Source organism: Podarcis cretensis (genome assembly GCF_951804945.1).
Source record: "Podarcis cretensis genome assembly, chromosome: 4".
Classification (NCBI taxonomy): Eukaryota; Metazoa; Chordata; class Lepidosauria; order Squamata; family Lacertidae; genus Podarcis; species Podarcis cretensis.
The window spans coordinates 102256547-102328635 of NC_137173.1; the positions used below are offsets into that span (position 1 = coordinate 102256547).

A 72089-nucleotide genomic window follows, 5' to 3' on the forward strand; every position below is an offset into this window, starting at 1 on the left:
ATCAAAAGCAGATTAATTATAGACTAAAAGCTTGACACCACTTGAAACCAAGACAGCCCAGTTTATTGTTCCTACAAGGGAATGTGACTGGTGCTGACAAAGTTTCCCCAAACCTTGCCTACAATGTAATTCAAAGTAAATTTGGTAGCGCTTGCTTTGTAGACTACTGAGGGATATTAAGGAGATCAGGTTAGCAAAATTTATTTGGAATCTGTTGATTCGCACCAGTGCTTTTAGACATAATTTCTACCCACTCCTAGGCTAAAAATATTCAAACCAAACTCATCCCTCTGGGATTTAAAACATTTACAATTCCAGATATTGTAAATTTCCATGTTGTTGTTTGTTGTTGTTTAGTCATTTAGTCATGTCCGACTCTTCGTGACCCCCTGGACCAGAGCACGCCAGGTACTTCTGTCTTCCACTGCCTCCCGCAGTTTGGTCAAACTCATGCTGGTAGCTTCGAGAACACTGTCCAACCATCTCGTCCTCTGTCGTCCCCTTCTCTTTGTGCCCTCGAACTTTCCCAACATCGGGGTCTTTTCCAGGGAGTCTTCTCTTCTCATGAGATGGCCAAAGTATTGGAGCCTCAGCTTCAGGATCTGTCCTTCCAGTGAGCACTCAGGGCTGATTTCCTTAAGAATGGATAGGTTTGATCTTCTTGCAGTCCATGGGACTCTCCAGAGTCTCCTGTAGCACCATAATTCAAAAGCATCAACTCTTCGGTGATCTGCCTGCTTTACAGTCCAGCTCTCACTTCCATAATTACTTCTAAAACTGGTTGAGTTTTGGACAACGGGTCCTAACCCTGACATCCTACGTTGCGAGGAGAATCGAACACAGCCACATCCTTTTACAAAGATTCAGAATGTAGGCATTTTTTCTTGCAGAGGCAACAGACTGTTTGGATCCGACGTTTATCAGCTGTGCACTTTCAGAGTGGCACAAAACACCCGAACATACTGAAAAATCCCAATTAACAAATTTATATGCTAATGTCGTTAGCTGAGCTCAAGATCGAGTAATTGATACTGACATATCTGGATTTACACTGCTTTTTAAGCATCTGTGGCCAATTGGCACTTAACTTCTGAGTAATAGAAAACTCTGATAAACTTCAGGAGGAACTCCTCTGAACATAAAAAGCTCCAAACTATAGTAATTTGCCATTCCTTCTGAATGGAGGACTCTTGATTTTAATGAGCTAAGTTCTCCTTTGTTTTTGTGATGCAAAATGTCAAAGAGAAAACCAGCAAAATCCATTACCCATCAAGGGCTAGAAATTGGAACAATAGATTCTGCGAGGAGGTTTGTACATCACTGTTATTGTACAGGTCAAACAATCCTCACGCTGCAGATCTGATATAATAAAACTCTGGTATAGCATTACTGCTCTTGCTATTTCATTCAGCACAACAATGAATAAATGCTGTTGTCCTGCTGTGAAGGGAGGTTGAAAGACAAGTCAACAATGCACCCATAATTATATTGCCCTTTCTCTTTTCCCGTGACAGTTTAATGTTATTTGATGGTAGGAACAATAGTCAGGGTTTTGTGAGCCACAAGTCTGTACAAATCCTGCTAAGCATAGAATGTGGCATTAGGCACAACCCTCAGCCTGGAATATAGGAAGCTGCCTTATACCAGGTCATGTTATTTGCCCAATATTGTCTACCCTGTACATTGTCAACCTATATGATAGCGACTCTGCAAGGTCTCACAGGCAGAGGTCTTTCCCATCACCTGCTACCTGGCCTTTTAAACTGGAAGTGCCAGGAATTGTACCAGAGACCATCGGCATGGCTTCTCCCCCATGATTCCATTATGCCGACGAAAAGTTTGCGACAAGAAATGAATTGGCAGGAGATGCATATTACTGAGAAAGGAAGTTTTGGCACATGGTTGCCATTTTCAGTAGCAACCCACAATAGGCACCATGACTGACTAGGTTAATGGGCTTGGGGTGGTGGTGTTGCTTTAATGTAGTTCCTTTGCTATGTATTTTTGTTATGAATAGTTGAATATTTGTAACTGCCGTTATTCTTATTATTTTGCTCTTGACTTTTATTTGTCTGGGAACTGCCTTGATATTTCCTTTTGGAAACGAATGGTGGTAGAAATTCTTTTAAGAAAAATAATGATGATGGTACTCAACCTGGTGCTGAATGGGTTTGCACCCCTCCAGTCCAGGGGTGCTTACTGATCTAACTTGGTCACTGGAGATGCAGACTGGAGGACTGCTTCGGCTTATGCACCAGCTGTAGTTCAACCTTGACAGTGATAATCTGCCAGCAATGATCCATACCATGGGAACCTCCAGATTAGACTACTGAAATTTGCTATATGTGGGTTTTGTTTGAAGAAAGTGCAGTTAGTCCCAAGTATAACTGTTAAACGGGACTGGGCATTTTGCCTGTATTTTGTCAACTGCAGTGGCTCCAAGCCATTTTCAACCTAAATCTGTCATGGCCTGAGACCCGGACATCGGAAGGATTACTTGTCTCCTCATGAGCCTGCTCATACACTTAGGTCTTGCTTTGATATATCATTTTGGCCCCAGACTTATTTCCTTTGGAGACTGCTTTTGCTAATGTGTTTCATTTTTATTCTTATTTCCACTCACTGTTTTTATATTGCTCCTTTATAAGGTGGTGGTCTATTGGTTTCCTTCCTTCCTTCCTTCCTTCCTTCCTTCCTTCCTTCCTTCCTTCCATTTGCCTTACTGTCATTTTAGTTTCATTTTAACATGACTACTTCCAGCCATCTACTACTAATGCCTCCTATCACTCGGAGAGATGCATCACTTCCCAAAAGAATCAGCACATGTCAGGAATGGCTTGGGAACAGTCATAGTGGAAAATGAACCACACTGAGGTCTTTGTAACATGATCCTCATTCTGTAGGATTGTAAGGGAAGAAGTTGGGACAAAAGAAAGGCAGATTCCATAAAGATCATTAGAGGTTCTGAAGGCTTTTGAAGTGCTGACTTCTGATTTGTTAAATCCATGAAAACTTGCAATTGTTTGACACAGGAAAAGCTTGTTGAAGTTCCCTTGAATGAAATGCTTTCACTGCCTTGCATGGCCACAAGAAGATTCTTCCTTTGTTTATCATCACTGGCTCCCACTACCTCTCCCACTTCGCCACCCAGTAAGTAAAATTTACAATAAAAGCAGGAATGGCTGGCTGGTGGGAAGGGTAGTTTAATGATTAGGATAGCTGGGTGGGTAAGATGGAACCCACTTATGCTGGCCCTGCAGTATTACTATTCTGCGGTACACAAGCTGACGTTCTGTGCAGAACACTAACAATCAACTTTTAGTACCTCTTTCTTCCCAGCATAGTTACTAACCGCCTGTTGCAGCTTTGTTAGCTCCTTGACAATCCTAAAATATTCACTGATGAACCATACCCGTCCATGCTAAACAAACAAACAAACAAACAAACAAACAAACAAACAAATAAATGTGTCCTTTCCAGTTGCCTAAATGCAATTGGGTTTCAAGGTCACCATTGTTTTCAGATTTCAGATTTATTCTGAAGTTAAATCTTCAGTCTAGGTTTTTCATTGTCTCCTTCCTTCATTGTTTATTTCATTGGCATTGATTTGGGCATCTCCAGTAATGCATAAAAATAACAACTTATTATCAGGTTCTTCTTCAGACCTAAGCATAATTATGAAGGTGAGGCTGTTTCTTTAAAACTATTATTCATAATAACAGTCGCTAGTTACTGCTGAAAGACTGGCTGTTGTCCTTAACTATTGTGCTCAAGCCAACAGAAAATGTCATTATACAATTCAGTATTTGTTGTGTTTTGTTTTAGTTGCATGCACTTCACAAAGTACTGAAACAAGGAAATGAAGGCCTTGTTATGAATTTTTTTTATTACTTTATTTATACAAACAGTTCTATATCAAGAAATCAAGAAAAATATATTCTCAAAGCAGTGTACATAAAAACATCATGAAAATGACGAAATCAAAAGTAAAAAAAAGCATAAAAGGCAAAGTGAAGAAGAACACAAAACTGGGTCATATGGGAAAGTTGTTGTTGTTGTTGTTTAGTCGTTTAGTTGTGTCCGACTCTTTGTGACCCCCTAGACCAGACCATGCCAGGCACTCCTGTCTTCCACTGCCTCTCGCAGTTTGGTCAATCTCATGCTGGTAGCTTCGAGAACACTGTCCCACCATCTCGTCCTCTGTCGTCCCCTTCTCCTTAAATAAATAAATAAATAAATAAATAAATAAATACTATTTATTTAGGAACTTTTATACTCTGCAAATAACTGAAGTTATCAAACCAGCTTACAATATATTTAAAAGATAAAAATAAATAAATGATACAGTAGTCGCTACAGCAGGGTACGGATCTAAGTGTCCTTGCCCTTGTCTTCTGCATCTGAGTCTCCTGGCCTAGAAAGGTCTCCCTCCTTTCAAGTAGTCTAAAACTAAACACAGAAAACACCTGACTAAGTCAATGAATTTCTACAATATAGATCCTTGTTGTGCTAAATGCCCCATTTCTTGCAGCTACCAAAGAGATGCCATGAGTTAGCACTGTTCCTCCAGCAGATCTCAGGAAACGGGCAGGAATGTATGGAAAATGTACGTAGATTAAAAAGGTATTGGTTCACTGAGTGTATGTGCCCGGATCGCGCTCATGACTAAGTTGACACAATAGGCAGCACCTTGGAAGAATGACAGGATAAAAAGTTGATAGGTTGATAAATAAATAAATGAAAAGTTGCTCATACTGAGGAGTGGTTTCATTCATACAGATCCCTGACCACCGGTATTTAACTATGTACACAGAACACAATCAGGACAGGTTATGGATCCATCCAGTCCTGGATCCAGCAGTAAATTCTTCTTTTCTTAAACTCAGCATGAAAGAGGAGAGCAGGTGCCAATCCCCTTGGAATGCAGTAATTATCTTCAGTCTAGTGAGCCATAATTACTGTATTCCCTGGGGAGCAGAACAGCCAAACCTGATTATAGCCAAATAAAACCTGTCTAAGTAGAGTCATGATTTCCTTTTTCAATCTGTGGAAGTCCACTAAACCTCAGCTGCAGCTGTTTCCATCTTTTACTCCTTTCCATTATGAATGTAGCTGCCTTGTAAGTAGATATCACTGTTATGTTCTTAAAGATGTGGTTAACCGCAGTGGGATTCTTCTCGGTGAAGGAATGATGAATGCTTGCTTCAAATGTGGTATTGAATGTATTTGTTTGAAGATGAACATCTGTTTCATTTCATACTCCTTTCCCCCTACACATCATATATTATGTTTATTAGATGCACGCTTGCCAAGAAACCTATTTATAATCTAAACAGACAGCACTAGCACTAATTTTAATTTTGTTTAGGTTTTGTTAAGGTATCAGAGCTGCATGTAATTTTAGGGTTTCAAGTCATTATGATTTTTCAGTAATTTTTCAGTGATTGAGCTTTAATCAATAAGAATTTGTAACATTTTACAAATTTAGTATCATGGAGCAGTTACTTCTATTTCAATAAGAGATCATCCATTGTAGAAATAGTTTAGCAAACAAGTGGGATTCCAGTGGCACCCCAATGGCCCCTGGATTTGATTTAAAGTACCTCACAATCGCTTGGTTGTCCAAAATATCTACTTAAAAGCAGGTCAGTAATAAGTGGTTGTGATGGCAAATTAGAGCAAATGGACAAATAATCCGTTTGTTGACTGACCAGAGGACATCCCTGAACTCTCAGCAAAGTGTGGCTGTTTTCATGTGGGCACTTACACAGAACTTTCAAGCATGGCCCGACGAGATCAGATCAAGTTCCATGTAGTCCAGCATTCTCTTACCACCACTAGCCAACTAAGAAATTTTTGGATGACCACAAGCTGGGCACAAAGGAGAGGGCCTTCCCCTGGTGTTTGTCTCAATTATGTGGTATTCAGAATTATACTGCCACAGTAATTCTTCTGTGTAATTCTATAGCTTGCACACCGCATTATGAAACTTGAATAGTCCTATTAAATGTATTTAGTGCTGTGCTAAATTTTCATGATGTTCAATTTGCCTTGTGAAAATTGCCACTTTGAAAGAGCAGAGTTATGTGAAAAAAGACCTACCTCCCACTCTTTTGCACATTTTTGCACACCCATTCTCAGCTATTCTTCCCCTGATCTACTGTTGCTTCAGTACTAAGTGGTTGGGGTTTTTTACTTGAAATTATGTTGTACCATTACACCGCTTTTCAGCCTGATGCTAGGACCTTATACACAATAAAATACGCCTTTTAAAATCTCTTTCTATTCTGATGATGTGCATAAACATCTGGCTTTAAAATAAATTGCCGAGTAAAGAGACTCTCTTTAAAGCCCATTACCAGTTGCGATCCTAAACTCGTTTACTAGAGGGTAAGTCTCACGCAGGTGACGCTGTGGGTTAAAGCCTCAGCGCCTAGGGCTTGCCGATCGAAAGGTCAGCGGTTCGAATCCCTGCGGCGGGGTGCGCTCCCGCTGCTTGGTCCCAGCGCCTGCCAACCTAGCAGTTTGAAAGCACCTCCGGCTGCAAGTAGATAAATAGGGACCGCTTACCAGCGGGAAGGTAAACGGCGTTTCCGTGTGCAGCTCTGGCTCTGGCTCTGGCTCTGGCCAGAGCAGCGATGTCACGCTGGCCACGTGACCCGGAAGTGTCTCCGGACAGCGCTGGCCCCTGGCCTCTTAAGTGAGATGGGCGCACAACCCCAGAGTCTGTCAAGACTGGCCCATACGGGCAGGGGTACCTTTACCTTTATCTTTAAGTCTCACTGAACACAATGAAACGTAATCCCATATAATGTTTAGGATTGTGCTGTCATAAATTTTTAAGACCTGTTGCTTGCTGATGCATATTGTGGAAGGACATTCTGGGGTGACATTTGTGGACAAAGTAACTAGTACTCAGATCAATATACATCACCACAAATGTATGTTTAGTATTAGAAGTGAGTTTTAATTAAGGTGTGGTTAAATGCTCTCTTGTGAGATAAAGAAATTGGTTTTTTAAAGTTGTGAGAGGCAAGCCCTTTTGCACCTAATGCTAAGCCAAAGAATGGTCTACTGCAAATGAGGAACCATCTGAACTACTTGAGAGGAGATCATGACCCCCGTGCTGTCCCCACTGGTCCTGCTGTTGCTACACAGCTGTGAGTTAAGCCACGGTTTGGCTCTGCATTACCTCCAAACCCAATGCTTTGTCATTTGTCTCCCCAATGAGTGGTCAGCCATAGAACAAGCCTTGGCAACTGCTTCTGGCTTGTCTGGAACAAGATAAACCATGAGCCTGGGTTCAGACATAACACTGACTAAGCCAAAGCACATCTTAGCTCACAGCAGTGCAACAGCAGCATGAATGGAGAAGGAGCAAACTGGCTGTGATTTTCCCTTTAGAAGCCCACATGTTTACTTGTTCATGCTAAGCCAGGCTTTGGCTTAGCTTTACACGCAAACCAAATCACTGCAATGCTATCTTGGCTTTTTGCATTTTGTATGTAACGCCTGTCACCCAAGTTACTCTGTTTCATAGCTGTGAAGCCCTCACTTTAATATAGAACCTGGCCCATCAGCTACTAACTGGAGGGCGAAGTCCACACACACAAATAATCCCACAGAAGTTGGGCATCTATATGTTTTAGGCTTAGATCCTATATGTTTTCTGCTGTAGCTTGAATGAAAGAATATTAACTCACAGGTATACATGGCACATATAAGAACTATGGTAGGCCTTGGTTGTGATTGGTTCCTTAATGTTTTAATAAATTAGATTAATTGATGTTAACCAAACTGCTCAGCTAAAACCGCTGTTCTAAATTGCCAATTTTGTCTTCTTCCAGCAGAGAAAATGCCAGCCTTCGTCTGTGCTGTAAAATCTTCTTGTTATAACACGGAAGCAACTCCAGAGCCACTGATATTGTGAAACATCTGGTAACTGCAAGCTGTGAGCTCCTATGAGATAATCACAGGCCTGGAAAATTAGGAGAACTTCCTCAACTCAGTTGTATTTCATGTTTTGTAATACCCCCGAGTGCGGTTACCTCATAATACAGTAATCACTCTGTTTCTGTGCCGTAAATGAAACAGCAGATGCTACGCTCGGGTGTAACGACCACCTCTTAACATAAATAAATGATCAAAGTACCATTATTTTGAACCAAACATATATTTCATGTATACATGTTGATAAATATTGTGGCATATGAGCATCCCTGAGTGAGACATTATTTAGGACATTATTTGGGACCTTATTTACGAGATGTGGAGAAGAGTTGATGAAAGCAGAGGGGAAATAAATCAAATGGGTATTGCAATTTCTATACTGTTTAGGAATTATGATTGGTTTTGCCCTTGTAGACATGCAGAAGATGCCAGAAGACAGTAAACAAAAATGAAGAAGATACATTTTAAAACTCAGAACGAGAGTCTTGCAAGTAATAACTCATGGTAGTGAGCATAAGCTGCTCTGAAGGCTATGGACTGAGATGGAAGGGCCAGAGCTTGGTGGAAGAGTTTCTGCCTTAGATGGTCCCTGGTTCAAACCTCAGCATCTCCAGGTAGGGTTGAAAGAGACTCTGCAGGACTCAGCATAAGGCAACTTCCTATGTTCCTAAGGCAGAGTACACACGTAACAACAGTTAATACAATCTTAATCAATGTGCTGGTATGTATTGGTTACTCAGGGAACTGCTGTAAATAGTTGTAGGAAATTAGGAGCATATTGCAGCAATCACCCAACATCTGTTCTGCTTTCCTAGTTAACAATGTCTAATTATTGAGACATTCATAACTTTGTGGTTCTCTTCTTAATCTGGTCAGACCAATTTTGCTTATTATGTGCGCCAGAATAAGCTTCATACTGCAACTAATGCTGCAATTAATAACACTGAGTTAAGGACTTTTAAGTTCCTTTAATTTTAATGGCAGTTATTTAAATGGAGCTGCAACAAGTGTTTGGCATCAGAAATGGTGGTTTTTCTGATGGAGCAATTTTTCTTGAAACACTATTTGATTGTGTAAAAATTCACCTTCCAATGAGCCTGTTCAGTGGTATTGCTGGCCACATGCTGGAAAAGCTGTCTGTGGACAAACACTGGCTCCCTTGGCCGGAAAGCAGAGATGAGTGCTATACCCTGTAGTCAAATTCAACTGGACTTAACTGTCCAGGGTCCTTTACCTTTTTACTACAGTCACAAGCAAAAATTCAACAATTGAGGAACTCCTCATTGCTCAAAAACATAACATTAAAATGAACATCAATACTGTCCATATTGCACATTGAAGCTTGACATTACAGTATTCCATATATGATGTGGGAAAAATTGAATTGAAACAGCTTAAAATGGAATTGGATCCTGCCCATTTCCTCCCCCCTGGAATGCTAATCTGCAAAAAGTGATGCAAATGTTAATTGGCACATGTTTGCAGCATCTGGTTGCTTTTGCTTAATAGCAAACAGGTATTTTTATATCATTAATTAGTGACTTTATTTAAATATTGTGTTAGAAAATCAAATCCACAATCAACCAGTGAATTTGCTCTTGTTTAACTCAAAGAGTAAAGACAAGTGAAATTGTGCAAACAGCCCTACTTTATTTTTGTCCTAAATATTAATTTTTCATCGCTGTGTTTTGAAAGGCAGAAAAATGTGACATGTTTCAAAGGGCTACTTTATAATTAAGAAAAACATTGGCAAACACACGTACACACACATTTGAGGCTGGGGGTGGGCTCTGTAATGTTCAGCTGTAACAAAACAGTCTGCAAACAAGACCACAAGCCAAGACCATTTTTATCCATAAATATTTCACTTCCAGAGCCGACTATGGGAAATTTATACACGGGCTCTAAGGACTTAAGCAATTGTGAGTATGACACACATGTGAAAAGCAGAATTAGTATTAGTATTATTGATGTCTCCCCCCACCCCCAAGTACACACTCTCCCCAGCTCATTGCAGGTTGATTTGGAAATCAGCTAATCCACATTGGAAAGTCGCCCACCTCATCTGCACAGGAACTTCAGTCCTCCCAGTGCCCTGAACCTCTGATTTCTCCTTTCTTCATAATAGACTGGACTCATGGCAACAGCCAGTGGCATGGTGCATCACCACCACCCATCACAACCTGGGACAGGTGCGCTCGCAAAAATCAGTTAATGTGGCAGCAGCTATGCTAGCTGGCTGCTCAAGACTGCTGCTTTGAAAGACAGACAGAAAAGGGGGCAGTTCTTTGACCACCTCGTAAAAGCAAGATATTTCTTTTAGTTTGGTTTGGTTTGGGTTTTTTCAGATTTGTTTTTTAAGGCTGCAGAAATGAGATGGAATGGAGTTTAGAATGAAAATTGTGAAAGTGGCACAAACCGGAACTGTTTTCCCACCCCTAGCTGGTATCTGCAAGTATCATGACTTGCCAGCTTTCCCTTAGAATTTAATCACACTGTCACCTAATGTGGCTTCTAAATTGAACCAATTGTGAGTAGAACATATTCTTGGCTTGTTGTGTGCTGTATGTGGAAGCTTGGAATATCCCTATAAACACAAGCTGCTTCTCATTCCTAACCCCCAAAGTAAATGAGGCCTTTTGACAGCTCCAGTCAAAAACTTGGACAACCTTCATAGGTTATTTGAATGTTTAATGGAACATTTGAAAAGCCTGATTTAGGTGCCAACCCACCTTCCCTTCCCTCAAGCCCTTGGGAAGCCGGTAACTATGCAGATATTGAAGGACTTCTATCATTTGCATTTGAGATCATGCGCTTTATCTACAAGTTCTACAGTTCCCAGCTACAAATAATACAGTACAACTGAATACAGGGTTCCTTGGCTGAGAAAGAGCATTATATTCATATGCAGTCAGAGATGGTGGAACTTGAATTTATAATCTCAGATTTAAAATGGAAATGTTGGAGGCAGAATGTAAGATCCAGTTTGAGTTGGGGCAGATTTAAAAAGGGCTTTTGGAGGGTTTGGAGGAGCTCCAACTCAAATTGTCAAGAGAAGTTCACATTTTGAGCTCTTCCTATCGTATTCTCATTTATTCCTAAATGTGACATACTAGAAATCCCCTCAAGTTGCAACAGTGCTCTGCAGTGCACAGATTTTTGGATCTGACTGCAAGTTAACCACTTGTATTTTTTTATTTTTTAGAAAATCTTTATTAATTTTCACAAATACACAAATTACATAACATATAAAACAGAAAACGATACAAATGAATAGAAATGATGAAATTAGAAAAGATAAAGAAACAAACATAAACAAATACAATATATTACACTTACATGACAGATTAAAATGTATAACTTCCAATAATTCTCATTATACTACTTATATTATCTGTATTCCTTGCACAGATTCATATTATTATTATTTTGTGTGTGTGTGTGTATATATACACATATTCCACTATTATATTTTATGTAATTCTTGGTTACCAGTATCACTCTATTTCTGCAAGTATCTTATTGTTCGTACAGTACGTTTTTAAATATTCTTTAAATATTTTCCATTCCCTATAAAACTTCTGGTTTGACACTCCTCTAATTTTTCCAGCAAGTTACCCACTTGTAAAGGTAGACACATTACAATGTATGGGCAATATCTGTGCATCTGGCCATGGTGGTGGGGAGACAGGGAAGCTGTTGCAAGGCTGCCTTCAAATCTGTTTCTGCATGTTTAGAGCTGTGTGAATGGAAGGGGATGAATCATGCCCCTGAATTTTGGAAGCTGAATTAAGTAGGCAAAATGATCAAACGTGTGCAAACTTAATCTGTGCTGTTTTATTTGAGCAAATAGTTCCTTGTTGAAGATAGTTCATAGTTAGTGCTTGGTTCTTTGCAGTTGTCATATTACTCAAGCGCAGAGAAAATGATTTTTATATTTATATTTAGAAATCCTAGGTGATTCTTCAGCCTGAGATAGAAATAAGCTTATGTGTGATTAAAAGCCTATGACACTCTGGCAGAAAGTGGCAATGGGACCATTACCCTGAGGCTCATGGCTTTCTTCAACAATGGGTGTCTTGAAATGTTCACTTCACCAGTCACAAATCCCACACAGGGGTATGATGGTTGGGTTAACTTTTTCTGACACATGAATTACTGTTCTCCATAATGCATGACAAGTGACCCCAAGTCATTTCAATAAGATTCAGGAGCTACCTGAAAGAAAATCAAGAATGGCAAAAGACAATGGCATGTCAGCAGCAGCCTCAAAACCAGACAAATTCCAAATAACTTCAATCTAGCCCTAGACCAAAGTCTATGCATTTGCACAAAAACATAACGCAGATGTGCAATCATCATTTGAGCACATAGAGTTAATCACTATCGATATGTATTTCGGCATTCCCTTGATCTTTGTTGCTCACCATGTAAATTCCATTTACCTTCTCCAATACCTAATTCCAGGAGTACGTCCAGCAGAGCTCCACTGAAACGACCAATTTTGGTGGAATAGGATTTCCACCCATAAAATACTTAGGGTGATGTTTGACCAAGTCATACACAGGATAGAGCCACAGAAATATTTGGGCTATAATCTAACCTGTCCTTTGGTTTCAGTGTGTCTACCCCTGAATATGACTTGGTTGGCTATGCCCCTGTTTTACTGGAGGGGCGGATTATCCAACCCAAACTGGTACTTTCACTGGACCTTCACCATGTTTACTGTGTAAAATGGGATACTGGAACAGATAGCAGATTTTTACTATATGCATTTTAATAGAGGCCCCTGCATCATTTTATTTCCATTATAATTAAATTACTTTAAAACTATATATACATACACATACATATACACATACAGTGCTTTTTTTCTTTAAAAAAATGTTTAGGGGGTACTTTCATTTTCCTACTAATATTGAAATAGTGCCCCTCAATGAGGCCATGTTTAGGGGGTATGTGTACCCCTGATCCCCCCAGAGAAAAAAGCACTGTACACACACACACACACACACACACACACACACACACACACAAAAATCTATGGGCAGATCTACACTCGGCGTTTACGGTATAATGTTAAAATGTGTTATTAAAATGTGACACCAGAGGGCGATGCAGAGCAGCAAGCCACTAGCAATGGAAAACTGCTATTAAGCACCATAGAATATTATTTTTGTCAACATTTAGAAGATCAATGTAGACCCAGCCTATGTTTTATCTGTGTTTGCTTAAATGCTTGTGAACCACCTTGAGTCCCAGTTCTGGGGGAAAGGCAGGATATTTATTAAATAAATATATAAATAAACAAATGTCATTTGTCTGAGCTAGCAGGGCTTTCCTTATGTTCTTAGACAGGTGATAAGAAATGTTAACTGTCAGAGTAGACACTATAGGACTATGTGGGCCCGTTCAGTTATTTGAAACTGGGCTCAGCAAAAAAATAGGTAGGATGTGTGCAAAATACAGGTTGTCAGATCTCTTATACTGATCACAGTGTGGAAGGAAAAAATAGAAGTATCACACCCACCTGAAGAAAGTGCTCAACCCTGTATTGCAGAATGCAAGCCCATTGAAAACTTAAATGAATTTTATTTGGATTAATAATATGCTGTGTTCCTTGCATGCCATTAATAGCTGGCAATTTTATTATGTGTTAATTTGATTTGTATGTGCCATTATTTGTGATTTTAACATTTCCCGATTTGTCACTTAAATATTTATGTGACTAGAAAACACGTGTTAACAACGGCGATGCTACTTTCAAGCGGTAGAGTAACAAGTGTTAAATGATGCCTTACAGATATGCAGATGATTAAGAGATAATTAGAAAGATAATGCAGATTAATTTATGACTTCAGAAAAACAAAGGGTGGAATACAGTGTTGCGCAGTTATGATTGTTCCATCAAGGAACGCATCTTGAGCCCCCAGAGCCAATATGTGGGAGCAAAGCGTGGGGAGAAGAATTCCACCGTCTCTTGGCTTCCAGGTTCAGTTCACAGTGCTGGTGCTTGCCTTTCAAGCTCTAAATGCTTTAGAAATCTTTGTATTGTTTTTACTCTTCTGTTGATTGCTGCCCGGGGCTCTTTTGAGGGGAAATGTGGGATAAAAATCTAATCAATAAATAAACAATGCAAATGGCTTCATATCCAAGTACTTGACACATGTCTCTTCTCCTACCAAGCTGTCGCATGCTGAGCTCTATGGCTGATCCTCTTCTCCAAATACCACCTCCATCAGGCTTGGCACATCTACAGCAAAAGGGCATTTCAGCAGTGCCACCCCAGTTACTGAATGGCTTTCCCAGGGGGAAATGTCTGACCCTGGCTGTTTTTAAGAAGTCAGGCAAAAACCTTTTATTAGCATTTTATCCATCCGGCCATTTAAAAATATTATTCCTATATTCAATGACTGACTGAATGAATCTTTATTTGCATCAGCCATCGGCCATAGCAATAAATCAACAATACAATATACAAAGAATAGAAATAAAAAGTCAATTATATAAAATACATTTTAGGGTTTTGAATCAATAGTCAAATAGTGGATCTTATTCTGATTGCCCCACCTAGAAACCTTGCAACCTTTACTTGTCACCTGCTCATCTTGATCTGCCAAGAGAAAGGACAGTGTGGCAGTGGCTGGGCGACCTGGAATGGACAATAAAAGGGGGAGATAATCTCATTCCTTAAGATTTTATAAAGAGTGCAAGCCAGAAGGGCATGCGCCACTGATTCGGTACTGCCATCTCCAAAGGGACATAAGCGGCTTTTGTATGGAATATATTCAATATTTTAAGCTCTTTTTATTAATTGTGTTTTTATGGGCTCTTTATTTTGTTTGTTGCTTCACTTGTTTTACCTTTTTATAAATCACTTTGACATCATTGATAAAAAGCAAGGCCCATTTTAAATAAACAAGTATGTGACTGAGAGGCTATTAGAGCAAAGGCAACATCACAATGTCATTGCTAAAAAAACTTGGGTCACATAAAGACATACAAACATCGTTTTAGTTGTATGCTGCCTTTTCAAAGTTCAAATCATGCTCAAGGCAGCTTACAACATGAAAAGTTTTTTTTGTTGTTGTTGTTTAGTCGTGGCTGCTGTCACCATCTGCAGTGATCATGGAACCCAAGAAAGTAAAATCTCTCACTGCCTCCATTTCTTCCCCTTCTATTTGCCAGGAGGTGATGGGACCAGTGGCCAGGATCTTCGTTTTTTTGATGCTGAGCTTCAAACCATATTTTGCACTCTCCTCTTTCACCCTCAATAAAAGGTTTGTTAATTCCTCCACACTTTCTGCCATCAAAGTTGTGTCATCTGCATATCTGAGGTTGTTGATATTTCTTCCGGCAATCTTAATTCCGGCTTGGGATTTATCCAGCCCAGCCTTCCGCATGATACTTACGGTAACTATAAAATCACAAAAGAAATCATAAACAGTAATCAAGCAATTAAAAAAATACACAATCAAACTGAACAATTGCCACATATATAGCAAGATGCAAGATAAAGTTACAAAAAAACCAAAAACTACAACAACTCCCCCCAACAACCCCCCCCCCAAAGAACACCCCGGCCCCAATAAAATGACAGTGTGATAAATGGAGACACTGGCAGGGCAATGAGGAAAGGAGAAAAAGGAACCAAAGGGGAGAGGAGAAAGCAAAAAGGGGTTTTGAAATGTGTTTGCAAAAATTGCTGAAAAATTACCCACCGTTTCATGTGGGGTATTCCCTCTCTGGGGAGGCCTACCTGGCATCAACACCGTTATTCTTTCAAGCAACCACATTTCTATTCCCCTGACTTTTTAACGTATTATGTTAACACTATGTAATGCATTATATTTTAAAATTGTATTTTACCTGATTTGGTAAACTGCACTGCAAACTTTGCTGAAGTGCAGGTTTAAATATACAATTTAAACCAAACTTAAATCAAAGCACCTGGAAACAGGAAGTGGAAATACTGTTTGTTTTTTTGCTTTCAGGCCAGCCTTTCCAAGCGCTCAATCACTAATGAGGATCTGATCTACAACCTGAAGACTAGCTGTCTGACAAAGGAGCAAAGAAAACAAATAGGTTAAATAGGAGATTCCTTCTGTATGCACCCTCACATTTATCTTGTGTTAATTCATTATGTATTGAAATTAAAAGGGCCAATCTATAGATTGATTGGTTTAATTATAATATAGTGTGTCTTGATTCATTTACACCTGGGGTGCTGTGTAAGTCTGGTAATATTTTATGTGTAGGGATCTATCCAATTTGTGGGAGAGATTCCGCTATTGCTTCTATTTTTCAAGTGAATTTTATCAGAATGACTGTTCTTACCTTGCCCAATTATATGTGCATGCTCAAGTGATTATACAAAAAAACAAACAAACCTGAAGCTTTTATTCTAGGGATTATGGGGTCAGAAATTTTTTTTAAAAAGATGATTAAGTTGTTTATGCATGTAACAAAAGCAGATAGGATTCTCTGTGCACAAAGATGGAAGAAGAAGTTCCCACTAAAGATAAGTAAGGTCAGGGGTCAGCAAACTTTTTCAGCAGGGGGCCGGTCCACTGTCCCCCAGTCCTTGAGGGGGGCCGGACTATATATTTTTTTTGAGGGGGGGGGAGAACAAATTTGTATGCCCCACAAATAACCCAGAGATGCATTTTAAATAAAAGCACACATTCTACTCATGTAAAAACACCAGGCAGGCCCCCCAAATAACCCAGAAATGCATTTTAAATAAAAGGACACATTCTACTCAGGTAAAAACATGCTGATTCCCGGACCGTCTGCGGGCCAGATTAGAAGGTGATTTTGCTGGATCTGGCCCATGGGCCTTAGCTCGCCTGCCCAGGAGTAAGGTGATGGACTATGCGGAATTGGCAAAATTAACAGCCAAAATAAGAGACTCTAATGATGATTGCTTTGTGGGAGAATGGAAGACCCTTTTGGACTATTTAAAGAAATATTACAGTATGATGAATTCACAAGCAGGATTTGAATTAGGAGCAACAGAAGGAATTAGAGAATATTGTTGTTATGGTATAAGAGACAGAAATATGCAGCAGAGGGGGAGAAATAAAAAAACCCTGGAAAATGGGGTGGGAAGTAAAAAAAAAGTTTTGTTTCCTGCCAGTCTGGAACAAATCTGGTTCACAAATCAGTTCAGCCTGGACATTTGGATTAAGGGCAATTCTATTTCTATTTTCACTTAGTATGGGACGCACAGTAAGTTTACAGGCAGGCAGCAATATGGGATTGTTCTCAGTTACTGAGGCAGGGAGCACTGAAGCCAGTGCACTGCGGTGTGTGTGAGAGCAAGAGAGTGGAGGATATTGATGGATATAGCCTTGTCTGTTTTCATTCCCCCCCTCCCTCTGTGCAGGCCAATCAATTCCACACTTAGACAGCCACACTCATTTTGTGGCTTTTGTTTGCTCTAGAGACCAGAAGAGGAGACTGTCATTTCCTTCCTGGTTTGTGTTCATTATGATCTGCCACGAAGGTCCTTCTGTTACATTATTTGCAGGTGGAAAAGGAAATCCACAAGGAGTCTCTCTGGACTGCTCTATCCCATTTGCACAGGCAATCATGTTTTGCATCTTCATTTCTGGGCTGACTTGCCGTGATCAATAAAAGAAATCACAAACACTCACATTAAAATATTTATAAAGGGAAAAACAAAATAGGAGAAGGGGAAAGAGCAAAAGCAGAGATAGCACAGGGCTGACTGCATGCATGCTGGTAATGACCTTCTGTCACTTTATCCTGTATTATGTATTGTAAAATGCTGGCATGAAGGTTGATCTATGATTACAAATAATTTTGAAAAATGGCACAGGAACACTATTCAGACATTATCCCACTTGTAATGTCAACTGCATGAGTGGGAAGCTTGGGGGTTCATTATCTGGCTCCCCACACTCTGTTGCATTACCTTAGACGCTGGGAACTAGTTGCAAGGTTCTTTGGATCCTGGTAATAACATCTAAAGGACCAATAAAGGCCTTCAAACAACACTTTTTATTGAGAGGAGCGAGGAAGTACTACTTTTTCCCTCTTTAATCTTGATTTGTCGCAATGCTGCCCAGCACACAGAATTCAGCCTTATAACAGGTAGGGCTGCTTGCCCGTCTTTTTTTAATATAAATTTATTCATTTGGTTTTCCAGATTAAAGTTTTACAATCACATATCCCTCCTCCCCTTTGTGGGTCCTATTGTTAATCATTTCCTCCTGCATCTTTTATGATAACCCAGATCTTTTACATCTCCATTATGTCCAAGATTCACCATTAAACTGCAAGTGTTATTCCAATCCTACTAATGATTTTAGCTGTTTACATTGATTTTTAAGGTAAATTATATATTTCCCCCATTCCTTATTAAAATTTTGGTCTTCTCGTCATTTTAGCCATTTTGGCATAGTCACCAGCTGAATTTGCTGGGCTGCTTGCTCATCTAACCCACGATTGCTTACTACATTACGCACAAGACCTTCAGGGACTCTGAGGAGGTCGTTCATGTCTCCTCCTACCTGTTCCCTTTAACTGTAGCTGCTTTGGAATGAATCAGTGTCCTTCTGCATGCAAACCATGTGCTCTATCACTGAGCTATGATCCCTTGCCACTTGCCAGTATTGCTTAGTAGTCTTCATCTTAGTAAGACTATAGCCACACACTATCCTGTCCTCCCATAAATCAGTTCTACAGATACATGCCTTGATGGTATTTATTTTACACAATCCTGTAGCAGCTAAATGTGCTCCTGGAGCACATTACCTTTTACTGGATAGTAGCCAGAGTCCCTCCCTCCCTCCCTTCCTTCCTCCCTCCCTCCCTTCCTTCCTTCTCTCCCTCCTTCCTTCCTCCCTCCCTCCCTTCCTTCCTTCTCTCCCTCCTTCCTTCCTTTCACATCCCTTATTGGGAGAGGACACACTTAGACAGTTGAACTGTCAATGCTCTAAAACTATTGATAATCTCCACAAGTGATTTATTTTTTGCTGTCAGTTTTGATTATGACAGTTATCTTTTAGTCAAACAGGGCCTTTCTGTAAAATATCTTTTAAGCTTCGTTGAATTACCATTCTTTTAAAAAAAGTGCTAAACCCCTAGCCATTATCACAAGGTTTCAGAAACATTCTGTCAGTAAGTAGCGGGAGATTATATTAATTTACTGGCTGTAAGGCTTTTGATATAATGATTTCTCTAACAGTTTGCAACTTAATAAAGTACGACAAGGCAAAGCTGGAAAAAATGTCCTTCATCAAAAACCACTGCCACAAAGCTTGGCTAGCAACAAAACTATTACTCATTAACACAAAATGTGGCGGATGGAGTATTCCAGATCTAGAGTTACATTATAACACAAACTAAATTGCCCATGCAATTCCACTTCTTGTGGAAGATGAGGATAAACCATAGACCAGACCTGAAATAATAGATGGTCTAACATTACATGGTCTTTGGTTCTTTGAAAACAAATTTAGATCCTGTCCCAATGTCAAAACAGATTTTTATTTATGACTTCCAAATGCTGGACACGAAAGCAGCCACCTTCCTTAGCTCCTGGACTATCTCCACACTTACCCTTGGTATACTATTCAACATTCAATAAATGCCATAGTTACGATATCAGGGGATGGAGTGTCAAAGGTATAAAACTTCTCTGTAATCCCTATGTAAATAGAACCCCAATCTCTAAAGAGCAACTAAGAGACCAAAGAGGAAACCAAACTCTCCCATGAAGACTCTACCACCAACTCCAGAACTTAACAAACAGCAGATCTTTCTCAGAGAGTGCTATTTGACACTTAACCTTTTTCGAAACATTAATTAAAAAGCAGAATATTAAATCAAGAGGCTTATTTTCATCTTTGTACAAATTTCTTTTGGATGCAAAATGTAACAACTTAAATGGCACCAGGATGATGTGGGGAAATTGGCTGCACTATTGATGCTGGTGCTTGGACCAAACTATGGCATCACCCCCACTTCCAAATCCATCTTAGTGAGGAACAGAGAATTAACACTAAAAATAATTCATAGGTGGTACTTAACCCCTCATAGATTGGCACACATGTCTCCCTCTGCCTCGCTGAGATGCTGGCATGGTACATATCTGGTGGTCCAAAACCTCACCCACACTCCCCTGAGAACTCATTGAACCTCTACCCATCCCCTTATACCTAGCCACCCACCGCACCCCCTTAAGACTTGCCAATCCCCTCTCTCCCCAGACCTTGCCAAACACCCCATCCCCTGTAGAACTTGCCAAACAATAACAAAAACCCCTCAGCCACTCTGTAGAGTGGGAAGTGGCCAGAGTTGGTCCATATGTGCCAGTACATGAGATGTTTGTTCGTTCTTTGCCCACCTCAAACATATAGCCAATCAGTATAGGGAGCAGGCCAGGAATAGGAGTAAAGTGTAACCTAGGAATTTGGGGGGTGTTGTTGCTTTGAGCCCATTTGCTGCTTCTGAGGTACATCCTGCATGCTGCTGGCTCATGTTCACTGCCTGGGATGTGTTAGTATCAGCTGTGGATCCACAGGCTGGCTGGCCACCACTTCTGCCCACATGCCTCATCTGTGCACTGCCCTTCTTGCATTCTAACAGCCATCTGATTTGCAGCCACAGCAGCAGTAAATCTCCAGGCCAGTTGGGGAGAAGGAAGGCAGCAGTGCCAGCCAGTCTGGGAATCCAGCCTTCGTTCCCATAACCAGGCCCTCCTTTAACCTCTCCAGTCATTTTGTGCATGATGGTAGACCAGACAGAATTTTAGAATAGAGAAAGCAGAATGAAAAAGCAGCAGGGCAGGAAAGGAAAGGGAAAACCAAAAAGCAGCAGCTGCACTGTTCCCCACAAACTGACCGAAAAAGGTGAACTTTGAACTTACTATCCCCCAAAAAAGAACACAAGAAGATGCCTGCTGTATCAGTCCAAAGGTCCAGAACCCTTCACCAATCTGTTTCCAAGTGGCCAGCTAGATGACTCCAGGAAGTTCAAAATCACGGCATGAAGACAATGACCTTTAGGTGTATAGCGTTCCTCTAAATGTGGAGGGTCCATCTTGTAATCATGCCTTATAGCTGTTTGTAGGCCTGTCCATTAATGTGACTAATCTCTCCCCCCGCCTTTAATATAAATAGTCACCATGTTTTGTGGTAGTCAATTCCATAAATTACAGAATTGGCCCAAATATAAGCTGTACCAGCAAATAAGCCACACCTTTAAAATTCGAGGCTTATTTGTGAGTGCGGCCCACCTCCCGGCACTACCGCCCTGAATGGGGGGTGGCCGGCACCGGTGCTTGGCACCCTGCTCCCCAAGCCAGCGCCAGCACTCAGCACCAAGTGTGCTACGTGCCTGCCTCCTGGCAATATTGCATCCCGGCGTTACCTGCCCAACCGCCCCCATCCCCCTTTCAGGGTGGTAGTGCCAGGAGGTGGGCGTGCAGCACTCAGTTCCAAATACAAGCTGCACTTTAACTTTTCACAGTCAGAATTTGGAAGGGGGAGAAAGGTGGCTTATATTTGCGCCAATACGGTAATTACATGTTGTATGAAGAATTTTGCTTCTTCTTTTTATTCTAGAATCTCCTAACAGAATGAGTATCATTTCAAAAATTCATAGTATGATTACTCTTTTATGCAAACATCTACAGATTGCGTGATACACACTAACCCAACTTCAAGTTTCAGAAAGACAGCGGAAAAAGCCTTGCTCTTTCATTCAATGCACATTTTACTGATGGGTTTCAAAGCTCTGGACTGTTCTTGAGCAAGTGTGTTGAAGGACCGAGTCTTATGTTTCTGATTTGAAAATGCAAAGTGGTATATTTGTCAATTTTAGAATAACAAAGCTGCCATGCACAGTGTCACAATACAATTTTTCATTTCTTCACTTGACCCTATTAGCTTTTGCTGCCAGGGCAGTAAATTCAATTTTCCCAGCAGTGTATTTGGTTAAAATTCTGTTGTTTTAAATGAAATGAAGATTGTGTTTTCATCTTTGCTTGTCTTGCTCCAATTACTGTATTATTTTAGGCTTTGTGGACGAGACTATACCAGCCTACCTAAAATTTGTTCAATGTCACTTGAAACGTCATTAATTCTTACTCTCCCATTCTTCTAATTAAGGAGCTGGGATTACAGCACCATGTCCCTCAGGAGGCTAATGCTTTTGCATGTGACAATTTATGCTTCGGGAAATAAAACAAGGTAGGCGGTCAAATGAGTGCAATTCCTACCTTGATTGTGAAATTGCTTTGAGAAAGCATTATGCCCTTGGTTGTCTTTGATGGATTATCCATTCAGTATTCAGGGCTTCGTTCATCTATTATTGACCAAGAAAAGGATGAGCTACAGATGGCCCAGGTTTTTACAGCGCTAAGGAGAAATGTAACAGTTTATTTGCTTTTGTGTATGCAAGCAGTTATTCTTCACGAGTACAGGCATAAAATAACTTGGGGGGGCATCAGCCTCATATTCCCTCTTTATACTATCAGGATCAGGCAGCAAAATGTTGAACACTTGATTTTTATATATCAGAACCTTAGAGATAGGAAACACAATTTGGAAATGACCTCTCTGTCAAATAACTATGTATGTAGTTATTCAGAAATATACTCCATATTTTCCCATGAGTTCCAAACTATGGATTTGAAGACTATCTGCCTGAGAAACGTTGGTGATCCTATTACAACTGTTTAATGTTTTGAATCATTTGAGGGAGGCTCCAAATTTGCTTCAAATGTCACTTTTGGTGGAATTCATCATATATTTCTCCTCTAAACTGGCTTCAAATTCTGCTTTCAGCTAACTCAAGCAACTAGCTTTAACATTTCATGGTGGTGGTTTTGTTTGGTTATCCCTGTTGTGATCATGGTTATTGTTATTCTTCTGCTAAGTACACGCACTAAAGGAGAAAGGCATAGAGGTGAAGATGCATAGCGCTCACCTGGTGGTCCTCTGCAACAGGGAGACAGCTGAGGTGATAGAGAAGTGCAAGAAATAAGGGAATCTAGCAGGGTTTGGGGAGTACTGGTACAAACACAAGAAAATCCAAAGAGCAGCCAGACGAGTCTATACTCTCCAACATGCTGCTTTGCAAGACCTGCTTGCTGTCTTTCCTTTAGTTCTTTTCTCTCTTTTTTTACTCAAGTCTTTGTTCAAACCTTGCTAAATATCTTGACTGCCATTCTTTAGTTAACAAAGGGCTATTTCATGTAGCTCTTCATTCACACAGTAGGGTGTTATTAACTCTCACCAACAACCCAGTTCTTTTGAGGTTTCTGCTGTTATCAGACCCCATATACTTAAATGGAATTTGTTTCTTGCCAGTGTTTGGAGGATTGGGCTGCCTCTGAGAACAAGAATTCTGATGGTGAGGAAGGTAAAGCAGATAATAAGGGAGCCTACTGTGATCCATGCTCTGCTGTGAGCGACTACAATGAAGTAAGCTTGATCCTGTGTTAACCCCAGTGCCTGAATCCATGTCTGTTTTCTAAAGCTCTTTTTCCCCACCTTGCAGCCAGAACCCTGATGCCAGTTCACCCGAGTGACGATAACAAAACAGACTTTTCAAAACAAGAGCCCCCAGTGTGGCGAATGCAAGGATGCAGGTAGCCATAAATGTACACAGAAGGAAGGAACACCTGTTTGCAAACAGGCCTAGAAGAATTAACTTAGATTGCATATAATATATCATGCTAAAAAGCTTCACAAGTTACTTTTCTAGCTTGGTGAATATAAGCACTTTTAAAATTTGTCCAAGGAGCAGGTTCAGGACAAATTAAAGTAAAACTAACACCTGACTTTTAATCTAAGGTAGGTAGCAGTAGGTGGTGATGATGATGCTTGCAGAATGACTTAGGATTTTAAAGAAAAGAAAGGGTATTCAGGATTTAAATATATAAGAATCATATAAAAATCATGCAAAAATACTAAAATGAGGGATAATGCAAAGCAGTAAGCAATGGAAACCATGTTGGAGAGTTAGGAAAGAGTAGATGCACATCACTGTTTGAGCTCTGGGTTGAGCTGTTAAGGTCCTAAAGATGGAGAGAAAACTGAGACTTAGGAAAGAAATGAGTAGCATTCTGAGAAAATGGGAAATGAATGAAGACAGAGGTGTTGGTCCAGAGAAATGTAGAAAAGGAAAGTCTGAGGGAAAGAACTGCGAAAGAAGAGATGAACAGGCCCAGGTGCTACAAAGTGAAGAAGCCTCAAGTTTGCATATTGATTCAAAATGTTAGGTGATGAGGCACAATCAAATCTGGTCAAGGCCCACATACCAAATTTGGAGGAGGGGAATTTTTAGCTTTTTAAGAGATGCTGAGTATTCCCAGTCATGAGGCTGAAAAAGTCAAAGCAGCTTCTAATCTCTGATGCTTTCCTCGTAATGTGTTTGTGTGTGGGGATAAAGACCTGTCTTTGAGGTATTTATTTCTAAATTTGTATGCTGCCTTTCATTACATACTCCAGGGTTTACTGACTTCTATAGCTACTAGCTTTGTGTGCACAGATCACTATAGGCCAATATGATGTGGTAGCAGAGTCCTCACAAACATGTACCAGCTGCTTTAGCTGATGAATAGCCCAAGCCAGCTCACCCATTCTTGAGTTTATGATCTTCTATGGCAATTAGACTTGGCAGTGAATGGACTGGCAGTATGTATCTTGAATATCAGTGTCAAAGATAAACATATGAAGTTGCCTTATATTGAGTTGATCTCTGAGTGCTTCTTCCTGATATCACACTAACCAGGGACTGCATTCTAAGCATGTAATCTGCCACTGAACTCTGGCCCCTCCCTATGCTCAGGGGGATAAGCAAGAGCAGAAGGCCTATCACTGTCATGTGCTGCTGGTGAACTACCAGAACATGGGCCTGGTCACTGCTCTGTTCAGATGTGAAAACAGAATGCTGGACTAGATGGACTTTGGTAATATCCAGTAAAGCAATTCATGGGTTCTTGTGTTTCTCAGCACCTCTGTTTTAGAAATTAACCTCCTGTGTTGGTGCTGCTTTTGTTTGTACCTATGGCAGATGTCTGGTGGAGCTTACAAATGCAATTCTGACCTCGGCAGTTAATCTGATTCTCAAGCAGTGCACGATCAGACTGATGCGAGCAGACAGCACTTAAGCCCAGGTGTCATCACTGAGCATACCTCTTGACACAAAATGCAACTTGACAGGTCTTATTGTTCAGTTTCCCTTTCTCATGTGGTTCTTTTTTTGCTAAACTGGAAATGTTGAGGGACAAACTATTTGATTAGGACATATGAAAGTCCGCAGCAGCAAGTGGCCCCTATTGTTACCCTTTGGTGCATTTAATGCTCACTTGAACTTCATGGGTGCTCAGCAGAGAAATTTGTTTGCCTCATTGGCTGTTGTTCCCCTTCTCTCTCCCATTACATTTCTGTTTTGGACTGTTGCAAGCTTCATAGCAAAATAAGGAAGATGGTGCAAATTTTGCAAATTTTTCTGTAGTGGTACCACAATGGACAGCTGTCCTCAGAGAAGTCCATCATTCAACATATTTGTTTATCTTAGTTAAAATTCACAAGGCATTTCAGGATGTCTGAGGGAATAACATGACTTTGGTGAAGTTACTTTTCTTGATTTTTCTTTCCAGATTTGTATGTGTTCTTGCTTTTGTTTTATTTTAATAGCTAGCAAAATATTGGTCATTCCAGCAGGCATATGGCATGTGGAGGTGTGGATGTATATATAGCAAAATTGGGTTAAAGGTATAGTGGCCTGCATAAAGCCACCTAGTGAATTCGTGGCAGAGGTGTGGTGTACAGGTTTAAGTGTCAGATTTCGACCATTGAGATGCAGGTTCCATTTCCAAAGTTATAAAATGACTATCTTTTAGCCTAATTTAAAAGATTAGCATGGTGAGATTGAAATGGGGGAGAACCACATACACCACCTGGAGTTTCTTAGAGAAAACTGTGGTATATAAATGTAGTAAGTATAAATGAAAAATACAAATAAGGTGTGTGTGTGTATATGTTTGTGGGTTGTTGTTTTTTTTGTGTGTGTGTGTGTGTGTGTAGCTTTATGTTTGTTTGGACTTTGTTGCTCATCTATCAAAACCTCTGGCATAATTAATGGGTTCTGATGAGCAGAAAGGCTTTGTCCCTTTGGCCTATAAATTTTTCACACACATCCTACAAGATGAGAGCAAAGTAACAATAATACCCACCAGAGTTCAACTTGGACACAAACCGCTCCCAGCACTATCAAATATATTGATAGCTATTAAAATAAAGTTACATTAGGTTTTCTTTTGGGGGAAAACAACAACATGTATGGCTCAGCAAGCTTTCATATCTTGACTGCAACATTGGAGAACCCATCATTAAAATAACTAGAGATTATCTGGTCAGCTGTATACTAAATTGCAAAACCAAATTGACAAAAGTAATATAATAGATTCAATATTGCAACAGTGGGGAATAAGGAAAACAAGAGTGAAATGGACCATAGAGTGCAACTTCTCATTTGCACAATCAAACAAATGTATTCTTTCATTTAGTATGCCACAAGAGACTTCATTAAGAGTTTCTTTTGTGTTCTAAAACAACCTCATAAAAGAAGCCTGAATGAATTAAATTATGCTAGCAGCCAGGGAATTTTGTCATATGGTACTACATAACACAGCAATGATAGGATTAGTCATAGCAAAACCACAGAAGCTAGTGCTACTGAATATTGTTTCGATTTGCAAAGATGAAACTTTATTCTAAGTTGATGATTATGCTTTGTGATTTACAAATGAGGCTTAGTGGTTTTTTGAGCCTGTGTTTCTATAACAAGACTTTTAAGCACCTTTTCCTGTGTCATAGCCTGCACAACGTTCCGACCTACCAAGAAATCATTAAATACTGCTATTCCAGAGAGCTACATATATACCTTCTGTTTTTTTGCTGTTTGTTGGGACTGTGGAAGTGAACCATAGCTTATTAACAGGCTAATCCATGCAGGGACAGCTTACAGGTTGTTCATTGGAACCAGGAAAAAGGGATACAGCTCAAAGCCAGTTCCCATTGTTTGGGGAAGAGTATTGGGATTTCATTCATCCCTGAGTTACATATAGAAGGCCATATATTATACAGAGAACATTTATTTGTTTGGGCATGTGCTATTCCCAATCAATCTGCAGCCTTATAAAGATTACAATTTTCTAATCTATTCAAGCTGTTACCACAGCATAGACATCCATGGTCAGGCTCCAGTTTTCATAGCAGAAACTATTTCGTGTACCCTAGTAAGGTCAGTCAATAGCAGCAAAGTGGAATGGAGGCAGAATCATATTTTATTAGGCTATATTGCCAAACTATGCAATCAATACAATTTATACATCTTCAAAACTGGTGTTTCATAAACACTGGTTATTATTTCACCAACAGATTTAATCATCTGTGAATGGTTTCTGATTTCCATGATTCTGGGGAAAAGAGAGACCCCAAGTGTGTGTGTGTGTGTGTGTGTGTGTGTGTGTAGATACAGAGGTGGATTTGAAAGAAAAGCTGAGATACTGAATGATGGAAAGATATGGATTCAGATGTATTTCTAAAGAAGGGTTGAAGGGGTCTGCACTGATACAACTGAATTTTCACAATAATATGACAACTACCAGTAGACAGGTATAAAATCTGGTCTGTCACTAATCATAAGCACACAGACCTGAAGTTTCTAGATGCTATGTGACAAGTTAAAAGCAACTTAACAAAACACAACAGACAGGCGAACATCATAGCATCACCATCATAGGCTCAAAGAGGGATATGATGAATATTACAGCCCTTTTACATTTTTTTTAAAAATTCTCTTCAAGCGCATCCTTTGATGAACATAATGAGAGAGAAATGGGACCATGACAGGGGTGGGGCACAGCTTGCCCATGCCCTCCCTTGGGTATTTACTTAACCTGAATACCGTACCTGAAGGTGGCTAAATTTCTTCCAAAATCTATGTACAGTTCACCCTAAAAGCTAAGACATAGTTTTGTAAAACTACAGTGTAAGCAACGGGGGGGGGGGATGAAATTGAGCTGTAAGTGTTGATATTAGCACTTTTCTCACAAAAAGGTAAATTTGACCCAAGTCATTGTGATGGAATAACAGTATTTTTGATCATACTTCATAGCCTTTGCTATTGTTGAAGCCATCACTTTCCTTTCACTATCATATAAACAAGATGCAGACTCCATAATTTACTCACAATTACTTCTTTTCCTATCTTTCCCCTGTTGTTGTGAACTCTTCCTTGTTTTTCCTGGCCTGCATCTGAGATGAATCTCTCTGTTAGAGACTCATAAAATATCTGTGAAATGCTTTTCAGACATGAGTCAAACTAGTTTTCATTGCAGTCCCAGTTACGTTTAGACATAACCTAACCTGTTCCAGATGATACTAATATGGTCCTCTGACAGCCAATTCACTTAATTTAAATTAATTCACATTCAAAATGATTTACATGTATACAGCATGTGATAATTCTATTGCATTTTTGATGCCTCCCCTTGAAACAATCAAAGAAATGGCAGTAAATTTTGAGGAAAATTTTGACATTAGAAACATGAATTCAAATATATACAATTTTCACATCCTCATCAGACTATTAAATGTGTTGCACATGAGTCTTGCTTTTGTTAACTTCACAGGTACTAGAGTCTTGTGACAACTTGTGGAGTTTATGCCATTTTTTTGTTTAGTCTTAACAAAGACTAAGGTGCTATAATAGACCAATATGACTACCTTTCTGAAAATTCTCAGAAAACTAGTTCTCATTTGGTTTCTAATGGAACAGCTGGATGGAAAAGGTATTTTAAGTTTTGGTGTTGCATCTGTGGAATGCTCTTCTCAAGGATAATCTCCTTCATGCTCCTTCATGCTTCATGCTCTGGCACTGGGGGGTGGAGAGCAGGCAGGGGTGTGGCTGGTGCACATCCTGGGGGCATGGCATGCCACCTGCGGGGGCGTGGCACCCAGTGCGGTTGGGGGGGCAGCTGCGATGGCACCCCTCCGGGATCGTGCTGCCGGGGGCGGTGTGCTCCCCCCACACTGGGCATTTTGTAATTCAGACGTTCATATTGACACAAGACTCTCAGAGTTTGCCTAGCTATTGGAGCTTGATAAGTTAGCTATAAGAAATATGTGTGGTATGGCGCTGTGCCAAAATAATTCTCCCCCATTTTTATTTTTTATTATTCTTTAATTAACAAGAAAATAAACTGCATTTCAATTAGCAAGGAAAGAGAACATTTTGGGGAATTATCATAGGTGGGTGCAGGTTTTGTGGCGCTTGCTGTGCTTTTGAGGTTCCCAAGGCATATTTGTTCATACGAGTGTCAGAGAAATTCATTGAAAACGGACTGTGAGTGGAATGCCTTCTACCATTTGAGCCTGGCCATTTGAGCCCATTGTTGCTGTTCAGATCTTGCTGTGAATACTTTTCATCTTAGTTCTCTGTAGTGAAAGGTTGTTTTTTTTTTTCTTTTTTACCCAAAGCAAAACATGCACACATTGTGTGTAAAAATAGATACACAAATTGCTTTGCAATACACATTATTTACACATTCATTGACATTTAATTGCAGCTTTCCTGACCGGTAACTCTTTGCTTTTCTTGTTTCAAATGTTGTTTGATGCCAGAAGCAGCCTAGATGTGCGAAGGCTGCAATTCTAACCATGTGTACTAAGGAAATTCCATTGAATTCAGTGAGATTGACTTCCAGGTAATAGGGGTAAAAGTTTCAGCCACAATCTGCTCCCTATTGTGAATTTTAAAAATCAAGGGGTTGCATTCAAACCAGCACTACGGAAATTGGTTCATCAGTGCAAAGTGCACACATTCCTTACATCTTAACACCAAAGAACTCTTGTGGTAACTTGTCTGTTTTGGAACTGTCAGACCAATCCTGATTTTTCTCTGTCTGGCTGATTAATATCTACATTTGTCTCTTCATGGCAGGTTTATCTCCCACAACAACTTCATTTCACCTATTGGGCTCACACTGCTGAGCAACACAGGACATGTCTTCAATAGTGCAGGTTCATGAGAATGTTGTAAATCAAGGTCATGATCCAATATTTTTGGGTCTCTGGTGTGCATTCAATCCCCGGACATCAGTGTGATATGAATGGTAGTGCCCTTGCTTGTATGATATTGCAATCCTGCAGGCTTTGAAATCTCACCAGGAGTGCCTGGTGGTGAGATTACTCCTATTTCATGATATTCCACCATGTGAATCAGTCCAGGAAGGATTTTTCATTACATACCTGTAGTTTTTGATGCTTAGGTGATCATGCCCTCATTTCTTTTAACACTGTTACCCAGGCGTACATTCACCCTTCACAGCATTGGACTACATTTTGAAATATGTAAATTGTTGTCATATTTATTTCAGGGTAATTAACCGACCATGACATAAAACAACAAAACCGTTTGTAGCCAGATGTGTCTCAGCAATATACACCTGTGATTTTAAAATTACAGTTTTACAAATAATTTTCCATTTCCTGATGCCTGTTCTCTAACCAACCAAAGCCAACAAAAATAGGTGTTACTTATTTATACCTTTGCTATGTGTATTAATTGAACATCTGTGAAATCTAGAAGACAATGACATCTTCTTACTTCAATAGCATATGTGAAAAACAAATGTTTTCAACTGCAGGTTAAACTAGAAACAGTTGCCACTATAGAAAAGCAAAAAAGGAGTCAAATTATACATGAATGGCAGCTTTAAACATGCTAAAAGCCTTGTCAGTTGAATCAACTATGCTTATTTGCAACCCAGATAAGCTGCAATGCAACAGCAAGGAACACTTTCCTCTTAATCCTTTGCTTGGTTTTTGTGACCTCTTGTGGAATTTTTTGTCTGTTGTGTTTTTGGGCTGGAAGGCTGGAAGGCTGAGAAATAGGGTCGTGGGGAAAAGTCATGAGAGGAGATTTCCAGCAAACCCGCAACATGAGTAGTGTTTGAGACTCTATCCCCTCTACACATAGAATTGCTCTTGGAGCACCCCTTTAAACCAGACTTGAACCCTACAACCTTTCAAGTGGAGGCTCCTTCAAAACAGAGGACTGCCCCCTGGCACTGATAGTCCTTGTTCTGTAAGGGAAAGAGTGCTAGAACATTTGTTCTGCATGCAGAAAGCCTCAGGTTCAATGCCTGATATCTCCAAGTAGGGCTGGGAGAAACTTCCTGTCCGAAATCCTGGAGAGCGGCTGCCATTCAGCATATTGAGCTGGATGGACCAGTGGTCTGATTCAGTAGAAGGCAACTTCCCATGTTCCTATGTAAAGTAGGAAACAGCCAAACTAATGTGTAGGGTTAAACACCCCCCCACAGCATACAATCATGAGGAATGCTACAGGTGAAACTTGAAAAAATAGAATATCATGGAAAAGTTCATTTGTTTCAGTAATACAACTTAAAAGGTGAAACTAATATATGAGATAGACTCATGACATGCAAAGCAAGATATGTCAAGCCTTTATTTGTTATAATTGTGATGATTATGGAGTACAGCTGATAAAAATTAACAATCTCACAAAAGTAGAAAATTAAATGAAATCAGGAAAACAAGGATTGCAAATAGAGCAATATTGGACCTCTGAGAAGTAGAAGCATGCATATGTACTCAGTACTTGGTTTGGGCCCCTTTTGCATCAATTACTGCCTCAATGCGGCGTGGCATGGGTACGATCAGCCTGTGGCACGGCTGAGGTGTTATGGAAGCCCAGGATGCTTCAATAGCAGCCTTCAGCTCTTCTGCATTGCTCGGTCTCATGTCTCTCATCTTTCTCTTGGCAATGCCCCATAGATTCTCTTTCCCCCCCTTTTTTTCGAATAATATTTATTAAAGTTTTGAAAGTTACAGAAAGGAAAAAGAAAAAGAATTAAACATAACAAAACCATACAATACAATACAAAAACAAAAACATTACATATACATGACAAAAATAAAACAAAAACAATTAAAAAAAAGAAACACAACCTATACTTTCAATGTTATTATCTTTCTTTTACTTGTTTCAGCGACCTCCTCACACCTCCCTTTTTTTGTATTCCACTTCGATTAATTGTTTCAGCAAATCCATTCCATCTTCCTCAAACTTCTGTCCTATCATTTAACTTAACAAATTCTAACATTATTTTTTCCTTTAATCCAATTGCAATCTATTATACTTAATTCTTTATAACATTTCTGCTAAAGCCATGTAACTTCATTCCAACATCTTTCTAACATTCCTTAATTTTACAATATTTCTGTAGATAATCTTTGAATTTCTTCCAATCATCTTCCACTGACTCTTCTCCCTGGTCTCGGATTCTGCCAGTCATTTCCGCCAGTTCCATGTAGTCCATCACCTTCATCTGCCATTCTTTCCGGGTGGGTAGATCTTGTGTCTTCCAATACTTCGCAATAAGTATTCTTGCTGCTGTTGTAGCATACATAAAGAAAGTTCTATCCCTCTTTGGCACCAAGTGGCCGACCATGCCCAGGAGAAAGGCCTCTGGTTTCTTCAAAAAAGTATATTTAAATACCTTTTTCATTTCATTATAAATCATTTCCCAGAAAGTCTTAATCCTTGGGCATGTCCACCAAAGGTGAAAGAATGTGCCTTCGGTCTCTTTACATTTCCAACATTTATTAGCGGGCAAATGGTAAATTTTTGCAAGCTTGACTGGTGTCATGTACCACCTGTAAATCATTTTCATTATATTCTCTCTTAAGGCATTACATGCCATAGATTTCATACCTGTGGTCCATAACAGTTCCCAGTCAGCCATCATAATATTATGTCCAACATCTTGTGCCCATTTAATCATAGCTGATTTTACCGTTTCATCCTGGGTGTTCCATTTCAACAGCAAGTTATACATTCTTGACAAATTCTTACTTTTAGGATCTAACAGCTCTATTTCCAATTTTGATTTTTCCACCTGGAAGCCAATTTTTTTGTCCAGATTATATGCCTCCATTATTTGATAATAATGGAGCCAATCCCGCACTCTATTTTTTAGTTTTCCAAAACTCTGTAGTTTTAATCTGTCTCCCTCTTGTTCCAGAATTTCCCAATATTTCGGCCATTTGGCTTCCATATTGAGCTTTTTCTGAGCCTTCGCTTCCATTGGTGACAACCACCTTGGGGTTTTATTTTCAAGCAAGTCCTTATATCTTATCCAGACATCAAACAGTGCTTTTCTGACAATATGATTTTTAAACGCTTTATGTGCTTTGACCTTACCATACCACAAATATGCATGCCAGCCAAATACGTTGTTAAATCTTTCTAGATCCAACACGTCAGTGTTTTCAAGAAGCAACCGTTCTCTCAGCCAGCAAAAAGCGGCTGATTCATAATAAAGCTTAAGGTCTGGCAGGGCAAATCCACCTCTTTCTTTAACATCAGTTAGTATCTTAAATTTTATCCGTGGTTTCTTGCCCTGCCTGACAAATCTAGAAATATCTCTCTGCCACTTCTTGAAACAATCCATTTTATCCAAAATTTGCAATGTTTGAAAAAAAAACAGCATCCTAGGCAATACATTCATTTTTATAGCAGCAATTTGGCCTAGCAATGATAGCTTCAGATTGGACCATATTTCTAAGTCCTTTTTCACTTCCATCCAACATTTTTCATAGTTATCCTTAAATAGGTTCACATTCTTGGCAGTCATATTAACCCCTAGGTGCCCCATAGATTCTCTATGGGGTTCAGGTCAGGCGAGTTTGCTGGCCAATCAAGCACAGTAATCCCATGGGCATTGAACCAGGTTTTGGTGCTTTTGGCAGTGTGGGCAGGTGCCAAGTCCTGCTGGAAAATGAGGTCAGCATCCCCATGAAGCTCGTCTGCAGAAGGAAGCATGAAGTGCTCCAAAATCTCCTGGTAGACGGCTGTGTTGACCCTGGACTTAATGAAGCACAGTGGACCAACACCAGCTGATAGCATGGCTTCCCAAATCAACACTTCACACTGGACTTCAAGTATCTGGCATTGGAAACTTTACACTGGACTTCAAGCATCTGGCATTGTGTGCTTCCCCATTCTTCCTCCAGACTCTGGATCCTTGGTTTCCAAATGAGATGCAAATGTTGCTCTCATCAGAAAAGCGGACTTAGGACCACTGAGCAACAGGCCACTGAGCAACAGACCAGTTCTTTTTTTTCTTTAGCCCAGGCAAGATGCTTCTGACGTTGTTTCTTGTTCAGGAGAGCCTTGACAAGAGGAATACGACATTTGAAGCCCATCTCCAGGATCCGTCTGTGTGTGGTGGCTCTTGATGCACTAACTCCAGCCTCAGTCCGCTCCTTGTGACAGTCCCCAACACATTTGAATGGTCTTTTCCTGACAATCCTCTCCAGGCTGTGGTCATCCCTGCTGCTTGTGCACCTTTTTCTTCCAAACTTTTCCTTCTGCATAACTTTCCATTGATGTGCTTCAATACAGCACTTTGGAAACATCCAACTTCTTCTGCAATTACCGTTTGAAGCTTTCCCTCCTTATGGAGGGTCTCAATGATGGCTCTCTGCACAACTGTCAGGTCAGCAGCCTTCCTCATGATTGTGCCTACTGAACCCATTGCAGGTGTTATGGATTGGATAGCTACTGCACCTTTTCACAATATTCTAGTTTTCTGAGATTGTTAATTTGGGGTTTTTATCAGCTGTACCCCATAATCATCACAATTATAACAAATAAAGGCTTGACATATCTCGCTTTGTATGTCATGAGTCTATCTCATATATTGGTTTCACTTTTTAAGTTGAATTACTGAAATAAATGAACTTTTCCACAATATTCTAATTTTCCGAGTTTCACTTGTATATGCAGCCCAGATATAACTTCAGTGGGCATTAGCCATAGGTTTTTGGGAGTGCTATTTTAATAATGGAACCGGAAGTGAAAGGCCCTCACACAACGTAGCATTCCTTGCCACAAAAGTCAGCCCTTTCACACACTGTTTTGCTTCCATATGGGCAACTGGAGGAGGGGAAAGTATCACTAAGAGGGTGGTAATTTGGCTCAGATTTCTGTTGCTAACCTTGTGGCACAGAGACCACACCATCAGTATTACAGCTCTCTCTCAAGTTCTGTCAAGTTCTTTGTGCATTTCTATCAGAATTTCAATGTGGTGTTTAAGTTTCTAACAGCTGCAAGGAAATAGCTCCCTTTGTTTGCCTCCTTGGTGGAGAGATGGTGGCTGAAATCAAGAGATTGTAATACTAGATTCGCATGTATGGCTGAAGCACTGGAGGAACAGATTAGGAAATGATACAATCAGGAACAAAGTTGAAATCCACTGCCTGATATATGAACAAGCAAGGGAGAGAACTCTGCAGGGCTTTGCAGCCTGTTTGTTTGATACTGGCTGCACCAGAGCAATGGTTTATGTAATCACAGCAAGATTTGATGAAGGGGTTGAACAGAAGCTGCTACAGATGGACTCCTTTAGGGAAATGTGAGCACTTCGCATATGGTCTCAGTTTGGATTGCAAAGATGTTAATTTATAAATGTAAAGATGCCCATTAAAGCAACACAGAACTGGTATGGATGAATCACAGAATGGTATCCAATTTGTACCATATTAAAATTTTGACTGCAGGGAATAAGTCAATGATACCAATTCTCTCTTGCCCTTGGGTCAGCGGCATGTTTCATTCTTCTTCTTTTTCAGCACTTGCATACTTATAATGGCTTTGTGGACAAATTACAGAAGTCACCTGAATGGGTGTATATAGATTCACAGGTTAATAATCTCACTGTAATATATGTCCGAGCCAATTGGTCAGAAGAAAATTTGGGAAGAGGATTAGGTGTTTGTGTGTTAAATTCTCCTACCCCCACCCCCCAATCAATGTGCTTTCAATATGTTTCTTCCGTGTTTATTTGCATTTTTTTTCCCTTAAAGATCAAGCTAGTTGCCTGGTTATGAAGATTACAGGCAAAACATTGCTTAGGCAACCAGGTAGTTCTGCTGATCTTCCAGCGCTATGCAGTAGCATAAAGTGCAGAAAAAACAAAATTGTCAAGATCATCAAGGTACTGAACAGTCACAGGAGAAATGAATCTGAAGTCAAAAGAGGATGGGAGCCCAAACAGGCAGCTTAATGGGTGAATTTGGTGCCACTCCTGATGCATTGTCCAAAGCCAGGGTGCAGCTCATCAGTTTGGAAACAAGGTTACAAAATTACGTTATTTGGGTCACTGCTCTATGGAAATTGTGATACTGCAAGAACGTTTCCTAGACTAGGCTTACACAACTTGTGACCCACCAAGCCATGTGTGGCAGGTCGCTGAGGGTTCAATTATCTTCCTGATTTTGCTGCCTGACCAAGACAGCTTCTTAAAAATTAATTGCACTGTCACCTTGCATATGCCTGCCTGCCTGCGTGTAACACACAAACATCCACACCCCTCTTGCTCTCTTCTCCAGTCAAACATTGCAGATTACACCCATGGATCCATGCTTATTTGTGGATCTCATCTACATCATGCAGCTCTCTTATTGATGATAAAATAAGAGGATTAATTTGCAGAAATTTAAATAAAAGAAACCCACAAGTGAAAAAAGAAAAAAAAAAGAAAAAGAACTGGCATGTAGGTTAAATTGAAAATAGTGCTCATTTATAATACTGCTGACTTGTGTGATTTAATACACATGTGACTTTCCGATAGTATTATTTCCAGACATTCTAAAAGGCCCCCTTTTAACTCTTTTAAGCATTTCTGCCTGACACTTCTTTCCCCAAACACAGATATATTTCCCACACACAAGGTCAATACCAGGAACGTGGTCTGACTCTGAAGTGAAGTGAAGTGTAAAAAGAACTGTCACAGTGATAAGGAAGAAGATGCAGGTTTTACTGCTATTACCACCTATCCTTTTCTGTTATCAGTCTCACACTTTAAAATCATGGTTAACTGTTGTCTGAGGGGCTACCAGAAAATGGTGACACTAAACAGCTTTTGCCAAGAAAGAAAGTGCAGCACACAGCAGTTTTAGGCTCTTTTTCAGACATATGGCAGCAAATTCAGGATTAGCACTGCAGGAGTTTTCACACATTCTTGCCTAAGAATAGTTAAAGATAGTTATAGTTAGATCCCATTGAAATAAATAAGATATGTTACTCAGGACTAAATTAAGGGCTTCATTTAAGGTAGGCATATAATCTAATTCCTTATACTGGTTTGGATTAAGATTGGATGTAAATTGTAGTTTGTATTTCTGGTTCTTACATCCTCTAGTTCATCCTAATGTGGCAATACTATTATATATAGGAATCTATCTTGCGAGTGGTGGTGGTGGTGGTGTTTTGGCCTTTTCTGCAGCTCTATGTAGATATTTTTTTTTTTAAAAAAAGTTTTCCACCAAGACCTGGCTTTCATAGTGGCTCTGGGGGTAGAATCATGTTATATTCACAGCCTGGACTGCTTCTGTTAAGGAATTCAGTTTGGGGGTGGAGAGTTGCAAAAGTTAACTCATGTGCTTTTGGGAAATAATTGATCCCAATATATTTCAGAGTAACAATGCTGATCTTGAGGAAATGTGTTCTGATGTTCTCCGTTAGTAGTTTATGACGAGGGGAACATTTCAGACTCAGTTGTGTTTCTAATAGAGGGAGCATTTTGGGGTCTGAATTCTCTTCTCTCCTCCTCCAAGTCTCCTTCCATCCTCTTGTTTCTTGACATGGCTAGTTATCTTTAAACTACTCCTGGGGAAGAGTCATGGATCAGTCATGGGACACATGCTTTGCACGCAAAAGATCCCAAGTTCAGTCCCTGGTATCTCCAGGTAGGACCGGGAAAGAGACTCCTGCCTTGCCTGAAATTTTGTAAGTCTGCTTACTTCTAATATTCTCTGCTGGCATCGTTTTACATAAAACAATAATGGCAATTCAAAGCTATAGTAGACTGGAACATGTCATCTATTGTGCAAGTGGAGACCACATAGTGGAGCCTGCAGATTTCCTCCTTGTGTCCCTTTGTACTACAGTGGTACCTTGGGTTACATACACTTCAGGTTACATATGCTTCAGGTTACAGACTCCGCTAACCCAGAAATAGTACCTCAGGTTAAGAACTTTGCTTCAGGATGCAAACAGAAATTGTGCTCTGGCGGTGCGGCGGCGGCAGCAGGAGGCCCCATTAGCTAAAGTGGTGCTTCAGGTTAAGAACAGTTTCAGGTTAAGTACGGACCTCTGGAATGAATTAAGTACTTAACCCGAGGTACCACTGTATCTCTGAGATCTACGGAGGATAACCTCTTAATGATACCATTGTTGTGATGGAAAGGAAACAAAGATATATTAGTTTTATTCTTCCTCTCTGTTTTTGTGTGTGCAGCACTTCATAAAGGAGAACTTCAGGGCTGTGAAGCCAGACTGTGGTTTGCCTGACGAGTGAAAGAAAGGGACCCATCACTTTAGTTCTGCCTTATTTATGAGGCAAGACAACCCTGGTTCCTTTGCCTATCGTGAATAGTCCCCATGGATGCAACTAGACTAGAGTTAAAATGTATCAAACAAGTCAGTTACTCATTCTTGTTTTATCGGCTGCTTTGTCTATAAAATAATATTCTTCGCAGACATTTGTAAGTGAATCAACTTATCTATGTTTTATGAAAATCTTCAGCCACTAGTTTCTGCAGATCAATCTAGGTTTCAAAAACATTCTGGTCATTTTTTCCCCTATTCAGCTGGCTTTCTATGCTTAAGAAGAAGAAAAAGTATCATATATGTAGATTCTAACAATATCCCTGGTCCCTTTGAAATCATGTGAGATTTAAAGAGATGCAATATCAATGGTGTCTTTGCAGTGTTAAGTGATTATGGTATTGATCCTGCACATACTTGCCTAGGAGTAAGGCCCTCTGAATGCAATGGCATTTACTTCTGAGTCAACATGTACAGAATTGCACTGTGTACTTGGAGGGAAAGGGGTTAACCCGTGATCCCCTCGGATGTTACTGGGCTTATTTCTGACCACTGGCCATGTCCATTGGGGCTGGTGGGGATTTGGAGTCACAGGTTAGCACCCCCACCCTGCTGCGCATGACAGGGCAGGGGATCCATCTACAGAAGGCACTTTAGCAGGTCTTCAATGTGGCATGTAGTGCCCCTTGAGGGACCAGGAAGCTGACGATGGTCTTCATAGGACAAAAGGTCTGACTCCCAGCAGCTGCTACTTTATGCCACAGCAGGAGCCAGAGAAATCCCGGCTTGCAGTGGGCTTGCTGGTGTGAGGGGTCTACAGCCAATCTGGACTCCTGGTGTGGTGCTGCAATTTATTGCAACCTTCTCAAGGCTTCAAGGTTTCAGTTTGCCAAAATCCAAACAATGTTTAAGAACATATCATTCGCTACAGCTGCAGTAACAATTTCTCCCCACGCTCTCAATTTTAATATATAATAGAAGCCAGTATCTAATTTTAGTGACTAACAGATGCAACCGTTTACTTTTAGCATCTAATTGAGGTTAGTATCTAATTTTAGCATTTCATGTATCATTTGTGATTGAAATCAGATGGAATTGATATTTTTTTTAATCACTAATTTATAATTATAGGTGTGGTTCCTGAATAAGTGGTGGATGGTGAATTTGGCTCACTAGTCCATTTGAGTTTGACAACCCTAATCTATACATTTAATACAGATATATTTTTAGGCTTCCTTAAGTCTTGAATTAAAATCATTTATTGATAGGCTTTTTCTGTTCCTCCCTAAACAAGAACATCAAGTAAAATCACAGGAAACAAACGAATCGGGGAACTTCTGTGTGTCTCCTGCATTCCGATCACCTTATCTCTAGGGAGAATGCAAGATAATGTCCTTAATATTGGAGCATAAAGCCTGTATTATTTTTCTTTATGACAAGTAAGAAACTACAGTGCATTCGGAAGCAGGTCTTTTATATTTGTCTTGCTGCAAATGGTGACAACTATGAAAGCGCCTATGGGAGCCTGTAGAGAACCTGACATTATTGCAAGGAATTGGGCACAGAAGGAAGTCCCTCCAAGCAAAATAAGTCACCGCAATACAGCTCACAAGCAGTTTTCTGCGGATCAATAGCTGGATTGAAACTGGGTGTAAATCTGTTGTGTATCCAAATGGTGAGTGGAATGGATGTGGCTGCTGGGTTGTCTGCCCTGTGTTGCTTTCAGTGGCATTTGAATCCCCACTCATAAGCAGGTCCAACTGTTAACACACAGTCAAAATATATATATATATAAAAATTGTCTAGTAGCACCTTAGAGACCAACTAACTTTGTTCTTGGTAAAAGTTCTTTGTATTCAGTTGAAAAAGTGTGCATGCACACGAAAGCTTATACCAAGAACAAACTTACCGTATTTTTCGCCCTATAGGGTGCACCAGCCCATAGGGCGCACCTAGTGGTTTTTTTGGGGGGGGGGAATAAAGGGAAAAAAATTATTTCCCCTCCAGGCGTGGGGCTGGGGCGGGGGAAGCCCCAGAACAAGCTGCTCAGGCCCCAGGCTTCGGGATGCAGGCTGCTATCCGCAAGCCTGGGGAGCCCGGCTCTAAGTGCTACTGGAGAATGTTTTTATTTTTTATATATATATTAACACACACATAGAGATGGATCAGAGTGTACACAGTCCATTCCAGGTTCCTGATAGTTATTCCACCTCATTTAGGCAGGTTTGAATAACACACACCTACGTGTTACACATTTATTTCCCTGGTTTGAAACATAACGTTTAATAACCGTAACAGATCGTGGTTTGGTCTTGTTCAAAAAGCCCAGGAGTTGGAAATCTTTTAGCAAGTCTGTTTTTGGCATTACAAAATTTATGTTGTTATGTTAATGGATAAAATAATGGCTGTGTTGCATAGTGAAAAGGGACATTTATATACTAAAAGTGAATTTCTCAAAAGTTTTGAATAACTTCTATGTGTATTAGAATGCTTGATACAAATGTAAAAATGCATAAGTGCTTCTGCCTAACAAAATTAAAATTCTGGTCGACTCAAAAGCCATCTTTCTGATTACTTATTTGGTCTTAATAAATATAATATAAAGCTAAAATGACTATTTAATTAGTATTATGGATTTTTAAAATATGAGGCACTGCAGGTGCAATTCCATATAAAATCATAGCTCTCTTAATTATGGGCTGAGGTTGATCAGTGAATGTTGATGACAGTAGTGCTATCAGGACAAGACTTTGGTTAGAAGTCCAGGGTCTGAATTCAACAAATTAGCATGAGAGTGCCCAAACACAGCATGGGGATGGCTTACTACATTTTGGAAAAAAAGGATAGTGCTACACATTACAATCTCAAGGAGGGAAGGCATAAGACTACGAAGTGTAGAGGCTGAAATTACCCAACTATGCAACTGGTTAGTTTTTTCAAGAGTGTCTCAAAATTCCAAGCAGTGGATTGCCATGACTCTCCCAGCCAATGTTTTCTGTTATAGTTCTATTTTTTTTATTATTATTATTTTTTTGGTGCAGCATGGGCTCCTGATGGCTGAAAGCTTAGCTGTGTAGCCAGATCAGCAACGGCCAGCCCATAACACATCTGGCTATGTTCCATTAATATAAAAGATGAAGTAACATATTATGGGATTGCTGCCTCCCTAGCACACTTAGTGTGTCGGGATTGGTATGACGAGACAGGGCGAATGCGAAAGAGAAAGTGAACCAGCATTAATCTCACAGAACATCAGAAAAATGGAAACTTCATCCAGTGATTGAAACATGAACTCACAAATCTAGAGTAATCTAGAGAATTACCCAGGCAGAGACATCCTTTCCCACTACCCATGGCACTGCTATGTGGTTTAAAGAAGAAAATGGAGAAATACATTACTTCATTTAAACTTAATCTGGATTCTGTAGTGCTTCTCTTATAAACTGATTATTTAAAATGGGTTACTCATGCACCATTTACTTCTGAGTGATGAATTACTGTGTCCCCGGTGAACAATCAGCGAATAGAGAAAGGTTGCTGAAAATAGCATTAATGCCTGGCTAGGACTATGCTGATTTATTTTAAAAATGTGTGTGAACCACAGGGAAGCAAGCTACTAAGCTGCATAACTTGATTAGGTAAAAAGAGCATTACATGTGAAAATCCTAAACTCTTTAGCTCTGCTATTCTGCATATAAATGAGAGATTAGGTAGGAGCTGTGTGAGCAGTCCCTTTGTAATACATAGGCCTAATTACAATAAATTTAGAAAAGTCTGAGTGTGTAATTTGCACAAAGTAGATTAAGAGTGCATGGAAATTATGAGGTGTCTCAGCTTTTTTTTATGCTTCAGATGCAGTTGATAAGGTCTCTTTGGTGCATTTATTTATTTATTTATTTACTTGAAGCACAGACCACCTACTACATGCATTTTAATAGTGTCTCCTTTTTATATTTTATCAGCCCAGTCATGAGGTTTAATTAGTAGGGACAGGAGGAGTGATTGAGATGCTAAGATGGAAAAATGGGTAAAAGCCTGAATGAATCAACATCTAGGGAGAAGTGAGTCTACCTTTTTAAAACTTGCCAAATATAATTACAGTAAGACAGGACTGTGGTATTTCTGGTTATAAAGCCAGAATCACAAATTTTGTACTTATATAGTGTGGAAGCCCAGCCAAGACCTCTTCTTTATCTCCCTTTGTAGAACTTTGTACAGAAATTTATTATGACTGTAAAATGTGTTAGGCAATGAATTCTCTTCTATTGGCTATATATATATTCCTATCCTAGATATAGTTTCCACAAAAATTCAGAGTGGATTGGAGAGGTTCCTCTTTTGCCCATATATCTAAGGTCAGCACTCCTGGCCACTGTGGTCACCTGGGCCTCAAGCAACAGTGGTGGATCAAGGGGTACACACCCAAACTGTGCTTTTGTTCTTTCCAGGGGAATTCAACCCCATCCAAAATAGGCCATTTCCCAAGACCTGAGAACCTGCATCACACACCAACTCTGTTTTGTCTTTCTGTTTCAAAGGCATTAGCTGTGGCGAGTAGATTAGAGAAGGTTTTGTATTAGTTTCCTGAAGAAAAGTGAAATTAGAAGATGTCAACCTTTCTGTCTAGTTAAGTGCTGTCCACACAATTCTGATACTGGAGTTTTGCTAAGGCTGCTTTTTCATGAAATGACCAAACACTTGCTGGGGTAGCAGCAGATGCATTTTCCTTCTTTGAACCCTTATCTCTCTGCATCACTGAAATATGACCAGGGTCCAGGAGCTCTTTTGATTAGAATAACAACAACAGCTAAAGATAGCAGCACTGGACTGGGAGAATCCTCATGGTAGCAATAGCTGCTAATAAGAAGGAAAAATGCTCACACACATTAAATCCACTACGTTGAATAAGGCCAACCAGACGTATACTGGGGTTTTCATAGTATCTACTGGACACGATCCATGGACGGTAGGCTCCATTCAGCTTCATGGTCCACAAAGCGTCCTTATTGCAGGTCTGTGCAAAGAGGCTGCAAACATGAGAATCCTAAGGTACAACAGTTGACTGGGTAAGTAAGGGAATGAGATAAAGTTAAAGAAAAATATGGTTTGTGGGTGTTTGTGTCAGTAGAATGCAGGGAAGATTGCCAAGAGAATATAAATCTAGAGGTGACCTCAAAAAGATCTGAAAACAAATTAACATATGTCAATTATCTAAAAGTCTGAGAGATAAATACGCTGTAAATAAAAAACCCATTCTGGATGTCTGACTGAGGAGACAGAGAAATCCATGATATTAGCAAAGGATAAGAATAAAGGTGCAATGTAAACACAGGCCGAGGAGAAAGTCTGGACAAACAAGCAAACCAAATTAAAAAGGATATTAAATGAAAAGGCAGCAAATGAAAAGTGTATCAGGAAAAAGAGGTCATTGGAGGAAAGAGCAGGATGTTTAAGAGATGGGAAGTGAAATTATGAGCTGGAGACCACATAAAGAAGTCTTCCACACACAAGATTGGAAAAAAATACCCCTTTCTTTCTTTCTTTCTTTCTTTCTTTCTTTCTTTCTTTCCCACCAGAAACCTTTTTAGGAAAAAGCAGAATTCAGTGAAACTGAGAAGTGAAAAACAGTCACACAGATAAAAATTGCAATGGTTGATAGCATTTATCAGAATGAAAATCGACTGGGAAACAGGATGATGTTAATGAACACTGGTAAATCTATTTTGATGGAGGGGCGGGGGAGAGAGAGAGAGAGAGAGAGAGAGAGAGAGAGAGAGAGAGAGAGAAATCCCTGATTGAAAAGCAGCCTGATGTTAATGATGCAGCACAGTGTCAAACCATTAATTGGTATTTTTAACTAATGGATGGTTGGTTTGCAGATTATAACGATTCTGGTAACATGTTGCTACTTCTTTTTTGAGGCTCCTCCATTGCTGGAATTAGAGAATCAGGGAATCATAGAACTGGAGAATCAGAAGGGACCTTGAGGGCCATCTAGTCCTAGTTGCTGCAAGGCAGGAATCTCAACTAGATCACACAAGACAGATGGCCATCCAGCACCTACTTAAAAACCTCCAGTGAGAGAGTCCATTCAAACAGCTCTTACTGTCAGAAAGTTCCTTTTGATGTTTAGTTGAATTTTGGGTCCTACCCTCCGAAGTAGGAGAAAACAAACTTGCTCCATCTTCCATATGGAAGCCCTTTAGATAATTGAAGATGGCTATCATATCTCCTCTCAGTCAGTCTCTTCTATTCCAGGCTAAACATACTCATCTCCCTCAAACGTTTCATTTGGTTATGTTGGATGCCCATGATTGCATGGGAGGAGTCTACGTGGAATGGTTTCTTTCAATGTCATAATTGCTTTCATTACAGGAAGAAATGGCATTAGCAGCGGAAAAGTCATATTGGAAAAACTCATACACATTACTGGAGACACACATTTGATAATCTACTACCTATGTGGTTTATAGCCATTTATAGGGATCTCCTATGAATCTGTCTCAACTATGATGAGGAAAGCTCAGAGGTGCAAAGGAAATGGTTTATTGGCCAACATATTTTGGTATGGTTGACTTTCCCTTAGCACATCCAAAAATATATTCCACACCATCTGAAAATGACCACAAAACTTCCTTTTGGTTCTAATGTAAACCTGAGTGCGCATATTTGCCTACTTGCTTGGGGAAGAGAAAGTGTTTGACAAAGAAGAAGTGATGAGAATTCTTGCACACTACTGCACATTGAAATCTTTCATAGTGCCATTGCCAAAGTATTGTAACTATGAGGCAAGGATGTTGGTTCTGTTGGGAACCTGGTTGTTAATCATTCATGACTGAGATGATTCCTCCTGACTTTAATTATCATCAGTGTGTGCATTTATGACACATCAGTTTAAGAAACACACTCTCAAATTGCATGTTCCACTTTATTTTACTAATCAGAACATCAGTGTAATAACAGACATGTTTTGATTGGTTTCAAAGGAAATCAGCTGAAGAAGTCAAATAGCTCTCCAAAGAAAACGAATTGCACATGATAAGTATGTGCATCTGTGTATTTTTAACATGCTGGAATTCTTGGGGAAAAGATGTGAAACTAGATATTGTCAGGCAAGGTATAGGCTATCCCACAGGTTTAAGTGATTCACAGAACTGTAGAGTTGGAAGGGTCATCTAGTCCAACCCCCTGCAATCCTGGAATTGCAGGAACATTACATATAAGATCAAATAGACAGTAGTGTGGGGAGGGGACAAAGTGTTCTGGGCCGCCACACAGCTCCCCACCCCAATTGGCTCATGTTGTCTGAGATTTACACAAGGTGCTACCAGTAAATACTTCAATACAGTGGTACCTCTGGTTATGTACTTAATTCGTTCCGGAGGTCCATTCTTAACCTGAAACTGTTCTTAACCTGAAGCACCACTTTAGCTAATGAGGCCTCCTGCTGCAACTGCACCGCTGCTGTGCAATTTATGTTCTCATCCTGGAGCAAAGTTCTTAACCTGAGGTACTATTTCTAGGTTAGTGGAGGCTGTAACCTGAAGCGTATGTAACCCGAGGTACCGCTGTACTTCATAGTCTGGTCTAAGCTCATCTTTAATCTCCAAATTAGTGAGTGAAAAGTGTCCTGGTGGTATGCAACCTTTGAATTGCCTTCAGCACAAACATGCATTTGGGGCTCATTTCTAAATTTTTACCATAGTGTTGCTGTTGCGATCTCCCTTAGATCAGGCTGAAACCCCATGATAGGTCCTGACCCACCAGTTAAAGACTAACTAAGCCCTAACTATTCCCGTGGTTAGTAAGTTATGTCGCCATGCATGCATAGCTAAGTCATTCCATTTGGGGGAGGGGGAGGGGCTAGCCACCCTAGCTGTTATTTTACAGTATCAATATTTAACCTTTTCCTTGTTAACAGAAAGCAATAAAAAGTTTAATTATTTCATAAAATTTATACTCTGCTTGATCATAAGAAACCTCAAAGCAGTTTACAAAAAGAATAAAACAATAACATTACTGGTGAAAAGAGTTAAAAACGACTATTAAAAAATTATAATCAGCAATAAACTAAAACGTATTAAAACAGACATCAGTGTTCTACATATCTAGGTAGTTTGTCTAAACAAAAATGTTTTAAGTAGGTGCCTAAAACAGTGTAAAATGAAGGCACCTGCCTGGTGTTAATAGAAAGGGAGTTTCACAGTGTAGATGCTGCTACACTAAAATGTAGATTTATTACAAATGTAGAATGAATATTAAGCGGCATGTGTAACACTGCCATTTCCACAGATCAAAGTGGTTGAGTGAGCATATATGGGTTAAGGAGGCAACATAACTAGTGGCAGATGTTGGGGAAGCCCATCCACGAGGCAGCCGCCTCAGGCAGCAGAATCCAAACGGCATCTCTGTGAGCACTTCCACCACCACTGCAGAAGTGAGGAGAAGTGGCTGCGGTGGCTTCCAGCGAAATCTCGTGAGGACCCCACAAAATCATTCAGAGGCCTCTTGCTGGCTCTCATGAGATGTTGCCAGGACACAGAAGCCACAGCCACACCACGCTGCTAAATGAGGCTTCAGCTGGTGCGGCAAAGGGAGTGAGTGGTGTGGCCAATGCACAGGGTAGCACCTTCCTGTTTTACCTCAGGCGGCAAAATGAGACAGACCACCCCACCCAGAAACACAGTTTGCCCAGGGGTCCCCAAGCCTGCAGCTGGGCCTAGTAATATTTCAATAATTTGAAACAACAAAAAGAAAACTCAAGGAAGTACAAGGAAATGAGCAAAGCAGCGCCAGCGTTAGAGGTCTCTTGAAACACAACAGTTTACTGTAAAAAGTCAAGGTGGATTTCATCATTCTGAGGTCAAACGTTACCTGACAGCATATTACACTGCATAACTTCAAGCCTGCAACACAATTGTCACTTACTAGAATTAGATGCTATAGAACTAAAAAGGAATTAAATGAACAGTGCTGCTAGACTGCTGCTTAAAATGAGAAATGCAAACAATTTAGACCCAACATGGGACATAATTGGTGTCTTGAAGCTTGAGGGGATATCACTGAACAGTAGTTACACAGAACAGAACAGAACAGATAGGCTTTCTCTTAGATCCTTCAGAAACAGAACAGAATCTACACATTTTAAGCACAATTGCTTCTAAGCACAGATTAGATTACGTGTAATGAACCCAAAACCATGTCGGGTAGGAGCAGGAGATAGGGTCCTATTGCTTCATATCAGAAGTTGTCAGGGTTTTCATGAACACCTGTGATCGACTGAATGAATGAATAATCCATAATAGTTCAGGCTGTCACATTCTAATTAAATTAATTCAAATGTGGTAGTTTCAGATGCAGACAAGGAAATTTCACTGAAGTCACACTGAATATAATTTCAGTATTTAATAATAACATTTCTACTCTGTCTTTTGCTATCAAATGACCTAAAGAAACTTAAAATCACAAAACACTATCAAATGCATGGTTTAATAAAATAGTAGTGTGATAGATTGCAGGAATGATACAAGTTTAGGTACAGTAGAGCCTGGTCAAAAATAGACCAGGATAGGTAGCTATGTCTATTCTTATGTAATGTAATCAGTATTAGGATCCCACAAAATTTCCTTCTATTTCAGTCTGGTACCTGTTTTGAAATTCAAGACATATGTCCTCTCTACCTCCACAAACTTTTGCTCAGTATACTGTGATATCTTCAAAGGATATTTCAACTGAAACACATACACACTTTACAGTAAATTTGAGATATCTCACATTTCAGACATGTCCCCTCCCCAATGGTGTGCAAAACTTGCAAGTAAACTAAATTAGATTGTGCTTTGAATGTTCTTTTTCTATCATGGGGAAACATTTCTTTTTCATTTTAACACATAGCTGGTATCCTTTAAGTTGAACTGCAATTTCTATAGTCACACAGACACACACATAGACACACACACCTGGCAATGTGTACAGTTTGCATAAGAAAATATTAAGAGGTGTGATATTCATGTGTACCTGTTCCAGCAAAGGTTTGCCATCTGTTCATACACATTCCAAATTACAAAATTACGTCATCTTGCTAGCTAAAATAAGGAATTTAAGATTTATTTTTTTAAAAAAACCTAATTCATTGCAGTGGTACTCATACTCCATGATGGTCCCCATACTGAGGAATCAGGATGGCACCTACAGAAATGGGGTTCTGCCAGTTAGTTTAAACAGACCTATTTGCAATGACATTCCTGAGCAACATTATTAGGAATTGTGGATAGTGGGGCTGGGGGTCATTTTGTTTTCGTTTTTAGCATTTCATTTTCTTTTGCCCTGATTTAATGCCGTATACCACCTTGTTATGTTATATGAAGAATAGCCTATAAATATTTTAAATGACAAGTAAAGATTTAAAATTGCTGCCTGCAAAAAGGAACTTAAATCTCCAGATTCCTGAATCCAACTTTCGTGTAGCAGCTTAAGTGCTCACAAGCCAGCTTATGACAAAGTGCAGAAACTGAGGCCTGTTATAAGAATTCTAAGGTCTCAAATATAGAATAAATGTTCATAAATGTACAAGGCAAACACACACATAAGTATCTAAACCACATGTCTGAAATAGTACAGGAGAGCAATCCTGAAGCCATTTTGACTCTCCCAAACTGACTGTAAAAAGAACAGTCTTTCTCCTTCAGATAGTAAAATATATGTGTGTGTGTGTGTGTGTGTGTGTGTGTGTGTGTGTGTGTGTGTGTATGCTTGCCCTTGTACCTTGAAACCAGGATTTTCTCCCCTTTCTCCACAGCAAAGGGAAGCGGGAGAAAGAAGAGGGAGAACTGTAACTTTGAAAATGTTTTGTTTGAAACTTGGAGTTTGTGAGAGAATTTATGGGCACTGGAGACAAGACTGTTCTGTGTGGGACCTCATACTTCCCAAGGCCCATGGGCCTGAGCAGATGTCCCCCAATACCACCTTCTGGAATCAGTTCAAGTAAAAACTTGCTGTGTGTAATAAAAAAGGTAAAGGGACCCCTGACCATTACGTCCAGTCGTGACAAACTCTGGGGTTGCGGCGCTCATCTCGCTTTATTGGCCGAGGGAGCCAGTGTACCGCTTCCGGGTCATGTGGCCAGCATGACTAAGCTGCTTCTGGCGAACCAGAGCAGTGCACGGAAATGCCGTTTACCTTCCCGCTGGAGCGGTACCTATTTATCTACTTTCACTTTGACGTGCTTTCGAACTGCTAGGTTGGCAGGAGCAGGGACCGAGCAACGGGAGCTCACCCCGTCACCGGGATTTGAACCGCCGACCTTATGATCGGCAAGTCCTAGGCTCTGTGGTTTAACCCACAGCGCCACCCGTGTCCCGCTGTGTGTAATAGAAGTACTTTAATGGAAGCCATCTAAGAACTGGAAAGCAATACCTATAATTGCTAAACATTTGTCCCCATGTCCCATCTGTGATCTCACAAAGGTGTGCACCAACATCAGTAGCTTATAGTAGCATATGTTGTGTTATTTTAAATGATAGAAAGAGTAACACTTCTAAATCAGATGTTTTCCTTTAGCCTTCGTCCTCAAAACCTCAGATAAGATTAATTTCTCATCCCTTTCTCTAATCTCAGACCACTAATAATATGTATTAGGGGGTGGAAACCTTAGATGTAAATCTGCAGGTTCTAGAGTCAACATTCCCTTCCGCTAAATGAAAAGGCAACCTATTACTAAAAACTCAGAAACCCAGGATGTGAATTTTATACAGTAGATTTATCATCCATTTGAGCAAAGCAGCAGCCTACCCAGTTCCAATAAAATGGGGGTTATATAATAATGAAGAGGGGAAATATTCAGCAGATTGGATTTCAGGAGGTGAATTTGTAATATGCACACAAATCAGCAAGAATAAATTCAGTCTCAAACTCTGAATATTAATCACCCTTCGAAAAATACAGTAATAGGTCACACAAAGCTTATTAAAAATGTGGATTAAGATTTCTTGCTATCCTTGCACATTTGGAAATGTATGCACTAAGGTGAAAAGAGGCTGCCCTCCATTATCAAACCTCATGTGCTCTTTGGTCTTGTATATTCTCTTTCCTCCAGTAATATAATAATTGCCTTGTATAAGACTAAAGGCCATCTAGTTCAGTTGCTCCTCTGGGCTATGGGCTCCTCTTTCAAGACTAAACCCGCCCTTTCTATTTAGCCCTTCCCAACTGAGCCTAAAGGAAGCTGGGAAGCAGCTGCCTTGCGCCAAGTCAGACCACAGGCTCATCTATCTTGGCACGGTCTGTACCGACCAGCCGTGGGCCTTGAGACAGGTGTCTTTTTCAGTCCTACCTGGAGATCCTGGACTCAGGATATTCTGTCTAAAAAGCACATGCTTTAGCTCTGAGCTATGGTCCTTCCCAATTAGCAAGAATCTTCATCTGTGTTAACAGCATTTTTAAAATTGTGAGTGTGGGTTGATGTTTTTTATTCTTCCCTTATTTCCCATTTCCCACCTCTTACATTTTTTATTTGCTAGCAGGTATCTTTTTAAGTTATCCAGCACCTAGCACAACTTAGGTACTTCATTGTCAGTATTCTGCTTTTAACTGTACATGATAAGCCACTCTCAAAATGCAGAGCATGAAGCCATCCTATGTTGTCTGGGGAAGCCATTTCCCGTTCCCAGGGAAATGACGTTGCTGGCTGGGAGCAAGCCTGACCCACGCGCACAGGGCGGGATAGCCCCTGCGCCATTGGGGGGTCCTCAGCCGCGTCATCCCTTGGCCGACCAATCCGGTAGGTCCGGGGGCGTGGCACAGGCTATTTAAACTGCCCACGGCTGAGGACTTGCCCCTTTTTCTTCCTGCTCACTCAGTTCTTCTGCCCTCCCTCCTCCCCTCCCTAAGGTTAGGCTCTTTATCTCTTGGCCATGATATGGACCTTGGTTGGTCGTCTGTTGAAGGGGCCTGGTAGGAATTTTTTCTACTTGGCAAATTGGCACTGGCCATTTGGTTTTTCACCTACCTCATAGCAAATTGTCACAACTTTGTAAGGTTTAGCGGTTAGGCATCGGAGTACAGTGGTACCTCGGGTTACATACGCTTCAGGTTACAGACTCCGCTAACCCAGAAATATTGCTTCAGGTTAAGAACATTGCTTCAGAATGAGAACAGAAATTGTGCTTCGGCGGTGCGGCAGCAGCGGGAGGCCCCATTTGCTAAAGTGGTGCTTCAGGTTAAGAACAGTTTCAGGTTAAGTACGGACCTCCGGAACAAATTAAGTACCGTATTTTTCGCCCTATAGGACGCACCGTCCCATAAGGCGCACCTATGTTTTTTCGGGGGAAATAAAGGGGAAAAAATTATTCCCCCCCCCAGGCGCGGGGCTGGGGCAGGGGAGGCCCGAGCTTCCCCCAACCCCAGTCCCTAAACAGGCAGCTCTCTGCAAGCCGTGGGAGCCCAGGGCTGGCTCCCGCCGCTTGCGAAGAGGTCCGCGAAGCCTGGACGCGCTGAGCTCAGCGCGCGCAGGCTTCGGCATGCAGGCACCTCTCCGCAAGCAGCGGGACCACTCCCGCCGCTTGTGGAGAGGTCCGCGAAGCCTGGACACACTGAGCTCAGCGCGCGCAGACTTCGGCATGCAAGCAACTCTCCGCAAGCAGCGGGAGCGCTCCGCTGCTTGTGGAGAGGTCCGCGAAGCCTGGAGAGCGAGAGGGGTCTGTGCGTACCGACCCCTCTCGCTCTCCAGGCTTCAGCGAAAGCCTGCATTCGCCCCATAGGACGCACACACATTTCCTCTTCATTTTTTGAGGGGGAAAAGTGTGTCCTATAGGGTGAAAAATACGGTACTTAACCCGAGGTACCACTGTATTAGGTTGAAGGTGTGGGGAGGTAGTGGTAGTCAGCTCCCCCTCTTAATTCAAGGGTATTCCGTTAAAGGATTATGAGGGGTGTGGTATTTGTCTGAAGCCCCAGACGGTGGGCTAGGGCCATGGCACGACCCCTAGTGGTGACCCTGGGGGCTTCCTAGTTGATGTGCATCAGCTGGGCTTCCCCTACTGGTGGTTAACCCTTCCAAGGCTTCCTGCGGATGGGCAGAAGTCAGATATAGTCGTGTGGTTTCCAGTGCCTAAGCCAATACCACTCACATTCTGTAACCAATAAAGTTGTGTCCTTTTTTGCCCATTGACCTATAATACTGTTTCATGTGTCTTTATTCCAACATCCCGGGAGAGTTTGGGACCTTGCCACACAATGGCAGCCACTAATCCAAAGTATACTAGCCCTGAACATAAGCAGTGGGATTCAGCAAAGGCAATCTGTGCATGTTGATAAATATGTGCATTGTGATTGACAACAGCGGCGAAAGTCTTAATAGCACAAGGATGGAAGACTGAGGAAACTCGGACTAAAGAAGTATGGCAAGAGAAATTGATGGACTATGCAGAATTGGCAAAATCGACACATAAACTATGGGACAAGGATAACTGTGACTTTAAAGATGAATGGGAACCTTGTACAAAGTACTTAAAGACGCAACAAAGTGAATTGGACTCCTTGGCAGGTTTTGAATAAACACTCATTTTTTTTTTTTTTAATGATAACAACTAGTTAGATAAATCAAGGATCAATACAAATTTGTAACATGCAGAGAATAGCATTTATAGGGAAACCAGAGATTGGAACTGAGGGAACTCAGGGGTGGGGTGTGGGGTGGGGAGGGTTGGTTGGTTTATGGTGGGAAATGGGGGGAATTAAGAATGATATGTTTTAAGATAATATATTTTGTTTAAATTCTTAATAAAAAAACCTCTATTTTTTAAAAAAAGTACATTGCAATAATATTCTGGTCCCCACTGCAGTGCCATAGCTAGGGGAGTTAACAAGGACTTGTGCTCCAGGTAAAGCTTCCCGGGGAGGCTCCATTGAGGCTCCTATCCTGCCAGCCATTTTACTGCCTAGGCTTCAGACAAAACAGCTCTCCCTGCTCTCTGTGTGAGTGACTGAGTGAGCCTGAAAAGGAAGAGAAGAAAGAGGAAGAAAATGAGGAGAATGGAGTTTGCTTGCATGCCCATTCCAAAAAGTGAGTGATTCTCTTCCTTCCCCTTTCCCCAATGAAACCACAGATGGCATCTCCTCTCTGGTTTTGCAGCTGTGTGAGTCTCCCCCACCTTATTTGCAAGAGGGACAGTAAAAGAAAAGTTGTAAAACTTGGAGAAGAGAAAGGGAAGGGAAGACTGCCTTCCAGGCAAAGTCGAAAAAATGCACATTTTGTTGTTGTCAGCCATGGGCCTAGCCAAAGGGGGTGGGCAGGGAGGGGCAGCTGCCCCCCCCCCAGTCAAGTAAACAATAGAAATACTTGGTGTGTGTGCCAAACTGAGCCTTTGACCGGGTGAAAGAAAGCCTCATCCACTTCTAGGGCCTCTCTTAATGTGATATAAATAGCATAATAAATTATAGATATAAACTGTCCTTGATTAGGCAATGTGATGGGAGAGAAAAAGAATGGTGGACTGGGAAAACGATGCCTGTGGCTATTGTTGTTGTTCGTTTGTATCATTGATGTCCAACCTAATCCTTTGAATGTTCCTCAAAAGTAAGGCCCACTGTGTTCAATGGGATTTACTGCCAAGTAAATAGGCACAGAATCTGAAGTCTTTGATTATGATTTCTTGGGAAGCAGTGATTGCTATAGCTTTGAACAAATTTATATAAGCTCACAGATAGGATGGGGTATGAATATTTAGTAAATAAATGAACTAGATGGTGATAGACTTACTTCTATGGATTTGTCAAATATTTCTAAAGTCATTTATATAAGTAGCCATCACAACAACATTGGAACAGCGTCATATGCCAATAGCTCCCATATGTTTATGATTTGTTGTGTGAACAAGGGCTTCCGTTCTGTGTTCCAGATCTACTGTCAGTCAGGGTTGTGTATTTGTGTGGAGGTTTTTTGGAAGGCTGCCAGTGCTATTGCTGTGAGAGCAAGAGAATATTTTTTCCCATACTCACTTTCTCTGCACAAATCACCATTTTATAAAATTATTATCATTTGATATGCCTATTCTAAGACTTTTTTATAAAACAAAACAAAACACTGTTCAGTTAAAGAGGAGGGCTGTGGTTCTCACAAATTTACTCATATATCAGAAAGTATAGAAAATGAAAAGGCATTTTTCTTTAAGTTCCATGCCATGTTCCATGCAACTCATCCTACAGGCTTAAATCCTGTGCCCACTTGCAACTTAGGGTTACGACACATTCTTCCAATCATTCTGTCTGCACAAGCATTGCAGCTTACCAGAGGAAATAAATCCCCACATTTCTCCTGACTCCCCAAGCTAATTTTGGGGGGTGGAAGGGGGGAGGAGAGGGAAGAAAGTCCCCTGTACAAGTCCTTGTGTAGAGCTTCCACTGAAGGGCTGGTTAGGTGAATCCTGCCCTTAGCCTCCATATATTCATATTTTCCTTGATTTGTCAGCTCCTTTCCAAAACATACCCCACACACGTATAGGGAAGGGCCAAAGCTCATTGGCAGAGCCTGTGATTTGCATGGGAAAGGTCCTAGGCTCAGTGCCAAGCATTTCCAAATAGGGCTGGGAAAGATCCCTGTCTGAAAACCTGGAAAGTCATTGTCTGTCAGCATGGACAGTATTGAACTAGATGGACCCACACCCACACCCACCCACACCCACACCCCAGTCCTCTTCCTTTCCCCCACTACTAATTTCTGTAGCTACATGCCTCCTTGTCTGATGGCAGCCATTTGGGAACATAATCCACCTTGAAAATGTCCGTCTGGCAATGAGCCACTTTTCTAGGTATTTGGGGATCTATTACATACTGGCCCAAAGGAGACAGTGAACGTCGGAAGATGAGGTTAGACCTGCTGGACCAAGCCAAAGGCCCATCTAGCTGAGCATCCCTTTCTCACGGTGGCAGTCATGTACCCTTGGAAGCCCACAAGCAGTATAATCTTGTGCACCTCTGTCGTTATCCCTCCCCCCCTCCCCGCTACTTGCTAACTAAAAGGCCCTAATGTTTCCTCCAAGGGGAAGTTTATCCAGCCAGTCACCTGATCGTTTTGGCTGCTCTATTCCAGAGGGGTTATTTTCAGGTGAGGCAACCAGAACTGTACACAGTGTTCCAAGTACAATCACCCCATAGCAGCATTCTGATATTTGGAGGCATTTTGAGGGGGAAATTACACATATATGTGAGATTTTGACCAGCTTCGGCCCATCTGAAGCCGAAGCTGATACAGGCTCGTCATATCTTGAGCCCAAGCAGAGCGTTGTCACACAGCAGAAGGATAAGCAGTATGTGCCACATTCTCAACTTTATTTACACTTCTATGCTGAGAGAATACAAACGTGCATCTTGCCTCTGCGAGAGCAGAGAAGCAACTCCTCTCGGGAACAAAGAACACCGAGAGAACAGTGAAAAACAGGAAACCAGTGAACGTCACATCCAGTCTCCCATTCCCGTGGGAACCCAACAGTAACTCTGACTTTGGAATGCAAAACAATGTCCCGTGACTGCAGTTGCTGCTCAGTGAGGGAAATAGAAACCAACAATATATGCCAGGACCTGGATTCCACCACTACAGCAGGTGACCCTGAGGAATCGCTGCCCAGAGCAGTTTTGTTGGAAAGGCTTCAGTTGGTACAGCTTGAGGTTATTCTACTCTCAGGAATTTGATGGTTCCCAATGGCATTTGTTAGGTCGTTTATTAACTTTGTGTTCTGTTGGTTATCTTATAACTAGTTATTACTGGTTATGATACTGACATTTTTATGGGGTAATGTGATTTAGAGGTGTATTGCAGTTTGCTGTTCTGTTGTTTTAAATCTTGCATTTATTTATTTCCTAAAATTTATATACAGTTTACAAAAAGATAAAACAATAAAATTGTTGGTAAAAATTACAACCCTAATTTAAAACATACAGAAGGTTAAAACCGCAATAGAATATTTTAAAATAAATTAAAACTCATGCAACTTTCTAAACTTCTGGCATGTTTCAGTTACATTGTCTATTCATTTTTATGGGTAGTTGCCTAGAAATTGTTTCTAGTAGAAGGTGGCTAATCTTCAGGCCCAAACCTGAAAAACACAACTCTGAATTATCCATCAATTATTATTATGCCTTAATTACATTGATTAACAAAAGGAGAAACTGAAAGCATGTTTCCAGTGAGAGGAATGATAGCTGCATAGTGTGGAATGCCTGTTGTTTCAAAGCAAACCACTCTAGAAGTTTTCATTGGAATTTTCTGAGATTATGCATCTGACAAGATAGGTTCTGTGTGCCAGTTTTCATACTGATAGAGGAGAAATCTTTATTTATTTATTTTTACCATGAATATAATTTTCATCCTTTGTAATGACGGAATGCTGAAAAGGAGAGACATCTTAATCTTTGGAGGCTCCATAATATATGATATAAAGGCAGTCACTTTTCTTGCATGCACTTATTATCTCTGTCTTACTGTCAGCAATTCTGAGGCTAAGAGAGAGTGGCTGGCCCGAGGCAACTTTGAGAGTTCATGACTGAACTGGGTCCCCTAATGCATAGTTCATGTCCTTAACTACTAAGTTATATCACCACTCTGTAAGTGTGTGGGGCGCATGTATTTGAGGAAGTATGCACCAGTACATGGCAATTATCAGGAAAAAGTAGAGCAAATAAGCAAACCCACGTCCTTAAGTCCTTGTGTAAGTCAGAGACACTTAAAAATCCAACCCATGACTTTCTTCTGCCTATCCTGACAATGTTCACTGTAGTCTTATTTTGTCTATAAATCTTAAGCTTGAGGTCACTTTAATTTGCATTGAAGGAGAATTAGTGAAAGACAGTCTATTATCTCTAGTGAAGTATTGACTTTTCACATGAACAACATAGTCTATGTCTTTCATTTCTTAGTTATCTGTTTCTTGAACACCAAGGGCTAGGACTTTAAATATTTCTGAAGGTATTCCTTTAGGATCAAGATGGTCAATAAGATTGGAAATGTCTCACTGCTACATATACACATCTGTAGAATGTCAATTTGTCTGGTTTTGACTCCTGAGATTCTGTGGCACTGTGAATGTTGTGCATTCAGAAACCCCTGTTAAAAAGAACTCAGGTAGGAGAGTGGGCAGAGACCTTTGCTCAAGATCCTGAAGAGCTGCTGCAGCCTGAGCAGACAGTATCATGGAAGGCTAAGAGGGCATACCACTTGGAAACATGGCAATAACTTTGTTGCATTTCTTAAACAAGAATAGAACCGTAAGAGGAAACCAGATGTAACTCATTCCATTTCCATCTTGTGACTAAACATAAGAACAGCCTGCTGGATCAGGCCAAGGGCCCCATCTAGTCCATGACCCCGTTCTCACGGTGCCCAGCCAGATGCCTGTGTAAAACCAGCAAGCCAAGCATGATCACAAGGAGACTCTGCCCTCCTCTCCGCCATATAAACCATACAGGGGCACAATACACATATATTCCCCCTTTCACTTAAAGAAACAGCAATTAAATTAATGACCACTGTGGAAACATCTCATGGTAATTACTTCATCGCTAAATCTCAAAGGCTTCTACAGAAGGAAGAAGGCCTTGATTTCTGTTCTGACCCAACACACATGCAACACTGTTTTCATTTCACTACAGTTTGGCTTCTGAGAGAATGTATGTAAAACACCTGTGTTGGGATTGTTATTATCATGCTATTCTGGACCACTCATATCAAAGGAAATACAATGGAAAAAGTTGTGGAGATCATCAGTTACGTACATATTGTGGACTGAAAACAACAACAATGAATAATGCTCATATTTGGATGGATTTCTTTTCTGTCCATGGGAGAAATAAGCAAACACCAGCAATCTCCACTCCTGTTTCTGCTGGAAGTCTCTAACATCCTCCAATGCTTCTGAATAACTCAAGCAGAATAGTACAATTACTGTCAATATAACATAATTATTTAGGCAGAGTCCCAGAAGGTCAGCTTGATATTTGTTTTTTTAAAAAATATTTATTATTACATTTATAACCCGTCTTTCCTCCAGGAAGCTGACGATGCCATAAACGCACTCCCTCAGTTTATCCCCTCAGCAACCCATGTGGTAGGTTCGGCTGATAGAAGGTGACTGGCTCAGTATCATCCAGAGCTTTATGGCTGAATGGGGATTTGAACCCTGGTCTCCCAGGTCCTGTTCAAACACCCACACCACAAAGGCTTTCAGGTATTATATGTGCATTTCTTTGAAGGCCTTTTTGCTGCAGAGTGCTTTTTAAATAGCTTTTTTTTTTTTTTTTTGCTGCGGCTTTCTTTTGTTCTGCTTTTACAGACACATGAAGAGTGATTTTGCTCTTTCCAAAATGGCTGCTGAAACTGCTTCTTCTGTTTTGCAGAGTAGAGGTCATCCCCAAATTGCCTTTGCTCCCTAATCTGTGTTCCGATCAACACAGTTTGCACCGTCATCTGTATGACTTTGTGAACGGTTAAGTCCTCTGTTAGCTGTGCTCTTTCATTCAGCCCTTTGTCTAGAATTCTAAGCACCGATCTATTCTCAAGTGCTCCTCTTTTTTTACAGCAAATTCAGTGTTCAGCCTGTGCATACTTGGCCCTAACAAATGACCCATCAGTTTCTACAGTTTCTGAGCGCTTGATAAGAAGCAAGCAGGCCTTGTCACAGAACACATTCCTTTTAGGATGTCAAAATGGGCACTGGGACATTAAAACGTGGTCAGAACAGTATTGTAGCCGTACTTTTGGCCCTCTACAGCAATACTAGAAAATTTATAAATGTTGAAGGTGTCTTTCTGCATGGCATTAATGAGTGAATTTGCTTAAACTATTCCTTCTTCCTCATGGAGCTCTGTGGCCAGGCAAAAACAATCAAATGTCTGTCTGTGCCAGGCAAAAATTGGAAAAAGAGAGGCCTGAAGTTACGTGTTGCTGCCTTGGATTTCTGCTGTTAAAGTCTTCTCTGAATTGTAATCAATTCCCCAATTGGCTTCTTCCTCCTGGTCTTCTTGTTCCATTTGTTTCTTCATTTTTCCCCACCTCTGGCTTTTCTGTCCCATGTCACCTTCTCCCAATTGGTATTGAGAAAAAACTTTTTTATAGTTGCATATTCTGGGAAACGAAAGTTCTTTCCCATAGATTGTGTCCTCCCTCAAAGAGGGCACGTGTTGCGGTGAGACCTGGAGACTGACCTCCTGGTTGTGGGTGGGTATATTGGACAGCTACAACACCCAATTGGTAGGTCCCTCATTGCTGGGTTTAATCTGGCCAATGGAGTGCAGGCTAAATGGATCAAGGGACCAATATAAACCCATGCACATGTCCCAGAGCTTCCTCTTTCAGCTCGTGCATTCAGAACACCCGCCCACCTCTCCCTATTTTTAGGGCATTTTGTGATTGACCTTGATATGCCGTCGTGTGTCATCTGTCATTTGGACAGGGGCATGGCAGGAATTTTCCCCACTTGGCTGATTGGCTGTTGCCATTTGGGTTTCGCCTGCCATGTAGCAATTCGTCACAACTTGTAAGGTTGCAGGTAGGCACTGGTTCAGGTGATAGGGATGGGAGAATGGTCTCGCCATCCCTATGTGAAGGGTATTCCATTAAAGGAATCCAGGGACTCAGCTTGCTTTGGTCAACCCCCGAGAGGTGGTTGTGCCCGTGCCTGAGTCCAGGGGAGCATCTGGGGAGTGGACAGAGTCTGTTCCCGGGCTTTTCACCTACCTCAGGTGTTCACCCTTGGCTGACCTATGCTGGTGCCCTGGGTCAGCGCTACCTGCAAGGGTGTAGGGAGCTAGTTGAACCAGAGCCTATGCAACCACTCACTTTTCTGTAATCAATAAAGTTGTGGCCTAAAATCTGCCAAAAACCAAAACTAAAATTTGAGTCAAATGTGCGTTTATTTAAGGGGGAGGTCTCTGGGTCTAAACATGCAAAATCCAGAAAGCCAAATGGAATATGAAAACGGCATTGTTCTATTCCAAGATCCAGTTTGAATGGTCTCAGTATTGCTCTCTGCATGGGGACAACGTGCATTTCCATAGGCCCAAAGTTTAAAGTAGCAGAAATCCAGATGGCCAACATTGCAAATCTTTCTAATATCCTAGCAAGATTAAACCTGCTTCTTTACTTCTTAGCCTCCCTGTAAGGAAAACCCATTCACACCCATCCAGGCAGTCACTAAGGCTTGAACTATTTCTGATTAAAGCTGATACATTTTGCCCTGCAAAGATCACAGGTTTTCAGGTTAACTGAGTTAAAAACACAACTTTATTTACTACTCTTTAAAATTAAAATAAAAAATAAAGGATAGAATAAAGAGGTCAGATACATGTTATAAAAGCATTCTTTGAAAACATGATATGGTAAGTATAAATGTGTCTAACAAAAGTTAACTTACTAGGTTGTCTCTAGTTCTGCTTATTAACGCTGCCAAATTTACTCAAATCACATTTGAAAATATAAGGTGCATTTTAATTGTGACACTAGCATGGTTTTTGCCTTTTTCAAAACTTCTGCTCGCTTGGTCAACATCTTCATTGAGCTATTTGCCTTGAGCCCAAATTCTCATTCCTGGTCAGTTCAGATCCCTTGAGCATATATGTCACATTAAGATTTCACGTATCTCATCTGACTGTGAAAGTTCTACGCAAGCTTTGTTTACAAAAAACATATATGCATATTTTTGTACATGTTTATCCCTTTACAGTACTTGAATTAGTTTATAAAGTCTAAAAATGTCATTGTGTTTGCTCTTGATATTTATTTGTGCCAGTATTAAAAAATATCAGCATTCAAGCACATACCCTCGATTAGATATGTCACACAATCTCATCTGGTACCGTGAGAGCTATTGACATTGATCTACACACTGTAATCATGTCAAATGGCCAATCATAAAATTGGGGAAGCAGTAGTAAAAGCAAGGAATATGCTGACATAGCAGCAAGTTTGCATTATGTATAAGATGGCAGCAATTGTGGTCAGTGTTAGTTGGAAAATACTAATATCAGACCATGCGTCTATGGGTTTAAGTATACGGTTAAGCTTAAAATAGCATCACATTTGTGGTACTTCTCTCTGCTACCGTAATAGTACAAAGAAAATACTGAAATGACAAGATAGTATTTTGCCACATGAAAGGGCAAAGGCTATCTAAGGGAATTGAGTTTACCCGTAGGTGAAGGAATGTCTGTAACTGTGCAGTTCCTCTAGAAGAAGTTTTCACCTCAGTGTCCTCTAAAACAGAGAAATCTGAACAAGTGAAAATGCTTTGAAGACAGGTTCCCTAATCAGATTTTTATATATATATATAAAGAGAGAAAGATCTTTCATCACTCAGCCATACAGGGCAGCTGAATGCCAATTGGTAATAGAGGCCTTTCTGAAGAAAAATGAAATATCAGTCACAACCTCAGCCTTAAAGGAAGGAGGGGGGAAGTATACAATTGAATCTAGTTTTATTTAGAGTTGATGGTTTTCAAAAAGAAAAAGAAAAAGAAAGCCTGAAATACTGATTTATGCAACTGTCAGGTTTGAATGTATGCAACACAACTTTCTCAGATTGAATCCCATTGATTTTCTATAACCGTGTCAAGCAGTCAGTGCATCACGGCAGTTTCTGGGACTGTAATAAATAATCCCTTTGGAAAGAAAGTGATTCTTCTCTTCGTAAATACATAGGTGAACATCTTGTTCTCTTGCTCTTTCATGTCTGTTACAGCTTAAGCTGCAAGGCTGTTGTTTTTAAAGAAAGCGATTCCTTAATTCCCTATCTTCATTTTCGTTTAGGCTAACATGCTTTGTTTTTCTTCTGACCTTCTTGGGGCTTTTACTTCAGGGAGACGCTGTTAGAGCGGGGTGTCATTCTGCTTAGGAGATGTGAAGAGATGAAAAGACCAAAGTGAATGCTTGCAAATTCAACTTGGAATAATTAGCAGCAGTACATAATAGTGTGTGTTAATTCTGAAAGGCACTAACCTAGCCTTGAAAGACAGCCTTACATATGAAAGGAGAGTTAGTGCAAGCTCAAAACAAACACCACTTCCACAAATTAATATTTCCCATTAGATCTATTGGGTTTTTCTGTTCCAGTGCCAATCATAATCACTTTTGGGTGATATGGTTAGTTCTGCTTTGAGCTTCATGTTTCTAGCCTAGAACTTCCATTTATACATTTTCCATTTATACAACCATATGTCAGGAGTGCTCTGATGGTGTTTCCTGCTTGACAGGGGGTTGGACTCGATGGCCCTTGTGGTCTCTTCCAACTCTATGATTCTATGATTTTTGAGTTGATGTGTTTTGTGCGCCACACTAAATTTATAACTTGTTTTGCTATTGATTTGCTAGTTGTTCACTATTCTCTGTCATACATATTATTTAAAGTTGGTAAATAATTTAAAATGTGCTAAGGCATTCATTCAAGTACCTTCATAAGTAATTCTAAAACTGTTTACCAGAAGCATAATACCAAGCTAACGCGTATAAGAAATGACAATACTGTTTTCAAGTTAAACGTTTCCTGCAAAAAGCTTCCCACTCCCCAACTCATAAACATTCAATCGGCATGCAGCACATGCTTTTTGAACTCTACATAATGCCTTGAAGGCAAATAAAATGGAAAAATGAAATAAAGAAAAATAAAAGGAATACCTCTCGTGCAAGAAAGACAATGAGGTCTTAAGAGCAGGATTCTTCTTTCTCTCTCACACTTTCAAGTCAGTTCAGGCCGTTTCTTCTGACCAACAAATCCTGATGGCCGAAATTCAGTTGGGTGTTTCTGTGTTCTGATTTCCAGCTGAGAATTTTCAGGATTTCAAACTAAAAACTGTGGGTTGTATTATCTAATGCTGCCATTCTGCCTGCACAAAAGGCTTCCACTTGGGCAACACAACTTTCCCCTCCTCTACAGCTCCCATCCCACCCTAAAAATTTACTCCACAGGTTTGAGGGGCAGGAAGGGGACAGAAAGGGGAAGAGACCTGTTGCACAGTGCTAGCCTACAAGTCCCAAGATGAATATCTTGACAGTTAAAGTGACATTGAATAGCATGAACTTGGAGTACAAGACAACCACAAGAGCCCTGATGGTTCAGTTCAAAGGCCCATCTAACTCAGCATCCTGTACTAGTGGTCAACCAGGTACCTGTGAGAAATGTGCAATCGGGACATGAGTGCAATGGTTGAAAGCCAAATTGGGTTAGTTTGTCATAGTATATTAAAGGGAAGTAATAGTACCACTCTATTCTGCCTTGATCACACCACATCTGGAGTACTGTGTCCAGTCCTGGGTGCCACATTCTAGGAAGAGACCTGTTGGAATACGTGCAGTGGAAGATAACCAAGATGATCAAGGGTCTGGAAACCAAGCCTTCGGAGTCTCGGTTAAGGGAGTTTCAACTAATGGCTACAAGTTACAAGAAAGGAGATTCTGACCAGCTGGAACATGTGAAGAGGTGGGCAACCAAGATGATCAAGGGTCTGGAAACTATGCCTTATGAGGAACAGTTGAGGGAGTTGGGTATGTTTAGCCTAGAAAAGAGAGGAGATATGATAGCCATCTTCAAATATCTAAAGGGCTGTCACAAGGAAGATGGAGCAAGCTTGTTTTCTCCAGCTCTGGAGGGTAGGACCCAGACAAATGGCTTTAAGTTACAAAAAAGGAGATTCCAACTAAACATCAGGAAGAGCTTTCTTTCTGCAAGAGCTGTTCAACAGTGGAGCAGACTGCTTCAGAAGATGGTAGACTCTCCTTCCTTGGAGGTTTTGAAACAGGTTGGATGTCCATCTGTCATGGATACTTTAGATTCTTGCATTGCAAGGGCAGGGATGGATTTAGGGTTGTGTGAGCGGAAAACCCATCTTCCCAAAACCTAGTTAGCACTTTCCCAGCTTTGGGAAGGAAGTGGAAGGGCTCTAGTACCTTGCCAGAGCCCTTGCACCTCCTTTTCAAAGCTGGGCACCTGCTTACCCGAAAGGCATCTCAGAAGGCAGCATGAGGGCTGCTGGGGGTCACATTTTGGCCTCACATGGGGCGCCATAGTACTTGTCTGCCACTGGAAGGGGGTTGGGCTATCAGGGGCCCTTCCAACTCTACAATTCTAGGAAATATTGCTGTGTAAATATTGGCTGATTATTTGCTGTAATAAATCAGTTACATTTACTACAAGCTGTCACCAGCATCAATGTTAACCATTTATAGAAGGTAAAGGGATTATAAGGATACAAGTAAGTCTGTAAGTATGATGTTGTTTATCACCTCTTTAGTATAACTAACTGTGGAACATGTTAGTCATATGAGGTGAACAAAAGGAGAACCTGGAAATTGCACAAGTTAGGCCCATGGGGACTGGGCAGAACAATGAAGAGTAAAAAATGAATTACTTTTTCCTATAGAAAGCTTTTCCTGGATTCTAATTTTATTCTTGCATACAAAAGAATCTGTGGAATATGAAGATACTCAGCACTTCATTATCGGTTGCAATACCATGATTGTGGAACTTTCTTTCCAAAGAGGCTGAACTGGTGTATGCTAGAGAGGCATGCAGTTCTTCCTTAAAGACATTTCCCCAAAAGATAACGTTGAGCAACCACAGAGACTACCTTTGGAGCACCTGAAAAGAGCATGATTATCTTTTTTAAAGTTTAAAGAATGCAGAAAGTCTCCACCCTGATCTGAAGAGCTCTGAAGGCAATGAAGAAGATGCCTTTTTCATCTGACCATGGGCCTTTCCAACAACTTATTTGTTTAGGCACTGGGCTAAACCTTGTTGTTTCCTCTTTTATATACAATGGTACCTTGGGTTAAGTATTTAATTCATTCCAGAGGTCTGTTCTTAACCTGAAACTGTTCTTAACCTGAAGCACCACTTTAGCTAAAGGGGCCTCCTGCTGCTGCCGCACTGCTGGAGCACGATTTCTGTTCTCCTCTGGAAACAAAGTTCTTAACCCGAGGTACTATTTCTGGGTTAGCGGAGTCTGTAACCTGAAGCGTATTTAACCTGAAGTGTATGTAACCTGAAGTGTATGTAACCCGAGGTACCACTGTACTGTATGCTAGTTGATTTTAATAGAGTTATAAACTCTGCTGTTTTATTGACGATTTAGTGAATGTTGTTTAAAGGTAAAGGTAGGTCCAGTCGTGGACAACTCTGGGGTTGTGGCGCTCATCTCGCTTTACTGGCCAAGAGAGTCGGCGTACAGCTTCCGGGTCATGTGGCCAGCATGACTAAGCTGCTTCTGGCACAACGGAACACCAAAACCAGAGCAGTGCATGGAAACGCCATTTACCTTCCTGCTGGAGTGGTACCTGTTTATCTACTTGTGCTGTGTGCTTCCAAACTGCTAGGTTGGCAGGAGCTGGGACCGAGAAATGGGAGCTCACCCCGTCGCGGGGATTCAAACTGCTGACCTTCTGATCGGCAAGCCCTAGGCTCTGTAGTTTTACCCACAGCGCCACCCGTGTCCCTTTTAACTGCCTTTAACTTGACTAGAGACAAATAGCAGGGTTTGGGGGATGGGAAGTGGGATACTATGTTCCCATCAGCAAAAATGATATTGGGAGGGTTGATCCCATCCCCACTTTTACAGGGTCCTGATCCAGACTGGGTTCCTTAGTGGTTGCTATATATGTTTTTTAAAAATAAAGATAAACCACTGCAATCACGCATTTAGCGGGCAATCATATGACAAGATGGCTTAGCTGACCAGAAATGGGTGGCAGGTTGTCCCCTAAGCCCATTCTGCTAGGTCACATGACCTGTCAACCCAGCATAAAACTATTTTAAAGGCTTGTTTCCCCTTTGCTAGGCTTGGGCACAGTAGCACCAGCCCTCCTGCTGCATGAGGTTTTGTTTCTGGTGTAACTTTATGCCTGCTTAATTTACACCAGCTTGCTTTACGCCAGCTTCATCTACATTACATTGCTCCCTTAATGTTGTGCTTGGCTTGAGATGTACATGTTAGAAAGGCTGGAAATTGAATGGGAGTTGCCTTGGTGGAACTCTGATGGCGATGTGGATGGTGCCTGCATTTGGCTATAGATCGTTACAAAATAATATAAACTAATTGTAATTTCTGTGAATTTGGGTGTCATTCAAGGAGTTTCAGGGGAATGGAGAAAAGGGACTTTCAAAGAAATGGGAAAGCATTTGTGCTGAAGTGTCGCATGGTTTTGGCTTTCTTCTCTAACAGCTGAGAAAAGTGATGGAAGCTTGTTATCTGAGATACATAAAAACCAGACTGAACAAAGCACTATAAAATGCATTGTAAGAAGCAATCCTGCAGCAACAGGAAAAGTGAATACATCTAATGGCTTTCTCCCCCCTCCTCCATATCTCACATCTATCGTTTGGGTGTGCAGCTCTGCTGAAAATGATGCTCTTTTAGAAGGGGGAAAAAGTATTCCATTTGAAAAGGTGGTAGAAAAGACAGAACAAATTCTATTGCTGAGGGAAAAATAGACTGAAAAAGCCAGTAACTCATATATTCTACTGAAAGTGGGTCTCAAAGAGAAGAGCTTGTTAAAACGGAAACATTAGCTGCAGTGCATTTGATTTTCCAATCTGCTCTTGCATGCTGTAGTAAAAGGAATCTTTAGGAGACAAGCTGTGATTTCTTGAACTTGGAGAGGGCAATAGCTAAGGTGGACCATCTTCTATTCAGACATATGTGCATGCTCCACAGCCTCCATAATCCAACGAATCAAAATGCTCATCTTCAAACAAGCCGTGGGAAGAAAGAAGCAGAAGCTGAGTAAAGGTGAGATTAAACAACAAACAGCTGAGTGTAGAGAGTAGGCAAAGCAGGTCAGAGGCAGCATGAGAAATGCAAAAAGTGGGCTAGATCAAAATGTGCATGTTTCCTTTTCATGTTATTAGCAATCCTTGCAAAACATTTGCTGGAGCATGCTGGCACTAAATCACAGGTGGTGAGCAATCTTGCACACATACAGTGACCTGCTCTGGAGTCATCCACAGATAATTGCAATCCCATTATAAGCAGTTTTGTTACTTAACTGCGCATCAACATGAGAGGTGAAGGAGGGCCAGGGGCCCTCTAAACCTCTTCTTCAAATGGCAGCAGACCCAGCCCTTGTGATAAGAATTCCAGCATTGGGGGAGCAGGATTCAGTTACTGTGCTGAATTGAAGCGACCCTCCTTCCCCTTCGAAAGAAAGACCCAGAGGGATGCAAATTTGCTCAGTCTGCGTTGATCAAAGTACTGCACAGGTGAGTCAATCCTGCTCCACCATCTTCCTACTCAATTCTTTCCCCATCCAGTTCTGTACCACAAAAAGGTTTTCTGCAACACCAGTATGTATATCATCCACTTCAGAAACCGATGTTGAATTGTGTAGGTGAGTGAGCCTTTGCAGATCATTCTGGGACACCCCAGGCGCAACACCTCCCATGATCCCAAACAAGATGTTTTTCAGGGAGTGACTACTTACATGTGCAAATGGTCCTATACACCAGGGTGTGGGGTTTTTTTGGGGGGGTTACATTGCTGGAGGTGAGTGGCAACAAACAATCATTATTTGAAAACTTGGAAAAGTGCATAAATTGTCTGGGGTGTTGGAAGGACCTATGGGCAGCTGGAGAGACTACATTTGAAGTATGCGAGAGAGGTATGCCGCTCTTCCTTAAATACATTTCCCCAAAGGATATCCTTGTAAGAAAAGGATAACCTTCCAAAACCTGTAAGAATTTAGGAAATTGAGGAATGTATTATACTAAGTTTGGGCAGCTGGTGAAGCTGCAGAGCCATGCAAGGATCTTGTTTACTTGTTTAAAGGAAGACACCTTGGCCGCTTCCTGACATTACTAAAGGTAAGCACTACAGCACACTGGAGCATTCCTCAGAAATTCTTCCCACTACCATTGCCATCTCATGCAAAAAGAAGCAAAAGACTTCTTCTTTCAGGATGCTGGTGATAAAGACTTCCCAGAAAACTGAGGGTAGGGTTGTGCACAGTTCTGCCTAGAAACAGTGGTTGTTATTCATGTAAAAAGACCAATCCACACTGATGTTGCCCAGCAAAATGCTGGGTTGATTCACAGTGGCAGCATATCTCGACACTGCACTGCTGCATGAATATTTCCCTTGTGCCAGTCTACATGGTCAGCTGAGGAGCAAAGGCAGGAGTGAAACCTCTCTCTGAACACAGTAAGCCGAGCCTCATCAAAGCAGGCACAGACATTCACATATTTCACAACTAGTTTTAAAGTCCAAAGGCCTTCAATCATCTGATTTAATCTAAATGACTAGCAGCTTTTTGCCTCCTTGTTCATAAAAATGATTTAACACAAAGTACAGGGCTCAGAAATCAATCTCCTGCTGTCAAAGAAACCTGTGTAGTATTGTCCTCTTCTGTCTACAAAAGAGAGCTGACGTCACTGCTGCCTCAAGAAAATACGAATTCACATAGAAACAAAGCACAATTTTTCTAACTAATTACCTTCACTCGCATTGTTGGTGAATACAGTTTATATGCAGGTAAAAAAGAAGATGAAGCAGGTTTTGTGCTCATAAACACTGGGTGTTAGCCATGTTGTGGTGCATGTGAAAACCTGTTCTTTAGCACTAAATTGGAATGAATGGCAGTCAAATCAAATTAGATCAAATACTGTTATTGGGATCACAGTATAAAACATTTCAGGTCTCTGGGATAATTAAAAGGACAAGGGTGAAGCCGTCGAGGGTCATAAGGTCACAATTTGATTGTGTGCACTTAGATATTCTACTTTGCCCTGTCTGTTCCCCGAAAGGATGGTTCGCTGGAAACCCTTTCGGGTAAAATTGTGGCTAAAAAGGAAGTTACTAAAACAGTGATATCTTTGTCCCGATTTTCCAAGAGATACCTCATTTGACTTCTTCTTGGAGTTATAGGCTGGAGGTCCAACATTTTGCTCAGCATCAGTTGGTGAGGTCTACTATGTAGAGAGAAATCTAAGAGAATGTGGTCCATTGAATCAGGTACTCCATTGTTCCAGCCACACAGACGGGCTTGATATGGCAGTCCACAGGAAACGCTATTGCCGTTTGATCCGATTCAGTCCTAGACGGTGGGTTTTCCCAAGGGAAAGTGTGAGGCAAACAGAACTGTGGGTGAGCCCTAAATCAAAAGCAGGCCATTCTCCTGGCCTCCCTCTGCCCCAGCTTCTTTATTTTACTTACTATTTTATTTATTAAATGGATACCTTGCTCTGCCTCTTAAATGAGCCCAGGTGCCAAACAATATTACTTATTTGCTTTGGTTTTTTTAATCTCACCCTTCTCCCAGACCTGGGACTCAAGGCAGCTCACAAAAATGAAAACAAACATGAATGAAACACATAATGCTAAAAGCATATGGAACATAATAAATGGTAATTAAACTATAACAGAATTGAAACAATATAAAAATAAATCTATTAAAACACAGTAAAAGAAAGAATCGCAAAGCAACACTTTAAAAGAAACATACACATAAATGAAAACATTTAAAAAGAATGAAATATCCTCACAACTAATAACTTCAAGGTTTCCAGGAACATTATATTTCAACTAGCAGCCTTTTCATAGCAAAAAATAATAATAATCCAGTTTTGCTTCGTATCAGGCATGGTAAAAGAATAAATCCATGGATTTCATGATCTGGCCATTTTCTCAATGGTAAATGATGGTAAATCAGAAGCCAAGGGTCCTTTTGGGAGGCAAGACTTCTTCCTATGCAACTACAGTGGTACCTCAGGTTACATACGCTTCAGGTTACAGACTCCACTAACCCAGAAATAGTGCTTCAGGCTAAGAACTTTGCTTCAGGTTGAGAAAAAAAATTGTGCTCTGGCGGTGTGGCAGCAGCAGGAGGCCCCATTAGCTACAGTGGTGCTTCAGGTTAAGAACAGTTTCAGATTAAGTACGGACCTCCGGAACGAATTAAGTACTGAACCCGAGGTACCACTGTATCACCCTACTTTACAAAAAAGAAAAAGGACACACTTTCTACAACTTCTGCTTTTTCCCTTGGGGAACCTGAAGGAGCTATGCTGTGATGGCTGCTGTAGGCACATTTGATGATTGCTCTTTCCTATTAATTCCTAATTAATTCCTATTCAGAGGCATACATTCTCTAAACATGGAGTTCTCTATAGCTTTCATGCAGGGTGGCCACTAATAGACTTATCCTCCATGAATTTATCTACTCATCTTTTGAAAACATGTATTTTATTTTTATATTACTTTTTATTAGTTTTCAAATTTTAACAAATCCATCCAAATTACTTAAATTTAATACATTTTTTCCAGAAAGTAATTAGGTTTCCCACTCCCGTTGCGAGCACAAGTCCATTACATTCCTGATGTTGCCGCTTCAGTCTTCTTCTTTAATCACCTTCTCAACCTTCTACTAGTTTTAATCCATTTTCATAGCCAGCCGACTTTTGAAAACATGTAAACTAGGGCCTTTCACTATATCTTGTGACAGTGAACTCCATAGATTTAATACTTGCTGAATGAAGAAATACACTTTTGCCTGTCCTGAATCTGTTGTCTCTTTCCAAGTTCGGGACCACCAGACCCCTTTTTCTGGGTAGTCACTGCCATTTCAGAATCAATCAATGTATATTTGAAAGGAGTGGTTTTTTTTAATTGCCCTAATATGTTTCACTTTACTTACTCCAACTGAAGTTCATTTTATTACCTATTCACCCAATTCAGAAAAATGCCTTTCGATATCTTTGAAGTCCACTTCAGTTTTTTACAACCCTGAATAAGTGGGTGTCATCCACAAAACTGACTCTCTCATCCATAGTGCCCAGGTCTCAGGGGCCCTGGGTGCTGTGGCTCTCACAACATTTTAAATGAGGGGACTGGGCCTTCACGAAGTGTCATGGTCATTCATGCATGCACCCCCCCCCCCAGCATGCGGACACTATATTACGGCGCCCCACTATGTGAGTGAGTGATGTCAGCACGCCAGGGGCATGATGACGCAGCATGCTCACACTGGGGGGCGTGATGATGTAGCGCATGCACCCTGTGGCATGCGCACACAGCCTGGTGATGGAACATGGCCCTGGGCACCCGCAGTCATGGGGGCAAGCTGGTGCCACTGATTTCATCACCCAGTCCTAACTCCAGACTGATTATGCATGTTAAAAAGACTGACCCCAGTACAAATCCTTGGGGATCCCATCTTTCCCCTTCCATCCATTGTGAAAACTCCCTTTAGTCCTCCTTCCTGCTGCTGGTTGTTTAAGCAGACCTGACTTGTCCCTTGGCTGCTTTGATTACTCAGCAGCCTTGCGTAAAGGACTTTATCAAAAGCCCTTTGAAAGTCTGCTCTTTGATTGTTACACCATAAGAAAGCTTGGGCATACTTCCAGGCTGAAATTATGTCCAAATATATTGCTATTTTTAAAAGCATTTTGTTTTTGCATCTGTAATTTATTAAAAGTCATAATCCTAAAATTAAACAGAGTATCTGAAACATTTTAAAATATGCCTCATTGTTTAATTTATTATGAATTGTACTGCAAAGGAAGAATATATCAGCAAGGGAGCATTAGGATCACAGCTATGGAAGTTCTCTTTTATTGCATTTCTGATTAAATGTCTGACTTCTTGTCAAGAGTGAGTAATGTAACCCTCATGAATAGCAAGGGAAGGCATTTAAATTCTTGTAAATA

The 72089-nt window shown here is 40.7% G+C and overlaps 2 long non-coding RNA genes across 2 annotated transcripts; one reads left to right on the forward strand and one right to left on the reverse strand.

Annotated features, from left to right (window-relative positions):
- Positions 1-3037: 3037 nt before the first annotated feature.
- Positions 3038-8169, forward strand: LOC307214453. The gene is made up of 2 exons (XR_013838107.1): positions 3038-3150; positions 7848-8169. It is a non-coding gene; the product is annotated as an uncharacterized lncRNA (long non-coding RNA).
- Positions 8170-61861: 53692 nt separating this feature from the next.
- LOC307214520 lies at positions 61862-63186 on the reverse strand. Its single transcript, XR_013838183.1, has 2 exons — positions 63074-63186; positions 61862-62286 (listed from the first exon to the last, which is right to left on the reverse strand). It is a non-coding gene; the product is annotated as an uncharacterized lncRNA (long non-coding RNA).
- Between the last annotated feature and the right edge of the window lie 8903 nt (positions 63187-72089).